This window comes from Pseudopodoces humilis, chromosome 9 (genome assembly GCF_049639895.1).
Source record: "Pseudopodoces humilis isolate 2021_Gansu_Grassland_sample_001 chromosome 9, ASM4963989v1, whole genome shotgun sequence".
Taxonomy (NCBI): Eukaryota; Metazoa; Chordata; class Aves; order Passeriformes; family Paridae; genus Pseudopodoces; species Pseudopodoces humilis.
The window spans coordinates 8,137,730-8,209,818 of NC_142208.1; the positions used below are offsets into that span (position 1 = coordinate 8,137,730).

A 72,089-nucleotide genomic window follows, 5' to 3' on the forward strand; every position below is an offset into this window, starting at 1 on the left:
CATTTGCATGTATTGAATTCTCAGAGAATATTAATACCATGCTTAACGTTTTACTTACTCATATCATAAAATGAAGTGCTCAAGTTAATTAGCAAAATGTCATGAATTTTCTGCTTTCTATCACTGGGGAATAGCATCAAGTATCAAATAATGTATCAACCTTTATTATCACGCCCAAACGTGATTATGGAGCTACTGAGAATTTTAATTTCTTTTTCATTCTAAGTTTTCAACAATAACTGTAGACATGCCATTCTGGCTAGTGCATTACATTTACAAATTATCTGTTACAAGAGTACTACAAATATAAGACCATAATTTAAAGAGTCATTTTGGTCAGATGTCAAAGACCCAGCCCAAAACTGTCTTACAAAAATAATGAACAAATTAGTACAGGTCAGTTTAGTATGAAATCTCAATTAATATTCAATCAAATCTTGTTAGGCAAGATGCAGCAGAAATGTGTATGTATTCAGGCTAAGGCCCTGTAATCACCGAGTTCAGGGGAAATTAGAGCCCCTCATTATATTAATAATAAGTTATTTCCCTCATGAACTGATAATGCCAGCAAAAATAACCAAAGGAGGTGCTGGGTCCTTGAAAATAGAGTGGGGAGGACACTGGGTCTTAGCCAAAGCCAGGAAAAGATGTACTTGCCTAATTAAGGAAAAAACCAAAACAAACTGATTAAAGAAAGCACCTTCCCTACTTGCTTTGTATGTTCACAGCTTGTGTTATTCACCCTCGTGAAGGAACAAAGAATGAAAACATCCAGCAGCACCAAGAAGAAACAGGTACCTTGGAGCTTTGACCAAGAAGATGATGGCAAGAACAACAGCAGGCTAAGAGCTGCTCACTGTTTTTCTCTGCAGTGATGAGAAGGGAATTTCTGTTGCAGTCTGAACACTTCCCAGGTTAAACATGGGATGCTGTATTTCTGGGAAGGGAGCACCAAGCCATTGCTAAACAGTGGCATAAGTTTGAGTGATAGATTTAGCTCTCATAATGTCCCTGTTTGTCTCGTGACACCTTCCACAGCACTTTTTGGGGATGTGGAGGGGCTTTCTTGGAGTCTGGAGGGTCTTGATCTTACTTCTATTTCCCCCTCTCAGGCATCTTGCACAGTTCTGCTGCAAAAAAAGAGCTTTCCTATTTTGTCTTTTTTTTCTTTCAAGGAACAGGTTAAGAACTTTTGGCTAGAAATTCTTCCTGTTTTAAACTTTAGCACCATTTGTATTTGCTACAAGTTTGTTGGAGTTTGTTGCTCCCTGTAGAAGCAGAAGACCTTGAAAGCAAGGATCTCAAGCAATCTCTGTTGAGCACTAGACCCATTTCCTCTTTCCAAGCCCTAAGTTTGATAACTGCAGAACTGAGAAGTTTTGAAAAGTTGATGCATGGGGAAACTATGTGTCTGCCTTTCTTTTTTATTTATTTTTTTTTAAGTCAAATATTTTCATTTTAAGGAAAGTAGGTAAACTTTGTTATTTTCATAGCAAAACTAGTGCTTTTTCCCTACCCATGGAAACAGCATAGTTTGGAGAAAGTATGAAACAAGACTTAAAATATTTGGTTAATGCTGGAAGTTAATTGTGAATGTTGGACCCCTGTGTTTGATTATAGTTGACTGGAATATGTGGCTCCCCACTAGCCTGGTTTACAAATTTTGTTTCTCTCACAGGCTTGGACCTTCTGTGCCAATTTGTGATTTTTTTTTTTCTAGTATGGGCTCCACATGACTTTTTCCAGTTCTTTCCACCTCCACAGTGAACTGAAAATCCAAGGACTGATACAGGCCAAGAAATGTGAGGTTTTCACATCAGATGCACACGTTTTATTGATTTTTGCTTTGCCTCAAGCAAAAAGTAATTGTATTAAGAACTTCTACAAAGCCTGGGTATTATTTCCATCCACTGTGGTGTGTCCTGGGGACAAGTCAGAGTAGCTCAATTCCCCTTCTGCGAAAATGAACTACCATGAAGAGAAGAACATAGAGTGAATTTCAATGAAAGAATGACAGGGTCTTTGCCCCTGGGACTGTACCAGAACAATCAATGAAAAACATGTTCACAGGGCCTACAAATACTGCTGAGTTAAAATTAAAAGCCCCAAAGACCTGGTATTGTGGGACACCAGGAGAAGAACCAACTTGTCTTTATAGCTTTGGTTTGATTTTTGTAGCTTGCCCTCCAGCTTTGTACTTACTTTCTTTTTTCTTAGTTTTGCCTGTTCAGTTACTGCTGACTGTGGCCCTGGTTAAAAGAGCAGGTGTTCTCATGCCTCTTGCAGGACCTCTCAAGATGCTGTGATCCAGGCTGTATGGCTTCTTGTGATCCCCAAGGGAAGCCTGCTTAGAACTGACACTGAATGAAAGGTAGTGTTGAGACACCAGTTTGGGAAATTACCTAGAAGGCAAGTCATGGAGTCTGCTGCAAATGGTGTCAGGGCTCAGAAAAAATACCTGCTGCCTGCAAAATCCCAGAAAATGGGTCTTGGAACTCTCCAACTGCCATTGGGATTTCCACTGATGCACAGAGGCACCTGGATATATATATATATATATATATATATATATACACAGACACCACATACACACAAGTTACATGAATAATTTTCTGTTATGCCAGTGTCAGCAATGACAAACTCATGATTTTCTCTCCTGGGCTTTGTGGTCCTTAGAAGGACCACGGTTTAGGAAGTTAAACTTCCAGATGTTTTCCAGTCACAGCCTTTGCCTGTCAACAAGATTCATCTCCCTGCAAATGAATTTAGATGTCCTTAGAAGGTGGGAAGGCCTTTGGCACAACCTTGAACTGCCTGGCAGTGTAAGGTTGATTTGCATGGAGGATGGTGAGTCAATAATCTGTCCAGTGTTCAGTCTCAAATCCTGTCAGACCTGTGACTGTTCTGAAGTGTAACTAAAGCCAGCAGTGACTTGCAGATCTCTTAGCAGCAAAGCAGTTTATACTTGAAGGGAAGAAAGACTTGAGGACCATAGTCTGGACTGCTGTGACATCCATATTTCTGCTTTGAGCAGTGGCTTTTGGACACCTGGTCCACAGATATTCTCCAGCAGCTTGGGTATGCTTCATCTCTCCTATCTCCCTTGTAGTCATGCCCACTTCCCCTTTCATTAATCCTGTTCTTTTAACTGAAAATTCAGTCTCTGTGTTCTTGAGATGCCTCCAAGAAGTGCTCTGGAGCTCCAAGAAGCCGTAATGTTACTCATTAAAGGACACCATTCAATTTCTCTGTATTGCTGCTAAAGTGACAATGGATTGATCTGCCTGCACAGTGGTAGTTTTGGGGAGAATACATAATTTATTTTTTTTTTTCCTTCATGTAGGTGATACAAAGAGAAAAGGCAACTTGCTGAATATTTTCAACCCTATAGGAATGGCATTGATTGTCTGGGAGAAGTTTCTTACCAGGTGTCATTCAGAAAATGTGTTGTAATGGCCCTTCACTATGAAGAGTATTTCTTGTGTGATGCTTCCAGCACCAAACCAATCACCAGCTGGCATGAACTGTCATAATGATAAAGAATTGAGCACTAAAATATCAAAAAACACACATGTTATAAAGGCAAACTAACAGCCTTGATTCATATATATATATAAATATAATGTATATATATATATATTATATTGCAGGGCCAATATAATTCTTTACATTTCTTATTCCCCCTTATTTACCTCCCTCACCAGAACAAGTACATCAGGGGTTTTATTAATTCAAAAGAAGTAGAAAGAAATGTTTTCAAAGCTTTCTGTCCATAGAGTGACATAAATTGCCCCTCATTGATCCAGGCTTGATTTTGTCCTGCTCATGGGAAGAAGCCCAGGTATCAGTGTCACCCTGTCCACTAAGCTTGACAAATGTGGGAAAGTAGCACAAACATAAGGAGCCCCAAATAATTTGATTGACCCAGAAACATATTTACTTGTCCTTGTATATTGAGTACAAACTTCTTGTAATACTCATATTTCAGAGTTGGATAGCTTTTTAAAACTTTCACTGTTGTGCAAGAAGAAAGATGTGTTTTCCACCCAGATTTAACTTTTTTGTGTGCAATTTTACCTACTCCCCGAGGAGGGGGGACCTTTCCTTACACTGTTCAGAGAGAATCTGAGCATTTCCTTATAGATAAATGTTACTCAGGGACTTGTCTAAACACCAGGTCATCTGTGCATGGAGGGGGCAGAATATGATGCAGCAGGAAACACTGAGACGCTGCTTATGAGAACTGAATTTCAGAAGGTGAAAGTGAAATTGTGAGCTTTGTGTTGAAATAAAGAGAGTCCCAGAATCTTTTCCCAAAATTGGAGCTTATTTTTTGTTGTGCCAAGTTGAACTTTTAATAATTGGTTTATTTTAATTGCAAACTGTGGTACAATGTTCAATAAAACCCTGAGGTTAGCTCTGCTGGTCAGAGCATGGTGCTGATAACACCAAGGTCATAAATTTGATCCCTGTACACAACATTCACTTAAAAGTTGGACTTGATGATCCTCATGGGCCCCTTCCAACTCAGAATATTCTGTGAAATCTTGCAGCAGAGAAATAAGGAATAATGAGTGAGCCACATGGAACAAATTAGATATCAGAGGAGCTGCTCTGCTATCAGCGGGTTTCTGTAACATTATCACATCCTTATTCATCAGGTTATGCTCCTCACAGGTGTAAGCACTACAGATAGAATGATAAAGAACCTTCAGCTGTGCTTCAGGCTTGGAAAACAGTGCTGCTGTTGCAATGATGCTTTTTCTCTGCATGTTTACTGGACAAAATGTACTGTTTTTCATGTTATTTTTTTTCAGGATAGTACAGCGTTTTCTTCAAATATCAGGAAAGTTATCAAAAGGAAGTGGTGCTCACTGAGATGTAAGCAGCATAATGAAACCTAGGAGTTCTTTTAATGGCATGCCTATTTTCAAGATGTTTCTTGCTGTTCCTGTGATCTTAGTTGAATAACCTCACAAGGTATTGGAGGGAAAGGTTTCTTCATTCTTCCATCTCCACTACTGTTTCTGACACACACAAAGTATGAACTGTGGTATTGAAGTGTTGGGAACTCTTTAGGTTAGATAGAGGATAGAAGAGAGTCCACATTTCCTCTGTAAATAGAGGTCCTGGAAAGTAAGAATAAATGTAAGCTTACAATCCAAATGAACTCCTTATCTGTCTTTTTAGTGAGGAACAGATACCCGATCCAGCAGTCTCTCTGCTCTCCAGGGCAGTTCTGTTACCACTTGCATGGTTAAACCTGCCTTACCAGAGAGGCAACAACAATTCTCTTTCAGAAGAAATGTCCATTATGTGCAGCTGGAGGTGAAGTGTAGTTCACTGCTCTGGTTGTTCTGGGTGGTTGCAAAAGGTGCTCTGAGGGCCACAACCACCTGTGCAGTTTCTTCTCCTCCTTCCAAGAGTTGTTTTAGTTTTAACTGTTTTTATATTTGAGCTATAAACTCCAAGTCACATTTTTCCTTTTTTTCTAGCCCAGGACTCATGGAAGGTGTTTTACCCTGCCTATGTTAGTGCCCCTGACATTACCAAGAATATCCTGGAAGTGGTACAGACAGAATAGTGCTGAGAAGCACATAACAGTTCCATGGGAAGAGTGTCAAGATACAAAGGGATGTGTTCTTCACTGGAGGTAATTTCTTTCTCATTTTCACATTTCTTAACTTGCCATTTCCAATTGTGTCACAACATGTTTGGAAAGACTTTTCACAAAATATGGCCCCAGCCCTGAAGTCAGAAATATCTGTGCAAACTTTCTGTCCATGTAAGGATCCTTTTTGTTCCAGGGACTCTCTGCAATAGTACTGGGGTCCTTTCTCACATGTCAGACTGCCACAGGTGGAACAGGGAACTTGTGAAGATGGCACATTTAATCTTCTGCTTCCTAGATTATTTTAGGGAGGTTTACAAACAAAATTCATAAAAAGGAGTTGAGAAAAGTAGGTTGTTCCATCCTGAAAATAACTAGGGATTGTCAGCTTATTGAGACTACAAAACAGGCACAAATGAAATTCACTGTTCTTGTGCCTCTTTTTCCTTTGTGCAAGGGTCACGTGAAGCAGGGAAAATATGTTCTCCCTCCCTGTTGGGGAATTCTTTAGAGGAGGGGAAGGAAAGTTTGCTGCAAAAAGAAAATTACTCAGAAGAATAGTTTGGTTACTTTGACAGTAGAATATTGGTGGTGGAGACACAGCCTAGGGCTGATCTAGGCAGGAATTTGATTTCATTTGCCTGAAAAACTACCAGTGGAAAGAGTAGTTCCCTAGCTGAAATTTAAAGAAACTGTGGAAATGACTTCTGGAGGGAAATATAACATATTTAGAATGAAGAATAAACCCATGTGAAAGAAAGAATGCTCTCTCTTCTCCCCTTCCCTACTGTTCCTACAAGGGACATGTCTGTTCTTTGTTCAGCTTTTCTTCTTTCCTCCATCGTATTGTTTCTTCCCCCTTCACATCTGTTCTCTCCAAAGGGTTTGTTGCTGCAGGATTACAAAGAGTTCCTATAAATCTCACACCTGCCATTCATCTGGGCTCTGCTGGTCTCACAAATTGCTGTGATTTAGATACCTTGTCAGAAGTTGTCCTGTGTGGCTGGGTCAGCGTTCTGCCAGACTCTCCTGCCTTCCCCTGCTGAGCCCTGTAATTCCTGTGCTGTGCAGGGACAGTGCTCAGCACTGCTCTGCGCTGGACAGCGGCTCCAGGGAAAATTCCCTTCTTCTACACGTGGGAAATGAAATAGCACCTCACCCCACCCATCCAAATGCGCTGTGTTTCCTGAAATGAAATTCACAAGTGTTAAGCAGACTGCATTAGAAAGTTAGCTGGTCTACATCAGCCCAAACTTGTTGATCAGACTGCAAAGACTTCTGACTAGTATGACTGGTACATAAAATAGGGCTTTTCCCTGGAATCGAGTCTTGTTTTGTCTTCCAATCAGATCAGAAAGCCAAACCCCTTTTGTCTGTCACATCAAAAACCTACCTGTGAAACCTTAGTTTGTTGGAAAGTTTCACCAAGCAGCTTATCTCACAATATAGAGTATTTCTTACTACCTACACACCTTTACTGGATGTTTGAACATTATAAAACTTCTGTTGGGGCCTGAGGAAGGAGTAGACTTGGAAATAATGCCAGTAAATATTTTCTTGTAGCAGCACGAGATAAGGTCACACCAGGGAATAGGCAATACAAAGATAATGGGCAGGCTGTTCTTTATGTCATTCAGAAGATATAAGAGGAGTTAGATTTTCTAGGGATTTTCTCATAAACCCCAGAAAATGCCACTAATCTCATAATAACTCACATAATGCAGAAAGAAGTTTCCTGGAAAAAGAAAAAAGTAAACTCAGAGCAACACACTGGAACTTATACTTGGATTAAAATTGGAGAAATTCAACACTGAAGGCCAAACTTTCTTCTGGGAAAATTCAATCTAAAATGCAGTGCAAAGTCCATCAGGCTCACTTGGGAACTGTAAATTAATTTCAGATTTTCATACTTAGCTTGTGGAGGGAAAAACTTTTCAGAACATGAACGATGTTGCTGCATCTATGTAAAACTCACTTGCTGTGTATAACACACCTTTGGATAAAGATTTACAGCAATGAAAACAAGGCCACAAGCAGCAGGATCAAATTCATTACAAGAGACAGTGTGCAAATTCCTTTGGAAAGGTAGTACTGTCATCATTAGGGTCACATGTGAGAAGATTATTTAGAGTTTTTGGTTTTCACTGAGACCTGGTGTTTGTAGCTGGCCAATGAGCAGAAACTCTGAATTAGACAGAAGAAAATGCTGATCTGCTCTGTGCTATTGAAATGGCTTGGAAAGGTTTTACCTTCTGAGTAAAACAAATACCCTGGGACTCTTCAGATTCAAGCAAACATCAGTCAGTCAATCAGACACTTAAATTTGTCAACCAACGGTGCAAAATTCACCTCCTTCAATAATACCTTCAATACTTGAGTGAATATGTAGTCAGCTACTTTTGCTATTTGTATGTTATCTTTCTTCCATTTCTTTTATTTCATTGGTCCTTGAAATTCCCTTTATCTCATTATGAAGGCTGCCAGTACTAAATAGCTTTATTAATCCTTTCCCCCTGGCTTTCCCAGTAGTTTAATCAGATATTTACTACAAAACAAGCACAGATTGAAAGCTTCCTAAACCATATGATACAGCTATCCCTATCAGAAACACAAAACATAACAAAATCTACGGTTCTCTATGGAATCAACCCTGTTGAAATTCAAGGTCCTACTTTTGACAATTTTTATATAAAATCCTGGCTAGCTGCTCATGCAGCAAAGGATTTCAAGTGCTCATTTGAGGCCAAATGAGTTGCAGCCCTCCCTTCTTTGCCCTGGCTCTTGCCAACCTCTTGGGTGGCCATCAAGTGCCTGGGCTGTTCCATACCACAAGGGGTGCAAACTGGCAGGAGAAAAATTGTTTCTAATAAATCACCTGATTTCTGCAACTGGAACCTAAGGGTAAAATTTGGGAGGCTACAGAGGGCAGAACAGCAAGAGACATTTACAAAGAGATGTGAAAAGAACCATAACAACCCTAAACATGCACATTTACACAAAAATTGTTTTGCATGCAGACACAGGTAGAGTCATATTTCCAGGAATTCACATATAGTGAACTACAGCAATGACATATGATGTGAACTTTGAATAAATATGTTGTTCCAATCTCATCTTTCATAAAGGCAAAATTCTTTTGAACATCTCAGATTATCTTCATTCTTGGGTCTGAAGCTTAGCAAGTGACATTTATGACATTTTGACTTGTGCTTGCTATACAAATGGCAGACTTCAGTGGTGCAAGGTACAAAGATGCAGAAATACTTTTAATAGTGAATAGACAAGTCATGTCTGGGATAGACACTGGTTTTCACATGGCTTTGAGAATCTTCAAATTGCCATCCATATAATTGCCAGGGAAGGCTGCAGGCTCTCCAGGGCAAGAGATTTCATGCTCATCTCCACATAGATTATACAAAATTTATGACAAAAAATGAAAGAAAATACAGCAAAACCAACCGACTTCCAAAATCTTATTTGCTTGGTGTTGCATGTTCGATCATATTTTTCATCTTCCTCATTTGTCATGACTAGGAAGAGATGAGCTTGTGTGGAAAGAGTGTGATGGGGTATGGACTCAAATATAATATATTGTGTATAGGGGATGAGTCAGGTATTTTTCACTGTTGTTATGTCAAGAAGATCATATAAACCTCAGGGGGTCTTAGCACAGAGATGAGGGCAGTAACAAAAGTCGGGAAAAATCTTAAGTTATTTCAAAGCTTTTCTTGCAGTTACCATTAGGAACTGAAGGACCTTTGGGTTTGATTTTTCATTTAGCAGTTGTGGTTTGAGCAGGAGCTTTCTTTGTCTAGCTTTCCTGTTTCTATTAAAAAATATTATCGTTTCTAATGATGCAGAGTTACGTGGGCACAAACACTTGACCAGCACGTCAGGTTCCTTCCCAAACTCTGAGCCTGCACACAATTCTTCAAAGACAGCTCCGTTGCACAGTGGAGGCGAAAGATTTCTATGTTCGACTGACAGTCTTGGACTTGTGGCCATGAGATCTTTACCAAAAGTCATTTACAGTTTGAGTAAGTCACAGAAAGGGAAAACAAAGTGTAATTTTATTGTAGATTTTCTATATGGCAGGTTAGATTTAAACTCTATAAAAAAATGTCCTTGTGATTTCTCTTGCTTTGTTTGTTTGTTTGCTCTAGAAGATGCACAGGACCAATTGGAGTGCTGAAGGTCTGGTATTGATCTGGAAGTCCTCATTCAGAAAAAAATGTTCAGACAATCCATTCAGACACAACCTTTATGGTCTGCTAACAATGCAGCCCCTCTGAGGGCAGGAATGAGCAGTGCAGAAGCAGAGCATGAAAATGTCATCTGCCATTTCTCCAACGTCCTGCAGCCCTGGCTTCAGGCTCCACCTAGGAATCAAGCATCCACCACCCAGATGTTCAGCCTCAGTTGGCTGCTAGGGATATTGCTTTTAAGCAATTACTTGCAAAGTTTGGAGAACCAAGGTTTAATGTGTTCCCAGAAGCTTGCACACTGTCCTGCAGAATATTTGTGCAATATTGCTATGCTGAGGGAACATGTTAACAAATACCTCATGTTTTTGTGTGCGTGTTTGGTTTTTTTTAGATAATTTCTTCCTGTTGGATTTCTTGATACCTGTCTGTTCTTTCCCTTTTGGAGGATAAGTGAATTCCGTGAATGTTTGCAGGTGTCTGCCACCAAGAGAACCTTTTGAAAGTGGGTGAACAGGAGCTGCACAAATATTAAAATATACAGCATCATTTTTCTGCTCTCCATCAAAGTTAAGAACTTGTATCTAAACTTGGCCAGGTTTGTTAATCACTGCTACTCACCCCTGAACAAATTTCCTTTGACAGGCACTTTCAGGTGTCCTGAAATTTTAAAAATTACCTTAACTCTCCTCTGTTTCATGCATGTGTCCTGTTGTATCTGCTTATATCTGTAGGTATGTATGTTTTGGCACAGCTTGGTAGTGTAATTGATAAAAAGAGCTGCTTTTAATTACAGCAGCAGAAAAAAATCCTCAGACTATTCTAATTCTGTTTGCCTGTCTGACCTCAGCAGTGCAGGCCCTGGTTGTTTTCCTTGAACTATTTTTTAGCATTAATTCCCTCCCCATTCCAGTCCCATTAATGTTTCAATCCTCCTTCCTGTGTTTATTCTGTTCTCTGTTTCTCCTCCCACTTTCATACTTTTGCTCAGATGATTGAATAGTAAATTCTGTTATTCACTAAACTAATTTTTAATGTTTTTACAGGCTTATCTCTCTTTTTAGTGAAATCATTACCATTTTCTCTGCTTCCTTTGTTCTCACCTTTCTACTTATCTCTCTCCTGTACCCCCTCCCTTGTTCCTTTTTCAAATATCTCTTGAAATAAACAGACTTTTGACTTCTTGGTGTAGCAAACCAACACCTCTCCCTTTTCTGATCTGAGACCTGCACCCCAAAAGATTCCCTAGATTGTCCTGCTGAGTCTGGAAAGTCTGTTCAGAGATGAACAGGTGAAGAGAGATAATGGTGCCATTTCTTTTCTTGTCTGTAATGGATTTACACGGGAACCTGGGACAATTTTGGTTTGCATGTACCTTAGCAGCAAGGGAACAGCTCCAGCCATAGAGGGATGATCTCCTTAATCCCTCAGTCTGGATTAAAGCAATTGAAATCACACCTCATCCAGAACTGTCACACCTTTCTTTGCTTTCATTTTCCTTCCAGCACCGTGCAGTAATCAATATCCTTTCAGTGCATATGGTGTTCCTCAGAAATCTAAATGCTAATGGTGCCATTTGGCAAGGTGAGCTGCATCACCTATATACAATATAAGTGTAAATTTGAAACTGTTTAAGCTTTCACATTTGTTTTATGCCATTAGATTTTCTCATGATTCATTTGTCATTCTAATTGGATTCTGACTTGTACTTTACATTTCAAAACTTGAAATGATGAAGACTGCATAACAAAGAATGCTTAAGAACAGGCAGCTCCCCAAGCTGTGTTTAATTTACACCAGATAAGTAAATGAGGGAGGTGAAGAGTCACAAAAATACTGAGTAACGAAGTGATGCTGCCTTAGAAATCCAGCAATTAATTGCAATGATAATAAGAAGAATGATTAAGTTGATCCATTTAAATCCTCCTGCAGCATTGTAATAGCTCAGTTGAGCAGGATGCTAAGCATAATTTTTGCCCTTGTTCTTCCAACTTTTTTCTAGATCTTTCACCTACTCTTGACTTAGCTGACTTTGCACAGAATTACCTGGGGAGTAAAGAGAAAACTTTTTCTGCTACAAATGGAGCAGAACAATAGCTAGTTGATTCTCCTGGAAAACAGAAGAAGAGCTGTAAGACCAGGTGAGAAACATCTCCTCATCCCTTCTGGAGAGCACACAGGTGTGTTTCTGGCTGTGGGAGTCTGGCTGACCACGTTAACTTACAGCAAACTTCTGGAGTGGGACCCGAGGTCTCCATGGGCCTGAGCCCGTTCCCAACCAAGGGCAGTAGCTTTGTGTACCTTGGCAGACTTCATAGACTTTGTCTCCTTTTTAATGCAATCATTGCAATAATAATAACCATGAAAACACAAAGTGTATTTTATTCTAGTGCTTTGAGACCTTCAAACACAAATCATATGGATCACAGTGGAATTCCTTGCTGTATTTTCAAAAGAGATAATTGAATCATAAGCTGTTTTTCAGCCAGCTAGGAAACGGGCAGGTTTGCATTGCAGACTTTAGGGTGTGGATGAAGTCTCTTTCTACAGCCCAGGATGTTATGCCAGTGACCTCAACACCATCTGTTCATTCTTTCCCATTCTTTTATTCTGAGTTGCAGTAGTCAAATCTTAGGGACCAATGTTCTGCTGCACTTCTCTGACAGTTAAAAGTACAGCACTAAAAAACCCCAAGGGACATAGCCTTTACCTGGGATAGAGAAAAATACATATGTAGCATCATCACTAACTGGGATTTGTTTGGACATGTCTGAGATGTAGATTACTTCTGCAGTATTTAATTTATTTCTTTGCTCTGTGGCTTAGTTACCTTTTAGAAAGATTGAGAATATTGTTCTTTTACATCAGGAAAGAGCTAGAGGAGCCCAGCTTAGACAGTTGTAAAGAAAGTTATTGCTGAGATATGAAAAGTGGGATAATAAGTCTTTTGTCCATTTTTTATCTGTTTTCTCTCCTCTGCCCAGCAAACCCATTTTTGTGTGAAAACCCTTTCATTGAAGAATCCAGCAAATGTGGGTACACTAAAGTCAGGGGTACATCACCATGCAAGTGCATTAAAAAAAATTCCCTTTATTATCCATTAGTTATTTTTACAACAAGGAATATTTAACACTTCAAACAAGAATACATAACAATTTACACAGGTGCTGCATGTTTTTAGACCAGATGGGCCTTTTAGACAAGAGACAAGAACATATTTGATGCAGCAAAACAAATTTGCATTTTTTAAGGTTCTTTTTTTTGTTTTGTTTTTCCCAATGTGTTATTTTTCATGAATACATCAACAGTTGTGCCTCTCTTTCTAAACCAAGTGTAATCCAGGCAGCAGATGTGCTGCTCTCGCCACGTTGCTCTGCCAAACCAGTGCTCACTGAGCCATACGGATGGATTGGTATTTCCAAGGTACCAGCTCCAGAGGTATCCAGGCCTTTCCCTATCAGCTATAACACGACAGAGGAGCAACCATTTATGGTGGTGGTTTGAGTAACTCCACTATTCATTCCCAGGAATGTGACTCTTGAGCAGTTCTTAGTGAGCAGCAGCTCCTTTCCTGGGCTCATCTCAAATCACTGACTCCACAGTGAAGTGCTCCCTGCAGTGGGTGATCAGGAGCTGAGTCATTTAAAAACAACAGTTCTGGTAATATTAGTCACAGTTTGGATTACAGTGATTTCCAGATGAAGGTTCATCATTGTGCAGTGTATTATAGAGACAGTCTGGGAAATCACAGTATTCTTCCACTTTGGAAGATGAGTTTCTGAGAGAATCACTCATTTCCAGGAACTTGGGATTTCTCAGGAATCCTGAAATATTTCCCTACATTTACAATGTTATCCCCTTGCCCCTTATTCTCAGCTGCAAAAATCTTTATTAAAGGAAGAAACAATTTAGTTTTGTTCTTTTCCAGAAGGACATCATGTCTGCTTTCCTTGGTGCTCTGGTTCTCTGATCAGGCAGCAAGTTTGTTATAGGGCTGTGTGATGAGGGATTTTTTCCAAGGAAAATGTAAACAAAAAACAGGCCAGAACTTTTTTATTCTTAGTTTGCTTAACAAATAATCAACTCCTCATCAGAGAATGTGAAGAGCTTCATCTAAAAAGAATTTAATTGAACAGATTTTTAGGAACATTTAATATATACCACAAGAAGGACAAATTTCATGAAATGTTTTGTTTTGTCAGAAACTCATTTTTCCCTGACAAATGGATTTCAGGGGAAATTTTCCAGAAGGCCTTGTTCATTGCTCTGTGTGACTAGAAATAAAATGAGAAGCCTGAACCAGGAGAAATAGACACACAAAAAAATTTTGTCAGCAAAGTTAATGTCTGATGGCAGCTGGCAAGGAACATAGTTGGAATTCCTTGATCTCTTATTTGCTAAGGAAAGCTTACAGAGACACTGTTCTACAATGGTCATGTCTGGTTTTAGGCATTGCTGGAGTCCAGCACGTCTCTACAGCCTGTTTTAACGTCTCACTCATGATTTTAACTGGAAAAACAGCACCTATGATCTTAACTTTGGTTTCTGGACATAAGAAGCATAAACCACAGTCGGGAGTTAAGCTGGGTAATTCTTGACCTGTTGAGGCAATTCATTTAACCTGTTTAAAAAACCAAAAAACCCAAACAAAACCAACTTTTTACAAATTCTTTTGACCAGTCTTTGGCTCCTAAGTGAAGAAAGGCATACCTTAACATTTTAAAGTGTTTTTAAAAGCATCTATGTTTTGATCCCTTTCATCCTGCATATCTGCTTAGCACTTAACTTTATTTTTCAAGAGGACATCTGCTATTTGTTTTCATCATGGAGACTCCTGAAGCACTGCTGTGCTGTTGGGAACCAGACTCCAGTCTGTTTGATGAAATGAATCTAAAAAGAATGAGAAGCCCTCTTGATGTAGCAGGCATGTGATCATAGATTTGGAGAATGCTCTTGATATCTGTTTGATCACATATGGGTTCTTTACACACTCTTAAAAAGTAAAAGCAGCAGCAGAGCTAACTCAAAGGAGAACCCCATCATGGCTCAGACTTAATGAGATCTTATTTTCCTTATATAATGAAATCATCCTCCCTGCTTTTATTTCCCCAGGAAGGCTTGGGGAGGTTGTAACAGAGGTGGATGCTGCCTGTTGCCATGAAACACAGCTGTTTGCAAGGCAGATAACTCTCTGATGAAGGGACTTAATTTTCTTCTTATGGATGGGATGAAGCACCCTCCTGCACATCTCAGAAAGGGCTCTGTGTGTCTGTGTGTGTGTCTGTAGGAGGCTGCCTCAGTCATGTTAAATTCATGTTAGGTAGCACTTCCAGAAATGACTGGGAACTAGAGCTGTTGTTGATGCAAAAGGTCACAGACATTAATAGCCTGCAGAACAATTCCAGGGTGCAGAATTATTCACAGCTGCCAAAAGACGAAGGAAAAGAACGAGGGAAAGAAAAGGTTTGAAACTATGGCATCTCTCTGTTATTACTGCTCTTATACTTTGGATTTTTTAAAAACACTCATCTTGCAGGGGAATTGGGGTGCTAATTCTGAGCTGTTTTCTGCTTTCATCTTTTAAACAGCAACAGGAAATGTGTCTTTTTTTGCACTGCTTTTATTGCATTTAGAAGCTTTTGTGGAAATATGAACAGCAGTGAGTCCTGATGAAATACATGTTCTTCTGACTGAGAATAGCCTTTAAAGGGAGTCCAGTCTTTTTTTTTTTCAAAGGCTCCAGACACAGACAGAAGAGGTGGAGGGTCAGAAAAGGGAAAGGGTGGAAGGGAAGAGGAGGGAAGCAGTGAAAAGGAAGGGAGGTTGTTGAAGATTCAGACAAGAATATAGGCTGTTCTTTAGGACTGAAAATATTTTTTTGCTCAAAGAAATTCAAATTCCTCTATATTTAAGGTTGGTTGTGTACTTGTGGCAGAGGCAGAGAAGGGAAAGGCATAGCTCTTGAAAGCCTTTTCAGAAAAAAAGGAATGAAAAGCACCAAGAATATCAAATGGTAAACTTTTTTTTGTGCTGTTCTCCTGCTCACCAAGACTCACAACCCCCTCTTATTTTCCTCACAACCCCTTGCAGACACTCAGGGGTTCCAAGAAGGAGAAAGAAAATAACAAAACATCTGTGTTTATAGCTAGATATATAGCTGGTATGATTTGATAGCCTGAGCTGGTAGCCAGTGTTAGGCATGGTCCTCTTCTATGTACACTGCCATTTATTATGCCAACAAAGTCACAGATCAATCATTTTCACCCCTGCTGCTGACAGATCAGGTGTAGACTTACAGCAAGTGAGGAACTGAGCAGATTAGGAGCTGGCTCTATTGTTCTGATTACAAATCACAAAGTCTTTGACTTGCTGAGTAAAATACGAAGGCATTTTCTCTTTTTCCTTTCTGACTGAAAAATGGAATTACTGTTGTATTTTTAGCCACCCTTTCCCTTCCCACCAGCATGTGGGAAGCATGTCCTTCCCTTTAATAAAGATCAATAGTTCTGTCCTTTCCAGCACATATTTTCAGAACTCCACCAGTCTGCACTCACCCTGTAAAAGGAGAAAGCCCTGGTCCTTATCTGCATCCTCTTCATCTGACAAGTGCACCCCCTGACTGGTTTTATCTGTGTTTCCTCCACTGTTCCTCCTACAAAGAAATTTTTGTAAGGATGGCTCAGGAGACAGCCAATGGTCTGTAACACCTTTCCCTCCTACATTTGCTTCTAGTAGTGATTATTGTCTTGTGCTCTTTGGGGGAAGTGAGTTCTCTTCATGGACCTGGCAGATAAGTATCTAAAGGATAGGATTCATGGATGGTAATTAATGGGCACAGCTGTAGTGGAATGTGTAGAACTGGAGCTGACTTTAGCTGTCTAATGCTCTGAGAAATGTATGGACTAAGTGCCCCTTCCTGGAGGTATTTTGGGCTGCATAAAAACTCAGTAGGTAATGGAAAATTATTGTATTATTTTTATTATTTTTTTTTCTGTCCTTACACCGTTCCTGCCATGTTTGAGTTGTCTGCAGAGTGCAGTGTGTTGTTAATTATCCCAGCACATAAGGAAGCACGAGCTGGCCTCTAATGAGTGTAACGAGGTCTTTCCATGTTTGTGCAGCGACTGAATCATCTGATGTATGGACACTTAATCAAGAACTTTTCCTAGGGACTTGCAATCATGCTGACACAAAAAAAAAGCCCCAAGCAACTCCTCCAAGCTAAAATAGCTAAAATAGGTGTTACTATTGCTAAGAAAATGCAATGGTTTGTAGTAGTTTAGCCAATGTTCCTACTCTAAATATCACCCAAGGGGTGTACATTAATTTGTCCAAACTATTGACATGACACACAGGATCACATAACTGTCACTCTGAATAAAAAGGGAAGGAGATGAAAATCTAGCCCAGCAAATCCTTTTTCTTCAAAGGGATAGAAAGTAAGAGTGTGTATTCCTGTTATGTGCCTGCTGCTCTCCTATCCTGCCCTTTTCTTCCCTCTGGTCACTGGTAATCAAAACAGCCAGGGAATCTGAGACAGGCTTGATGGGGAATGAGAACCCATGTAAATATTGTCAGCATGCCTGCCTGACTCTGAATATCAGTTCATGCCTTGCAAGGTGGTGAAGAAAGCTGGAGAATTTGTATTTAGTTCCTATTCAAGTGGCTGCTGTTTAGTGGAGCGTTGATTGTAGTTGTGGGTGTGTGTGGTGGTCTCAGATGAAGATGGTTATCATCTAAGGACCTAAGGAATGTTCAGGGATAGCAGTCAACCCTAACATTTAGCTTATGTAAATCATGACAAAGTTCAAAAAATTCTGTTATCTGCATCATGCTTCCACTAAACGTGATGTGGAGTATGTGGATAAACATATCAAGGTTCAAGCAGTAGTCATCACTAGAGGAGTGGAGATTTCACCACTGCTTTACGCAAAAAGGTATAGAAATATTTCTATAGTTATGTTATAATATAGATTATTAGAATATAAGAATTTATATTAATAGTAATTCATCTGCCTCTGTAAGAGTTCCAAAAAATCTTGTAAAATGGTTTTGTTTGTTTTTGTTTATTTTTCTGTTGTTGTTTTTTGTGGGGTTTGTTTTGGTTTTGTTTTGTTGGGGTTTTTGTAGTAACTGAGGGCTAATTCCAGGGGACAGATCCTGTAGCAAGCAGGCTGAGGTATCCCTGCTCAAATGTCAGCAATCCAAGTGCTGTTTGGTGTTATATGAAGTGAATATAAGCCCAGGCTCAAAGTGCATCAGAGGCTCCTTGGGATGGCAGGAACCTCATGCATTTGAAATGGTTCTACTTTAGCTATTACCCAAGCTGTTTTTAACTTTTTACTTCATATTTATCTGTCATTATGTCAGAAATCATCTCATAACAGTCCTGGTGTCACCACCCCAAGCTCCAGACTCAGCAGTACCAAATTTCTGATGTGCTGTTCACCTGATCCCAAGAAGAGTGGATAAAGAAGCCCTGAGGATGTGTAGGCACCACTCACCAGGAGCAATGGGGATTGCAGAGGCTTTTTCTGCAGCAGGATTTCCTCTTCAACAATTAAACAGAGGCCAGGAAACTGGTGAGATTCAAATGTACACTTCAGCTGGCTGCAAGCTTTTCTGGCAATGCTTGTACTTGACTTGCTCAGTCCTTGAAAAAAAGTCAGATTTTTTAAACAAAAAATCTTTAGGAAAATTCTGGTCCTCAGTTTTTCATGCTAGAGTCCCACGAAGTTCACAGAAAGGGCTTGCATGTGACAGGAAAGGCTTTTGCATGTGTTATTGCATCCTGTCTTTCCTTGTTTCACAGAAACTACAAGTGTTAACAGAAGTTGCATAAGGCAGAGAGTCTGACTGATTACATCCACTGTTTCGTTCCTGCTTTAGGTTGTCATGCAAGTATTTTGTGACAGTGCTTCTGAAAGACATAAGGAGGGACAAGTCTTAGGTAATGTTTTTTTATGTTTAAGTTTTATTGAAGTTTCAGCTCACTTGAGTTTGAAATTCACACTAAAGACAATCTGAGAAGAGAAAAAGGCATCTGTTGCTTACTGTCAGTATTTCATTCTCATTCAAATCATTGCAGGACAGGTTTGAAATGCAGCTGACATCTTCCTGAGGTGTTGACACTGCTTTATAGTTCCTCATCACTGTAAGATTAATAGAAGGGAAACACTATGGTTTTTCTTCCACTGGAAGATGTGGTGCAAGTATTTTGGGAGCACCAGCTCTCCATGAGACTGGCTTTGAGAAACAGCATGGTTTTGAAATTGATGTATAACACACTGATGTATAACACACCATCTGAGGCACGGGAGGGTTTGCACAGCATAACAGGTATTTTGGTTCCCATGACAAACAGATTCATTTTGCAGCCACCATGCTCTGGCTCATTTTCAGGAGCCAAAGGGCTCTAGGAGATCACCCTGCAAGGCTGACCCAGCCTGGGGCTCTCCTCTTCATGCCCCTTCCCTCACACCAAGCCTGCATGGCCTCACTCTGCCTTATCCTGGCAGAGACAGGAGCTGATGCCCAGGAGTTCCAAGCACCCCTCCCTGCCATGCAGAACAGGGGTTTGGCAGATGAGAAATATCTTTTTGAGGCTTGTGTGCCTTTGTGTGCCTCAAAAAGAGGCGCTCTCCAAGATGGGTGACCTCTGGGAGACTCTAGAGACAGTAAAAAGCAGGAAATCTTTCAGCTGGTGCCATTTAATAATGAAAACACATTTCAGCTCCTTGTTTGCAGCCACATGGATGGGCTGCCTTTTTCACTTGAAAAAGAAATCTTCCAGAGAGGAAGAATAACTGCTGTTTCTGAAAGAGTTTTGCTACATGAGCTGTAACAAACTGACAGCACTATAAAGCTATTTATAGATCCGTAGTTTCAGACCAGGATGCTCAATAAAGGCTGATGGAGTAGATTTATTATGTGAATTTAAGTTAACTTATGTAAAGCCATTGTTTCTCTGGGAAATCTGGTTCTTTTTTCCCCTTTTCTTAGGCAGTTTTTCCAAGCAATACTTTGACACCTGAACTACTTCTCCTGTGCAACGGGAATGAGGAAGGAAGTGTCCTTGATGCTCCCATTAAATTGGGCATTAAATGGGAAGTCACACACTGATAAACTAAGGGGGAAGAAAATGTCTTTGGAGAGTTCTGATCTTCAGTGGTGTTTATACAACCTCTTTGGCTCTACTGCTTTCACATAGTGCCTACTGACACACTCTAGTTACCTTCCCTGAGGTCAATAAACATTTCACTGGTTCATTTTGGGAATAGAAGCAGTGAGAATTTTCACGGTTTTCCTCCTCCTTTTTCTTTGTCAGGGATGACACTTGGCTCATCTTCCTACTTGCAGTGCTTTAGTTTGATCACTCGACAGCGTCCATCTCATTCAGCTGCCAAAATATGCCTCGTTTTCAAGATATTGAAAACCTGCATCCCTTCTGTTCTGCAAATGAGACACAGTGGACTTGCTTTGCTGCTTTCCTGGGCACACCATGGGAAAGTTGTGCTGCTGGCAGCAGTACACATCTGCTGGCATGGACTGTGACTGTGTAGGCACCCCTGCTCCTCATCAGGATGCTGCATGCCAGTGAGGGGATGAGCTGCTTCTGCTGGAGCTGCCTGCCAGTGTGCACTGAGTGCCTCCTGTGTTTGACACAGAGTGTGTGTTAAGGCTGCAACATTTGCAGGTTGGGCATTTTGCCCCGAAGATTTTGGCCACAGGTACAAATACAATGTCAATTCTCTCAGAGAGAGACTTCTATGGCTGGGAAAGTGGTAAAAAAAAATATCTTAAATGTCTAAACACTGGGCAATTTACTAATAATGAGATATATTTGTTATGTTAGCCCACAGCTTTTTCACACCCAAGGCTTGCTGTGAGTATTTCAGTTCTTCCAATGTAGAGTGCAGAATAAGACATTATTTCTTCTAAATATGTAGATATAAAAAATGAAGTTCTTTTGGCAAAGGAATGCCATGCTATTCAGCAAAGAGCTAGAGCAAACCATTTACTGCACCACTGAAACAGCAAATGCGTTCCCTAGCAGAGGAGTGTGTCTTGGTAAACTAAATCTTTTGCCTGGCACAGATGCAACGCTGATTAAGAAACTAGAAAGCTTTACAGCTGTGTCTGTTTACACAGGTCAGAGGGTCTTTGTTCAGTGTGGCTAATTATGTTGATTCTCAGAAATTCAGAGGACACGTGAAAAGTATGCTGGGAGGAGCTGTAATGACAATTGATATTAAGGGGAAAATTCCCCTTTGAATGGCTTGTCAAGTACTGGAACAGACTGCTCAGGGAAGCAGTCGAGTCACCATCTCTGGAGATGTTTAAAGATGTGTAGATGTGGCACTTAGGGACATGATTTAGAGGTGGATTTGGCAGTGCCAGGTTAGTGGTTGGACTTGATGGCTTTGAGGGTCTTTTCCAAGCTAAACTGTTCCAAGATCCTGTGACAAGAGTAACAGCAATTGGGAAATTGTGCTGCACATCACATCTTTCTTTTGGTTACCAAGTAATTGGTTTTGCATAAAATGTTCACAGTGCTTGCCTGAAGTCTGTGTGCAAACACAGGAAAAGTCCTTTGAAGGCTCACTGGGAGGGCAGTTTGGGTATTTTGTTGTTACTGAAACCCTCCTGAGTTTATGCTGATATGTACAAGTCATTCAAAAAGATACCTTCTAATGGGAAAAACCTTTGCACAAGCGAAAAATCAGTGTAAAACATGCTAAAACCTGAATCGTAGTGGGGGAAAAAATCACAGAAAGATTTGTTTTGTCCATTCAAATCAAACATTTGTATCTGGCTTTGTATAGTTTCAGGCATCCCAAATTTTCCTTTTAAAAATACTACCAATTGGTACAAAGGAGGTTCAGCTCCTTGCAACAGGATAACTGTGTGAGTGAAGAGTTATGTGAGGCTCCCCCTGTCCATCCTGCCAGAGAGATGATAGGGCAGCCTCCTGGGTGAGTGTGTGCAGTGCTCTTTGATAAATGGCCTGAATCTGTGGGTAGCCAGCAATAAAAAACTGGCAGATTTACATTCTTGCGAGCACTCAAGCAGTCATCAGGGAATATGTCCGGCTTAAAGCATTTCAAAATTAATGAGCCAGAATTCCAAAATCATTGAGAAGCTTGTGTAAATAATGATTAGAAAAAAAGTTGTTCCTTTGCTTTCTGATGCTTTAAACCTACATATAACTGCAGTTTGTTTGTTTGCTTGTTTGTTTTCCACTGACCACCTGAAGTTTGTTGTGAGGCTGACATCTGTCACATGAACACCCCATTGCACCAGAATAAGATTGGAAAATGTGAATGGTCATGGTGAAACTTATACTGCTGTTCCTCCCCAACACTTTGGGGAAAAGATTGTATGCTGTTTTGGATACCTAAGCTCTAGAGTCCAGTTTTTACAGTGTGTCTTATTCCAATCAATAAGACATTCATGTTTTCCACCTTTGCCTCAAGTTTGCTCTACATTCTCCAGCTCCCTTGTGACAGCCAGCCAGGGGTTGGAGATGTCACTGTTGCATCTGACCAAGACAGGTGCAGATACTTCTGTACTACTCTTGCCACTGGCTTTTCAGCCAAAATCTACCAGAAGTCTGTAGCCATCCAGACTGGGGAAAGTGAGATGGGGTTTTTTTGTGCCCGGGTTTGTGCTACATGAGCTGAGTTTCTACAAACATGTCCTTGCCCAGCTGAGCTCAGCATCGCCCGCATTACCGCCGGCTCTCACTTGAGGGCCACAGATCTTCAGTTTAGCAGCTCCTGCCTTCCTCAGATTTATTCCTTGGAAAGGGAGCAGGATTGCTCTCTGTCTCGTGGTAGCATTAATTTTCAAGCAGAAGGCAGGGTGATCAATAACCTATTCTTCTGGCAGTTTTACTTAGTTTATTCCTGTGTCAGGTATTAGTTTCCTCAGCAATTTTACCACCTGCAGGGTTGATGTCATCCATTCAGCCTGGCACGACCATTGGCTTGCCCCTAACTCTAGCGTGTCACACCAGTCTCCATGTGGCCCTGAGCCACAGCAGAGCTTGGCATGGTAGGTAAGATTAAATAATTCAGAGCTGCATGTAATTGGCCATCCCTGAACTAAGCAATCATTTGTGATTTATCCCAAAGCATTCAGCAAATGCAGCTGTTTCCATCCACCTGTACAGCTCTGTTGAGTTAGGGAGCTGCAGAAGCTGAACCCAACAGTTCTGCACGTTCCAAGCTGTGTTGTGGCATGTTCCTCTTTTGCTGAAAGAGCTGAAAGGTCAGATTTTGAGGTCCTTATTCAGAAAGGTTAAACAAAAAAGGCCTCTCTAGTAAGAACGTATGTTTAATTTTTGTTTTATCACAAAAAGGGATAGTGTCAAAGTAAAAACACCTGAACTTAATGAGATGAACGGCTTAAAGTCACAATTCTATTTTCCTCATTTATTTCCTCATTTAGAACAAAATTAGCAAAAGTTGCCAAACAGACCAAGAAGGATCCCTTTGCAACCACCTAAAGTGTGGGCTGTGCCTGGCAGAGGAACTGCACGTACATCTGCCTTTCCAGCTCTGACAAAGGAAGCTGTCTGTCCCTCATGCTAGCTCTGTCATTCAATACTGTTTAAAACCATAGAACACAATGTAATTTTGTACTCTTAAGTGGCAGCAGACAGACAAGGAAAGAAAAAAATGGACAGTCTCTAATCTCATAGAACAATCACATTTTCTGTGACAGATATTGTCTATATTTCTCTTTTGTTTTTCAGAGTATTTATGTACGTGGAAGAGGACCTCTGTTTCCTGAGAGATCATCTGTCCCTGCTGCTTATACCATATTTGATGTCATGATCTTGGTTGCTGTGGAAATGATTAAGCTGTCATCAACAGATTCAGATGGGGAATAAGCTCAGGGAGAAGATGACACAACATTCCTTCTTTTATGCAAATGTGTGCAGTTAAGAATGGCAAACAAACAACCAAAATATAGAGACAAACACCCTTTTGCCTCCCAATTCACTATTCAGACTGAGCAGACTGTTTTTTAAAAAGCACATTTTTTCCAGGGGGTGTTGGGTGGTGCCTAGGAAATGTCACCCACTGCTGGAAGTGGCAGAAGGGAGCTGGAGGCCTGTGAATGTCTTCTCATCTCTTTGGCTTGAAAAGGTACAAATTCCAAAATAGATGCCAAAATAGATGCCTTTTTGTCCTGAGCTTTAAGCAGGTCAGGACAGGTGCAATAAGTTGCACAGGTAAGTAGAAGTAGCACATATTTTGTGAGTGCAAACAAATATGCAGCAGGCAGAGCACCAGAACTGTGTCCTCTGCCCTTAAATAGCTGCCCAGGGTTATGTTAAGCACAGCAAATCACAGTGGGAAAAGTGATGCTCCCAGACATTAGATGAGGTTATGTTGACTCAGGAAAATTAAATACATCCCAGAAGTATCTTTGGATTTAATTAATATGTGCTCAGAGTAGATGGCTATTCTCCAAAGAGGATTGGTGTTAACCACCACCTGATTGCATCTGAAATTGCACAGGGGATTTTTTCAGTGTTTGGCACATATAAATGGGGAGCAGGTCGCCTAGGTTGTGTATTTGTAGTTGTAATTAGAAAGACAAACTGTGTGGGAAGAGAGAGTCAACAATGATTCTGATAATTAGTTTAATACTGCTGAGCATGTCTGCTGTGTTCTTTGAAGCAAGTCAGCAATGCCCCTGTCTCAGTGGTGGGTATAAATACTTTGCAGTGAGTCAAACCCAGCTACTATGACTTTCCAGTCTTGGCAGCACTAATGTCTCAAACATAGTCTATATTCAGAAAAGGGTCAGAAAATGCTCAAGATGTAACAAATTAGGGTTGTTTTCTCATTGGAGAACTCTCCTAAAATTTTGGGGCTTTTTTTCCAGGATCTCCTGGATATAAAGTTCAAAGCCTTTAGCTGATCTTTACCTGCAGCTAAAATTATTCACAGCATAAGGAAAAGTTGATATGTGACTAAGAGACTCTTATTCAGACACCAATAGGACATTATAAGGCATCAGGTTTATGTAGATTAAGGCTGATACCAGGAAAACCTTTCTTGAACTTTTAAAATTATTCCTGATGCTTCCAGAAATATGTTGAGGGAATTTCCATTCATGAAATATGTGCTGCTTCTTTGTTCTTTCTGATGACAGCTTCTTAGAGAGGGCACAGCCTGAGACATGTTTTGAATCAGGGACTTCACTCTTTTTGGGTGATGCTGTGAAACAACACAGAGAATTCATTTTGGATGCCATTTTTGTTTCCTGATGCTATTTAGGGGCATTATGGGGATATTTGGGTCCCAGGTTTTAAAAACCCATCTACATCTTTGAACACTTTTTTGAAACATCTCCACAGTAACTTTTTTAAGTGGCCAAATGTTGTATTGCAGGGTGAAAATAAGCACATGCATAAAGGGGAGGGGTTATTCCTAATTCCTAGGTTACTCCTTGCACTTCTAATCCATAGCACACAGTATTGTAATGGCTAAACTTCTCATTAAATAGCAAGGCAGAGCAAACTTTCCTTTTCTTTGTTTTTGATGGGGGCTAAAAATAGATTTAATCTTGGATGTAGTCAAAAGTGCAAGACTCTATCTGCCTTCTTTCTTTATGTTATACTGTCTTTCCTCTTGCACGTTTTACAGCTGTGTAAGTCCACTGACTTCAGGGGAATTCTTATTTACAGCAAGTGCAAGAGAGGCAGCAAAGTCTTTCACAGTGATATGTGAGAAACCAAAGAGTACAAGGTGGGCTTCTCCTCAGGACCTGATTCCATTAAATATATCACATCATAAATCATATCATAAATATTCCATTAAATATATCACAGGGTTTGAACATGGCCTCCTTGTTCCCACTGCCTTTTAAATAGCACACTGCAGTTCTTGGTTTGGCAATGGGACACTCAGCACTTCCTGAGACATCCTGGAGAGCAAAGAGTTATCACAGGCAGGCCAGTGATGGGGAGCAAGGAGAGGTTTGGTCCCTTGGCAAGACTACAAAGTGCCTTATGTTTTAATGACAGATGCTGTCAAACACTGCACGGATATGCCTCAGAATTAATACATTAGCAGTTAGCACAAAAGGTCCTTGTCAGTGACTAGGAGATGTCATTACAGAAATAATGCAAATATTGATAGCAATTAGTCATGGGACTCTCAATGTAGTTTTCTCTTACCCTTATGTCCTTTCTTTTATTTTTCTTTTCTTTGACTTTTTTTTTTTTTTTGAGAATTTTTTTTTCAAAATGTCATTTCTTCAAAGAGTCAATGCCTTCCATGATAAGTCTTTGCACTCGGAAATTTTATCTTCATCATTCTTTAGTGCAGTGGTTTACTTCTTGAGGGTATCAAGACTGCCCTACATAATGCTTCATGTGTTTTAGAAACTTTTTAGTAGATGAGTCCAGAAGCAGAAGTTCACAAATTGTCAGGGAGAACAGTCACAGCAATGGTCCTGTCCAAGGGGCTGAGGTCATGTTGGTCAGTTCTGATGGAGTGGCTTAAGCAAAGTGGGGTTCTTTGGGGGGTTGCAGACCTCTCATATTCCTTTTCTGGCTAATGTAGGAGCAAGTTTGCTACAAAAAGTAAGAGAAAGTGCAACTGACACCTAATTCTGTGGAGAGTCCATGGCCATTGGTCACTTAATCACATGTCAGTACCTTGCTTGCCAAATGGCAGGGGGAAGTATTGTTTTATACCTGTGGGAGAGCTCAGCAAATGCTCATTTACTCTCAGAGGCTCCCAAAGAGAAAATATTCACAGTATCAAACCTTCTGCACCAATTACTAAGTCTCCAGGCCTGTGCATGTGGTTTTTGTTGGTTGGCAGTTTTTCAGTGCCTCAGCACCCCTGTTCAGAGCAGTGAACATGGTTCACATGGCAGGCTGTCCACAGTCCATGAGTCTAGTGCATCTTCCTCCTGCTTTTTGCAGCACAGGAGAGGTTTGATGGATTGCCTTTGGTTCACACAGTAAACAAATCCCATTAAAATCAGTCTTCTGAATCTAATGTTTGCCTAATAGATTGCTTTCCTCGCATCTCAACATATTTAACTCCTAGTAAAGAGTTCAGGCCCCTTGGGAGGACTCCCTGACATTTGGCATATTCTGAGCATGATTAGAAGCACAGATCCTACAGGAACAACTTCTTCTGTACTGGAGCTGTTTGGTCAGATGCTATTCATGCCCTGAAATGGGAGGTTTAATCAGGTTTCCTCATTCTGAGAATCAGATTGAAGGGATAAAAAGCTTATCCCTTTTCCCTTGCTGCAGCCTTGCATTCCTGTGCCCCGTGTTCCATGTGGGTTCCCGTTCCCCTGCACCAGAGGCAAAGCCTTGCAGCAAATGCACACGGGAGGGGTCATGTCCCAGCTCTGCTGGAGCCCTGCAGGCAAGCAGCTGGCACAGAGCCACTGCTCCTTTTCCTCTCCTCCTCTCTTGCTGGAAAAATACCCATTGAAATCCATGTCTGGCGGAGAGCTGGTGCTACCCCTGGACTACTAAAACGTAGGGCAGGGGAGGTGGATTGCTAAAATACAGCCTGGAGGCAGATAGGGGCTTTGACAAGATGTAGAATTGTTTGACATCTTGGTTGGGGCTGAGGGACCTTTAGCAGCACAGCGCTGGGGACTGGCAGAGCTCAGCAAATGCTGCTGTGTGTCAGCCTGGTTCTACCATTCTCTCCAGGTAAGGAAAGGAATGTCTCAGGTCAGGGACTGGGAACTCAGTGGTGAGTCCAAGAGGCAGGGAGACATCTAAGGGCACTGTTCTCTCTGCTGCGCTCAGAGCTCAGTGATCATCCTGGGCAGGTCCTGCTACTCCAGGCTTTGAAAGTGTTGTTTGTTTGTTTGTTTGTTTTATTTGAAAAGAAACCTAAAAGCTGTAATCACCATACTGTCTCTATCTCAGTTTTAAGCAACAGCAGAGATGAGTTGATTACACCAGTCCCCCTCAAAGTATGGAGCTTACAAGACAGGTAAACAATTATCCAAGAATTTTTTTATCAGAATGAAATAAATTCCCTCCCTTCAATTTCTTCATTAAAGCAACATTTTTCTTTCCTGGTTTACTCAGGTTTACTCTGTGCTGATGTACTGCTTACCTAGATTTCATAGGGCTACCTTGCTGTTCTGTAAAGACAAGTATATCTAGCAAAGGGAAAATTCGTCCTGAAATTTAATGTTTTAAAGAGTGAATCATCAAACCACAACAAAGTGTAGCATCCTAGCCCTATCAGTGTTGTGTATGCTTCACTCCAGGCAGCAGCTCAAACAGAAAATAAATTATTCAGACTGAAAGTCAGAGGGCAGTAAGTTTCCAGAGTTGCCAGAATTTGATTACTCACTGATGCCTTTGTAGAGGCAGAATTCTGAGGGACAGCTTTCATGTAAAGACTGCCTCCTTCAGTCCTTAGAGCTTTAATAGCTCACCTTCTTCCAGGTGAAAAACAATACACTTGGTTTCTGTTCTTCTGGTTTCTATGGGTAATGAGGAAAGGAGAAAGAATAATATTAAAGAGAAATAAGATAAAACCACAGAGGATCTCAGCACAAAAAACAACAACAACAAAAAAAACAACATGAAGCTCTAGATGTGTGTTTGTCAATTAAGCAGCAAATATCTCAAGGAATTCATTGTTTATGTGCAGATACAGAAATGCTGAGATGAAAATCAAGAGATTGCTTAGCAAACACCTTGTACCAGGTTAAGCTCCAGTCAGTGGATTTGGTATTCTTATGATCTGTTTTATTGTCAACAATTGAATCTGATGCTGAATGTTTTGGCTGTTATTCCACAGAAATCTGCTGCGTGAGCAGTGTGAAGGGGGCCATATGGGCGTGCAGGCTGGTGAGTGTACACTGATTAAAGAGAGATTTGTGTGGCTGCAGTGACACAATCCTAACCAGCTCCCAGCTGATTCCACACTCCTGTTCCCCGCGTGCCTGAAGGATGCAGTGGGATTCTGGAGTCCCACAGAACAATTGTGGTGTTTTCTCTGCTTTCCCCTCATTGATGCTGCAACTTTGACAGTTTCATCAAGCACCAGAGATCTCTGATAAGCAGGGGAAAGCAGAGGAACTCTGGAGGTCCTTACAGAAATAATTCACATCTGTATGCTGTGCCTGAGTTCATTCTGGAGCTGGTTTCCCATGTCTGAATGATGCATGGATAAGTAAGAAGTATCTCTCTAGAACCCAGTTTATGCATGCAAAATCTGAGATAATGCTGTTCTCCTCCAGAAGGTAACTTGAGAAAAAGAAAACAACCAACCAAACCACAGCCTTATAAAAAGTTGATTTTTTTAAATACTTTGATTTTCCATTTCTTCTTTCCCAGATTTTTGTTGAACACTGTATCAAATACACATGTATTCATTTAAAGTTATCCATTTGACTGCTAATTTCTTTGTAAAAATCTTTGCAAGAATAAGAATCATATCATTATAGGTGCTGATTGGACTGGCATAATATCTCAAACTCAATAGTTGTCCTTTTGATTGAATGTATCTTCTGACTCAAGGCTATGTGTAACTGCAGTTGAAAGAGCAAAAAGGAAACTAGATTCCACTGATTGTTTTAATGTAACTGCTAGAAATCAAGGGAAAAGCTTTAATTTTCTTCAGAGATACAGAAATCAGATACAAAGAATGAAAAGATACTTTTCAGCTTTAAATGTGCTTTTTCTGTTCTGATGTGTCATTTGACATATGTCAAAATAATGTAACTGCAGTGGAATTTAAAATCAGGGAGCCACTGAGTGGTTTGGTACAGCAGTAATTGTTTCCTTTTCAAGTTCTTATGAATAATTATCATGAGTGACAGCAATAACTTTTAGCTGAGCTACCAATTGCCAGAAGGGCTGTATCATGACCCTCATTAGTGATGAGGTTGGGCTGGCGAGGTTCTGTTCAAAATAATGCAGTGTAATTGCTGTTTACTCCAGTGGCTGTGCAGGAGAGCAAATTTGGAATAAAATGCTGAAATGAAAAAGGGAGATTTTTTGAGCTCACATTCTGTTTAACAGAAAGATTGCTTAGAACAGGAATCTACAGGCTTGTGGATCAAGCCCAGTACTGAGAAGAATAAAATCTCTATTGAAAACTAGAATTCTAGTTCTCAACCATATGCTGCTCATTGTGTTTTAAAACCAATTGCACCCCAAAAACTCTTTAGATTGAGCTGTTCCTGCGAGAGACTGAGCACTGGTTCCATCTGAAGGCTGCAGAGCTCTGAGGTCAGCACTGGACCTACTCACTTCTCACTGCTGAGCTGTGGGAAGGGCTTTGCAGTCTAGAAAAGCCTTGCTGAAAGAGGTGTCACCAAACCAATTTCTCAGGAGGCTTAAAGTCAGCACCTGTGAGATACAGGGAAAGAGAAATTTGAAGTGATGTGTTTAAGGCCATTAACAGCCCGTAACAGAGACACAGATAAAATAACAAGAACTAACAATGCTGAAAGCAGGATTAACCTTAAATACAGGGTTAAAGTGGTAATAAAGATACAGTTTCCCAGACTGACTGAATAATTAGATGAAGTGATCAAGTGAAGAGGGGGAAAACTTTCTACATTCAACGTTCTTCCAGATCAGTGGAGATTCATTACAGCTGGCTCCAAATTACACTGAACTGAGACAGGTTATTCTGTTGCTGAGGAGAGCTGCAATTAGGTCTAAGGCAATACATTGGCATTATTAGTATATTTTTAAGAAATATGCCTTCTGCCACACATCACGCCTGGCTCCATGCACAAATATTAAGTTTGCATTGAGGCAAGTGCAGCACTAATGCAACAGGTGCAATCAATTCTGCTGGTTATGTAAGTTCTTAGGAACCTGCAGGTTCTTTTGGGTGAAAGGTCGGGGTGGAGGGGAAACAGCAGCAACTCCGAGGATAGGGCGTGGCAGGTGACCTGGAAAGCCTGAATGCTTTATTTGGGAGGCTTCTTGGAGTTTTTCTGGCTTTTTTTTTTTGTTTGCTTTTTAAATAATTTCCAAATAAAAGGCTGAAGATATTTACTAAGTGTAAAGTATCACCGTGAGGGGGCTGAGAGTCTAGGGCCTGTTTTTCTTCCCTCTGAGGAGAATGCTGTCTCCTCCCATAACTGGGGGATCTAAATGCTAATGCTAAATACTGCTGGGTTGGTTTGCTGGAGTCCGTAGGAAGGGAGTCTGCCTGCTTTCAGGAAGGTCTGGGAGCCTCTGTTTTGCTTTTTTACTGTGAAACAATGCCGATTAGTTTTCTGTCTGTGGCTTCTTCGTGCTAAGAAATTGTGGTGCCTCCCTCCTCTTCCATGGCAGCTGTTCTTTTCTCCCTGGAGTTATCCCTTTCAGCAGTGACTGTGTCAGGTCTCAGTCCCAAACCACTGCCATTTTCAGGGCTATTGGGATGAGAGAAAAGAGGTACAGTGCTAGCTGTGATCTCATGAGCCATTCTTTGTTTGGTTTCTTAGAAGACTTTAAGCTTCTGTTTGTGTTTGAAAACAAATTTTGTCAGACTCTTGTGGGGAGCAGGGCCTGCCTCAGTAGATGGAAAATACTGCCCATCTGAAACCCTGCATCACAGCATTCCCAAGCATCCTGGACTGCTAACACACTAACAGGATTCCATATGAGTGTAGCTTTTCTGCATGGAGATTTAGGAAGCATAGCATGGGAGATAATTAGAAGAGGCTAAGTAGCAAGATACAAGGAAATTGGCATTTCTATCTAATAGAAATACAATTGTTCAGATTAAAATGAAGAACTATGGGTTGTCACTAATTTATTACTCTGAGAGGAAAATAAGCTCCCAAATTGCATATAGTGCAGTACTTGGCTTGCTGAGCACTTTCCATAATGACTCATTTGTAATATTCTCTAAGTGCAAGGAGGGGAGGATGATGTTCCTAACTAGACATGGTCTATCGTTTCCTGTATTGGCAATTGTATTGTAACTCATAAGTTGCAGATGAAGGACTTGAAGCACTCTGCAGCTTTGTGATAAAAGGGGGAAATGTAATGCTTTTATGAAAATAACCTTGAAGGCAAAAGAAAACCTACATCCATCCAGGTGCAGGTCCATTAAATGTTCCCTTAGAAGAATATCATCACAATAGAAACATTTAAGCAATCGGTGTAACAAAAATGGAAAGAAATATTAAGTGTCTGAAGTCCCTGTATCACCTCACTTATTGCACAACTATTTTTGTGACAAGTAGGTAGATTTTCATGGTTTTAGTTGCACTCTTGGTAGTGAAGTAGTAGTCTTGTCATGTCCTGTGGTCAGGGGGCGAAAATGCAACTTCAGAGATATGGGGCTTGTTCTATGTAAGAATATCTAATTTCTTTTCAACTTTATAACTATATGTGTCATTACTTAACTACGAGCATTTAAAATGTTTTCCTGTACTGCTTCAGTTGCATTACCTAGTGTCATTTTGGAAAGGCAGATCTGACCTTCTGGGCATTTTCTTTAGTGGTGATTTATTTGCTGCTGGCTATTAATTGAACAGGAGGAGATTTTGAGAAGGTAGGAGAGAGGCAGAGGCTTAAGGCAATGGGAGAAGAAGGAACAAGGAGCCAATACTGTGAAACTCTGTTGCAGGTGGAGTTTTGGATGTGGGCCCTTTCTATGACTCTTAGAGAGGTGAGAGGTATATATATACATCTCTGTATGTTTGTGTATAATGCCTTAACATCCCTTAGGCAACTACAGCGTGAAATAGTCTAACTCAGGCAGGTAACAACTGAGTTTAATGGTGCTAGAATGGGAAACATGGAGCCTGAAGGTAGGGATGGAGAAGTCAATTCAAGTCTTTATCTCAGTCCTGAGAAGGTGTCCTGTCCCTAATGTAGAGGACAGGGGAGTAATTTGTACAGTAATTCTCCTGCCATGAGAGCTATGGAGAAAACCTGGAGGGGTGCCTGGACAAGCACAGTGCGTTAAGGACAGAGCCCTGTGAACTGGACAGTCTATCCATGGCTCAGGGTCTGGGAAACTCTGTTAAACAGCCTGAGGTCTCCCAGAAATGTGTGGGCAGCCCCAGGGCCTTCAAGGACAGAGGTAGGGGGAAGGCACAGGTCCTTTGCTGCTCTCTGAACACTGAGGAGCATCACTGCCAGACCAACATCGGTTGTGGCTTTGTGGAGAGAAAAGGGATGATAACTTACCAGCTTGAAGCACCATCCTGGTCCTGTATTAGCTCCTTCTCTTAGGTGATGTAGATGTGAATGAAGGAAGGAAAGGATCACTCCAAAAGGAGGTGCAATCTTTTACCTTTCATCCTACAGTAATCTCTCTCTAGAAGGGACATCTATGTGTGTTATCTCTACTAAGCTAAACTTTCAAAAGCCCATGGATAGTTGTTTAGACACAAGCATTTTATAGTTTCATAGTGCTTTGGGTTCTCACAGAGTGAGAAGGGACCTTAAAAGTCATCTGGTTACAACTCTGCTGCCCTGGGGGAAAGGTGAAAGCATTCTAAAAAACTGCCTGAGACAGCGTGCTCTTGGCAGTGGGAATACCCTTCCTGACTGCTGTTTCTCTCCTCATTAAAAAACACACAACTCTCCAAAACTTGATTAAAAATTGCTACTACCCAACAGAAGCTGAAGGCAGATCTGCCTTTCCAAAATGACACTAGGTAATGCAATTGAAGCAGTACAGGGAAACATTTTAAATGCTGGTATTTAAGTAATGGCACACATAGCTATAAAGTTGAAAAGAAGTAAAAATTATGACTGTCACACAGAGATATCACTATAAGGTTGAATAATAATGAAGTGAATGACTTTTGCGTGAGTGGTGGTAACAATACAATATTACTCATGATTCCATGGCAGAGTCAAGAGACATTTCCATGTATTTTTACTAGGAATATCATGGCAACTTGTATGAAACTGAAATGAATAGAGGAAATTACAAAACAAAACTGATAACATATAAATTAAAAGATTTGAGGTGCTGTCAAGTCAGTGTCTCCTCCTACAAACTAGTACTGCACAGAAATAATATATATGAAAAATGGTGGGGTTTCCTTATCTTTTTTTTCTTCTGCTAAGTTCTTGGGGAATGAAAAGTGAAAATAGTCTTCACTGATACATTTTGAGGTTTTGAAGCAGCCATAAGGGCTCAAGATGGCTTGTTCAGAGTTTAAGTGTTGCTGTGTGACCATATATTTCTGTAAATGGACATGGCCTTAATACTGGAACCCAGTAACAGAGATGAATGTTAGCAGTAAAAGTTAATTTTGTCAGCATTCAATTCTTATGTCTCATTGATAATATTTTACTGATAGTAAATTCCCCAATAGGAACAATGATGAGATTTAGTACCTACCAGCAGCCAATGCTCTGTGGCCATCATTGAAAAAACCATGTTAGTAATAATACTAGGAAATATTTAGAAGAAAGAAATCCACTGCAGGGTGCGATTTTTGTGTAGATGTACTCTGGGAATCATGCAAACGTTTTGGACTGCTCTTAGTTCCTTGGTATCAGAATATTTGGACTAAAGTGATTTCTAGCAGTTTCTGATAACTTCTGGGTCATCATGCAGTCAGGATCTCTGTTATTGTCTTGGCAGATTCTCACAGAACTGGGAACACTTCTAATTTCAGTGTCCTTGGATGTGTGTGTATGGGGGGTGGGGAAGTGCAGTCAGTCTAAGTGAAGCATTGAACTATGTTCCTAGGTAAAAGCCTGAGATGCTGAAGTCTAGTTGCAGTACTTGGGTGTACTTTTCATGAAGACCTTATTTTAAAATAAATCAGACATTATTTTTGCTTAGAAAGAGAGAGATAGCATTTATTGCCTTTTCTCTGTTTCTTTTCCTCAAGTGCTTGTTAAATTCTGTGGAATTTAAGTGGAAGCACTTAAATTACTTTCTTTCCAGTACTATTCTCAGAAATAAAACTAAGTTCTATGACTTAAGCTCAGGCTTAAATGGTGGTTCTTAACAAGAATAAAATATGAGCTTGGGGGCAGCCAAGACCAGGTATTTGCTTCCCAGAAAGTCCACCATATAAAAGCATAAGGATACGTAATGGTAGCAGATACCCAGAATCTGCATTTAAATAGATTTGTGGTGGGGCAGAATATATCTGTTTTCAGCTATGTAAAGGCTGATGTTAGTTAGTTTTTTTCTTAGCTTAAATGTGAAGTTTTGTGATTTAGGGGTAGTGGGTACCTGCAGGAATTGGGATGATTTACTCAGTTATGTACTGGATGTTGCATTGATGAGGGAGAGTGGCAGGACCAAGAAAGGTTACTGTCCTAAAGCCTTGAAATGAAATCAAATACAATTCTCAAGTTCTTTTGTCAAGAAGATCCTAAGCAAAGGGGTTTGACAGTTTTAATCAGACCACATACATATAAAGTTCTGAATTAGATGGTGTTTTGAGGTATTTTTTTTAGTGCTGCTTGTGTATATTTGATTTATGTAATTAGGATTTAAGTGGGTGTGCTTTCTGACAGTACACTCTCCAAACAGCAGCGCTGTTTTGGAGCCCTGATAAAAATGAACCAAGACTAAGGAATTTTTTTTAAACTCTGTTTATAATCAGGAGAGAGAAGGGAGGCAGGAGGAAAGTCAGTGCCTTGTGGGCCCTAAAAGCAGACAAAATAAAACCATGGGGTTTTTTCCTTTCTTTTTTTTTTTTTTTTTTTTTTTTTTTTTTTTTTTTTTTTTTATGATTCTTGCTTGGGAGCAGAACCTGCTGTTTTGGTCAGCTGATGTTTGTGGCCAGGGCCACCTCCTGAGCCATGTCCATCCCTGTGACACACAAGTGCCACCACCTCGCTCCTCAGCGGGTGTGGGCAGCAGCTCCTGCCAGCGGCACCTCCCCGAGGCCTCGGAGCGCTGCTGGGAACCTGCACACGAGGGGAGCTGGCCCAGAGGGGGGGTTTGGTTTTGCTGTGCAGGGGGTGCCAGGGCTCCCTGCTGTCCCCAGGGCTCTGGGAGAAGCTGGCTTTGTGGCATTGGTGGAACCGTGGGCCAGGGCTCTGTGGGGACACCTGGAGCAGTAGGGAGCAGGGCATGGGCTCTGGGCCAGGAGATAGAGCTGTCCCCACCTGTGGGATCCAGGAGTGCTGGGCTGAGGAGCAGGGCATGGGCTCTAGGCCAGGAGATAGAGCTGTCCCCACCTGTGGGATCCAGGAGTGCTGGGCTGAGGAGCAGGGCATGGGCTCTAGGCCAGGAGATAGAGCTGTCCCCACCTGTGGGATCCAGGAGTGCTGGGCTGAGGAGCAGGGCATGGGCTCTGGGCCAGGAGATAGAGCTGTCCCCACCTGTGGGATCCAGGAGTGCTGGGCTGAGAGTCCTAGGGCTGGCTCTGGGGCACTATTCCACAATTTTCTTCACTGAAAGGGTGGTCAAGCACTGGGACAGGCTGCCCAGAGAAGTGGTGGAATCATCATCTCTGGAAGTGTTCAAAGTGTAATGTGGTGCTTAGGGAAATGGTTCACTGCTGGACCTGGCAGTCTTTGGTTAATGGTTGAACTTGATTTCAGAGGGGTTTTCCAAACTTAATGACTCTGTGAGGTGAGAGAGTGGGACAGCAGGGCCAGGGCATGCTGTCTTTGAGTCCTGCCACAGAGTGCAACTGCTTTTGAATCTGAACTGGTTCAAGCAGTTTCCTTTTATTATTTCCCTCAGTTAACATTTACTTACAGGCTGTCTCAGAAGCTGCAGAGGAAGTCAGTCATGATGAGCTGCTATAAGGCACAGGAACAGTACAAAATATCAGGAAATAACAGTTTCTGTGACAGGATTGGAACATGAAGCTCTGAAAATATAAAAGGGTGGCATCAAGTGTCAGAAATAATACTGCTTTAAACTTTACAGAAAGAAACTCCTCTTCTGTAATTCAAGCTGTTTAGGATCATAAACAGTTATTCTCAGTACTGCTGAAACCACTGTGACACTCCTATCATCATTTTGATGTTTGATGTCTGTCATGCATCAGAAGGCAAACACAATTACATATCAGGAATATCTCAGAGCTGTTTAAGAAGTCAAGGTTAGTCACAGGATGCTTTTGATGTTCTTCTTCTCCCTCATGAGTGTAGAGTTTTAAGTGTTGTGAGGATGTTATAGCTAAGGTTTGAAAGATGGTTGTTGGAGAAACAGGGCAGACCCTTCAACTTACATTTCTAACAAATGACAGAGTCAGTGACCTCTTGTCAAACTATGGGGAGATGATTAGTAGTACTGTGGGCTCTGGGAATCTGAGGTGAAAAGGTAACATTTCATTTTGGAAGAAGTGGAGTTTTTAAAATGAGGCTTGTGTTGTTAGTTCATGTTTTTCAGTTACCATTCATCAAAACACCTTGGTTTGGATTCTGTGTCAGTGATGCAGCCCATTTCAAGAGTTGCTGCTTTGCCTCAGTAATTTTGTTTTGTGGTTTGAATGAAAATGGCTCCCACGCTGTTAAAGCTTCTTCCATGATGCTCACCTACCTGTGCTGATGTAAGATAGAACCAAAATTGCCCTTTCATCTTGGCTAACAGTGTATGTGCAACAGGTGCACCATGCTGTACTCAGTCTATTATTTTAAAATTTGGTGGCAGAAAAGGCAAGGACAACATTAAGTCTGTTTTGATTATCAAGCCACAGTTGTTTCTAAGGGCTTTTTGAGAACCTGAATGTGATGAAAATCCCTGAGAAGTCTACAGCAGTTCTTGGCAGATTTCCATCTGCCACTCTTCCCCACACCCTTCAAAACCAAGTCCTGCATCTCCGTGTTGAGATCATCAGTGATGATCAGATGCTGCTATAATTGCTGCTGTGTTATACTCTGGGATTGTTTAATCAGTGTGTAAAGTCAGGCCACTAACTTCCAAATGTTTTCTGCTCCTTCTTTTTGTGCACAAGAGTCCCTTCAAAGACAATAGAATGGCTTGGCAAGTGCAGTGCAGCACATCTGCACTTACAATAATACACATAAGCACTTACAGAATGAGCACTTCAGACTTATTAATATGCAAGATGGAAAAGCAGATTGTGAAAGTGAAAGCTTATTGTGGAAAGAGAAATGCAAGAAGAAATACATTTCTATGAAGAAATATTTTGTACATAGGAAGCAATGTTGCACATAAACAGGCGATGCTCCAGTAGTGGGGCTTCAGAAGTGAAATTGACAGATATTTGGAGAAACCACTAATCCTTAGCAGTTCTACAAACACAAGAAAATTTCATTAGCAGTGTTGTGTTTTCAAATTGTGTGATGCATCATTTAAGGTTTGGCAAACTCATTTTATTTGTGAGCAAGCTGGAGTTGTAAGGACTGATCTGGATCTTTGTTGTTCTCTTGGGCTTAGAGCTGTGTGCAAAGGAGAGAAAGAATAACAAAACTGGGTGCTAAAAAAATCTGACACTGAGGGTGACTTGTGGGAGGAGTTGGAAGCAGGAAGTCAAAAGGTTTACTCAGTTAAAAGTAAAGTATCAAATAATATGAGAAAGCTGTGTGGTAAGTTTGCCAGAGAAATTTCCAGAGGAGGAAAAGGAGGATGGATTGTGGTTGGAATACTAGGTTTTGACCACTGGATATAATCAAATCTTCTGGATTTAGCTTTGATAGGTTACTTTTCACACCTGTCTCCTTCCTTCTTGTTACCACTTTTATTTTCACTTGTTTTTTGATGTGGAAGCCTTTTATTCTTTAAATAGCAGTGGTCCAAGAACTGAAACATGTCTTTGTCAGGGAAGTGTGGAATTCACTTTGGTCTTTAATACTTTCCTCTAAAAAGGTTGTAACAGTTCCAGTATTTTGAAAATAGAATTAATAATGAAGAGTCAGTGTATCATGATGCATTCCTGAGAAGGAAATAATAATAATGGTTTCTGCTGGAAACATGGAAAGGCCATTATATTCCAGTGTGCTGACATGGTGCATACACTCACTCTGTGGCTATTGTATTACTCGTGTATATGGCAATTCATGAAGCTTTTCTCCCTGCTGTAAATTCTGTATTAACAAGCTCAATACAATACTGCAGGTGACTGATGGTTTGGGCACAGCTTTTGTTGGCTGTTGCTAAAAAAAAACAACAACAAACTAAAACCACCAAAGAAATAAAACTGAGCTCAGTCTGATTCAAGTGCTTCCTCTCATGGCTGGCACGGGCTATGAACTCTTTATGCCGCCATTTAGCAAGTTTTCTGGCCAACCACAGAGCAAGATAAATCAGCTCCATCCAGATTCCCTCAAGACTGATAAAATCAGAGGTCTTTTCACCCAGCAGCAGGTTATAAAATGGGCAGATGCAAGCTTGGCTGTTCCATCAAACACAGGTATTGGAAAATGGGGTAAGGAAGCTTCCTTCTTTTCCCTATTTGGTCCCCCCAGTTGTTAGTGACTGTATAGAAATAAAGGCTGACTACAAACCAAATCCTGTTAAATTTGGAAATTTCACCTTACAAATGCTGCACTTTTGTTGAAGGAGGGAAAAAAATATTGTGTTTCAAGGCAGTATTTTTATCTGGAATGATATATGAAATATAGGAGATAAAGATGGAAAGGTTAATCAGTGTGCTGCAGACACATCTGATAAAGTAGCTCTACTATCAGCAGAACTAAAGTCAGATTTCTATACTGAATATATATTGTGGTTTTAGTTTTCTAGTAACAACTAAAACATTTTTTGTTTGGAGTTTCAGTAATGGCTCTCTTCTGCATGGACTCCAAGATCTGCCTATCATGAATTGACCTCATATTACAGCCTTTCAGGAAGTAATTATTAGGAATTACCTCCTTTGCTGGCTGTAGTTCCATTAAAATGTTTAAGTATTTAACCTTGTCAGACCTTGTTGTCAGATTTAACTGAAATTAGTCATTGGATTCAGGGGATATCCTGTCCCTTGGTCTTGCTATGGAGTGGCTCAAAACGCCTGATAGATCTTTTTGTTTCTGTGACTAGCTAAATGGCTCTAATATTCACAGCAATATCCTGCAACAGGTAACTTAGGATGCCAAAAATAACAGGCTCCATTTTAAACAAATTTTTCAGTGACCTCTACTAAGCCCTGCATATGGAGGGAAATACATAGTAAGATGTAGGTTATTGTTCTCAACACAATCTCTACATGCTGTATTATTCTGGTACAATTTAACAGTTTTCAGTTCTGTCTGCTGGGAGAGCTTATTGAGATACTTTTGGCTTTTGTGAAGATCTCAGGATATGGCAGCTATATAATGTCACTTGTCATACTTAGGCATAATGAAATGCTGTCTGGAGTGCTGCAGTGGCAAGGATAGAGCAGCCTGCTGCATTATCTGTTCCTGTCTGGAAAGGCCATTCCATCTGTGTCCTGCTTCTCCTTCCATAGAAGTGGAAGCTACTATTGTAAAAGCAGCCAAGTTCTTTCAAAGTGTAGCCTGCTTCTCCTTGGGTGGGGTGCACATCTTCTGTCCTGCAGAGATAACTACATGTTCTGGGGGGTAGGGGGAAAGAAAAAGACGGATTTGCTTTTTTGTTTTTGTTTTTAAAACACATAGAATGAAGCAAACCCAAACAAATCCCCCAAATCAAACTTCAGACACCAAAACTTCAACCCTTCCCCCCACGCCCCCCACCCAACACCAAGCCCAAAACCTTCAGCTGTTTCCAGGACCATTTTGTTCTGGCAGTTCCACACAGCATTGTGAGAAGTGGGCAGATACATTGGATGAAAATAATGAGCTGGAGGAAATCCAGGCATGCTGCTCAGCTGAATGGGGACACAAACCTGTTTTACACTGCAGAGGGCAGTGGTGTTGAGCCATGACAATTTGTCCAATCCTGGGTCTGAAAAGCTGCAGACACTCCTGCCTTTTGTGTGCCATGCCCCATGGGATTGTCTGCTTTATGCCACCAGATGGTGGATTTCTGTTGTGAATGAGTGTGGTGAAAGGACAATTCAGTTTTACACATGCACCTTCACAACTCTCTAGCTGATAAACACGTGCCAAGAAAGGGTGAGGGACTGGAAGGTAAAACCTTTAAAGGCAGGAGTGATTGGAGATTGCAGTCCAACCTGAGACATAGGTCTCACTTTGGTAAACAGAAGTTTCCTAATGTTGATTTCCTCTTGGGACTTCTGTTCTGGTTAAAGATACTCTGAAGTGGTTTGATGGACCATGGAACTGAATAAGAAGTGATGGACTCGAAGTCTAACTTGGTGTTCGTGTTCTTTCTTCCACACATGATGGACCTCAATAGTTGTCAGTGTGGCTTTAGAAAAAAGGGAAGAAAAGCCTTAAATATTTTTAAAAATAGAGTAAAGATCTTTTGTGTTTGTGAAACATTTAATATTAGATCTAGCATTTCATAACCATCTTAAAGCCACCCCCAGGGCCTCATGAAGCAGATCAATGGTATGTTTGGGAAACAAAGGGAATGACAAGAACTCAATTGTCCTGATTATAGACATGGTGGTTGATAAGACTTGAATCTATGGTGGCTACTTGCTTTTGAAAAGAAGACTGTGCTTTCATAACCTAGATATTTCCTACCCTGTGAAGTTTACAGGAACAAAACCCACTTGTTATGAAACTTATCTTTTATTTCAATCTAGTGTACAAAAAATTTTAATTGCTTTTATTGTTTCAGATAAATCACACAGATTTAACTAGAAGTGTCAGAAATTAATTAGCATAATTAACAGGGAGATATGTGTAGACTGTTTTAAAGAACTTAGGTTTTGGCCTCCAGCAAAATCTTGCAGTCTTTTCATTTGAGAAATCTTCTCCCTTTGGGTCTGAATAACTGAGTGACAGGAAAATTCATTAGCTTTTCACCTTAAGCCACTGATTCAAGTATGGTTCAGGTTAGTAGTAAGTGAAAGTCATATTCCTAATGCATACTCAGTGATTTGCAACATGGTTCTAAGCACCAGAGGCAGCTGAGATATCCAGAAATATGGCTTGCTGGTCTGGACTTCAAGCACTCTGAGAGGTTCTTTAAGGACTTCAAGGTTCTGAGAGGAGAGGTGAGCTTCTGTGCTCTCTGTGGTCCTTAGGACAGGGCCCAGGGAGGCTTGAGTGCCTTAACACACGGCTCTGTGGCCCTTGTGGAGGCGTGAGCGTGCACAAACTTGCTGAGAAGTGAGAACCTACCACCAACAGGTAGAATGTGCTGGTGAGGAGGATGTTACTGAAATTTTGTCCCGTTCTAGGGGTCTGCTGCCTGACTTCACTGTCAGCTATTGTTGATAATAACAAAAATGGGGCGCTTTCTTTCACAGCTGGAATTAGCGCAAGCCTGCTGTGAGACGTGAGTTTGCAGCAAGCAGGGTAGAGGGCTGAACCAGGGTTTGCTATTTCCAAATGGAGCTCTCCAGCAGCTATGAAGAATGTTATATAGATAGAGGGGGCATAGTTCAGGCTTGCTCTCTTGCCCTCTGCCTGGGCAGTTAATATAAATGTTAAATATAAAATGTTAATGCTGCAGATTAGATTAGATTTTTTGAGTTAGTCAGGAATTTCTATAGCAGTGTTGAGCCATTAAGGAGCCATCACATCATTCTGGCTTGAATTTCCAGCTTCCAAGAAACAGATTGGACATGAGAACATTCCTTGGATCTTCGTTTCACATTTGCTTTCCACCAGATTTTGTACAAAAGGGACTTCAGCATGCATACTCGTTACAAGTGAGCACATGTTCACTAATCACATTGATAGCGACCATATGCCAAAATGCATTCAGTCAAAAATGTCTTTGAATGACTTCTCAGGCAAAATCTCTTCACAACTATCAGAGATGTTTCAGTCCCCTTTTAATGGTTGGTAATAAGCTCTATGTCATGTCTGGAAGCCAAAGAAGTTGGCTTTGTTGCACTTAGTCCGTCTGTGTGGTCCTGGGTACTATTTGCTTTGTCATTCCTAAAAACACCTTTTTGGGCCTTTAGGTGCTTTGGGTCAGTTGTGATTGGTGAGGGAACTGGTCTCTGTTCAGCTGTTTCAGGTGACTTGTGGAGTCATTTATCAAAGAGCCTGTGGTGCTCACTGCTTTCCTCTGAGTCTCCCAATAGCTCTGAGAGTCCCCTTCTCAATTAAAATTCCAGCCTGTAGAAGAAATAGTGGCTGCTGCCTTCGTGGCTATAGTAATTTCATGATTGCTTGAGGAAATAGGTGGCCAGCTGGGATGAGGATAAATCAACCATTTGTCCTCCTGTCTTTCAAGTAAATGGTCCATTGATTACCTCCTAATAGTCTTGTTGGACTAAGTCAAGGGTCAGAACTGTAGCACTCTACTAAAATGGCAATTCATCCTGCAGCTATTCAGGTGCTATTAATGACACCAAATGGGAAAGGATATGAACAAACAGAATTTTGAATTTTTTTTTTATAATGCAGAGAGGGAATGCATCCTCGAGAAAGCAGTTTGGCCACTGTTTTTTTCCTCCATAGAAAAACCTCTGACACAGAATTACTCAGCCCTGCAAGGAAGTAAAAAAATGCATTCTGTAAAAATGCATGTCCCACTGTTTTCTAGTCAAAATAGTGAGTTTTTTAATTTAAAGGTGTTATGATTTTGCTTCCCCTTCCTTTTCAGTCTAAGCATTTTTCTTGATTGTAAATTTTTCATTTCATTTCAGTTGTGAAGCAGGAGAGGTTACTCTGGATTGCTGTTTCGACACTTGAGTCTTGAAGGTGCAGGAAGACTCCTTTAAAACGGAGAGCTGTTAAACCTTTCTCCTCCTAAAAAACTCCATCTATTAATCTGAACAAGCCCTTTCAAAAGATGCAGGATGCACTTCAAAGCAGACTCTCTTATGTGGAGGAGAGAGTCTTACACAAAGGTTGCATTTCAGACCTAAATGTAGGACAAGGAACAACAACTGCACCTGAGGCCTTCTCAGAGCAGATATTCAGGCCTGTCCCTTCACTTTGTATTTGGAATTTCCATTAAATTAGATCAATACTTGGCTTCTATCCTGATGTCCTATCACACTCTGCTGAAGATATTTTCTGTGATCCATAATGAGCCTTGCTGCTATTCCAATACTAATTACTGCTGCCAGGTAACAGAAAAAGCAAAGAGCTAGACTGAGTTGAGAGAAATCTGGGCCTGAAGAGTTTGTCCCAAGTTCTTATGACTTTATGTCTTACATTCAACACTGTAGATGTGTTGTGGGGAAGGAGTTACTGGTGTTTGTTAAAAAAACCCCAAAACATCATATTCAGTAGCTTCATTTTACTTTCATTTCATTTTGATGCAAAATGGTACATGCTAAGAAGTTAGTGGGGAGGAGGGAGACATTGTGAAAGAATAGTAAATAGCTCTGGGTGAGGTATTTCATCCAGGGTAGGGAAGAGACATCTCTCCCTCAAAGGGCTTGTGTACCTTGTTCCTCTTGATACCATGACATTGTTGGGAAGTTTTCTTTTTTTCATTCCTTCATGACAAAATTTCTTTCCATTATTTTTTTATATTTACACTGAAAGCAGGTGCTGTAGACTTGCACAACTTTTGGCTTTTTTGTTTACACCCTTCTCTTATTTGGGAAGGAAAATTGTCAGCCAAAGACAACCATTGTATATATTTAATGTGAGTTCAATTTCCTAAAGTGTAAATTAGAAGATTTTAAAGCAAACCTCATCTTGTTTGTTATTTATAACAATCATTTCATAAGTGGCTTGCTTAGATGTATTAAAGAATTTATTAGTAATTAAATATTGATGTCTAACAGCTACTGAGCTTCTACAAGGATAAAGGAGGCAGATATGGTCGGCATGGTGTTATCTCAAAGATTGCCGAAATGTTGAGCACACAATTACCATCTTATTAGGGTAATAATGCTGAGAGAATTGTTCAGATATTTAATTGGTATCAAACAACATGTGATTGTCTGTTGATTAGATATCAATTGCAACAAGGCACAGGCTGACATTTGATAAGCAGCGGTGAGTGATAGCTTGCTTTCGTTACGCCAATTAAATGTCTAAATAGAACCACAAATCATTGAAAATTGCTGACGTGTTTGGCAGCTTGTCAAGGGATCTTTGAACATGGGGGGTTCTGCCTGTGTGTGGGAACTTGGACATTTTCTCACAGATTGGGACTGTTTAGGATAGACATTTTGGATAACCAAATACCCAATTCCATGAAGTTATGCTATTCCTCACTACAAATTAATTTGCTGAAATGCAGGTATAAATATTTACTGAACTGGGTTAACGCAGTTAAACCAGATCATTCAAAAGATCTTCTTACCCAATTTTGCCAGCAGGCATGCTATCTGAAAGTTGTTCCTTGTCATGGTTTAATCTATGTATATCTATATACATATCTGCCTACACCTTGGTTTTTACATTTCTCCATGTAAATTAAGATTTCTTCCTTTGTTAAATTGACTAGAGCTTTAAGACAGAGTACAGCTGAAAGTCTTGGAGGAGAGAATGTAATTTTCTTTTGCCATGCAAGCAGGAAGTTATTTTTCCACATGCTCTGAAGAACATGGATTTTGTTTAAACCTTGAAACCAAGTACTTCTCTGTACTTGCTGGATGTTATAACTGTGACGAGTTTAATATAAAAAGTAAATGAATGAACATATAGGAAAGGGAACTTCTGTGGGAAGGAGAGAAATCTATGGGCATAAACTTTGATAAGGCTCCTCATTAACTTGTATAAATGAAAATATTTCAGGAGTTATATTTTAGCCCAGGGCTTAGTTGGTTCAGTCAGACTCTCAAGCTACAGCACAGAAAGGTGAGGGATGCACGTTCCTGGAAATCTTATCAGAAGCTACAATGTCTTGCTCCTCCATAGTTATGTTTACAAACACACCCAGCAGACTTTTCCTATTCTGAAAGAAACTCAAAAGGAAAAAGGGGAGAAAAGGAATATTTCCAATCAAGTTCCAATATAGATTTCTACTGGCTGCCCTATACTGTTACACTGAATACAAAGGCAGAAGCTCTCAGTCCTGTGACTGACACTTGGCAGCCTTTCTTCAGAGTTGAGCCAGGTGATGGTGGACAAGACAAGAGGAGGGCCCAATGATCCAGAGGGACCAGTTTCCCTTTTCCCCTTCTCTGTCCAGAGCTCATTCATACTTCCTGGGGTTTCCTGAGACAGCTGATTGCTGATTTGGGTGCCTCTCCTCTGTCGTATCTGCTACCCCGCAGTGGCTCTGGCTTTTTGGGCTTTGCCTCTGCACGTGTCACAGTGGGGTTCTGAGACCTCTCTTTCCCAGTTCGGCTGGGTTGAGCTTGGCAGAATAAATTGGGACAGGTACGATGGAGTGCCCAAAGATAGATTTTAATGTTTACAGGGACCACGTGGTCCGAGGGGCTGCTTCCAAAGACCTGGGGGTGTGGTTAACCTAGAATTACATATGGGTACCTGAGGGCAGGGATCCAATCACTAACGCAGACCGGGGACATGACCTATTATGGAATGACTCCACTAGCATCCTCCCAGCACTCCACCTCCCAAGGCTTTAGGTTTATTCCCTCCGTGTTAGGAACCTGGTCCAAGGTAGTATCTATCCCAGCTAATTCAGTTCCCATATGCATGACAGAATATACGTGGCTTATAATTTCTTTTTCCTGTGTTAGCTCAGAAGGAACAAAGGAAGCATTTCTGTCAAATGACAGATGATGGTGGTGTTTGTGTGAATTCAGTTTCCCTGCATGTGCAGCTGTGTAGAGCTATATTTCAAAATGCCACCTTATTAACTTCTCAGGCTCCTGAAGGTTGTGTCCTATGGCATATTTGCTCAGACAACCAATGCATCTTGCATAGAGCACTAAGAATAGCTGTGTGGATAGTGTTTTGGTGCTTTTTTTCCTGTATGAAGTGAAATTATATTTATTGCCTATGAAAAAAATTAATTTGTCACAATGCAAGAAGGCTTGTCACTGAAATGCTGTAAATGTCAACAAGTGTTTTTATCATGATGTAACGTCAAAATTAACTTAAAATAGCTCTATTGCATGCAAATTAAATGTTTCTTTGGGAAATTATCTATTCTGTGTCAACTTCATTACCTAAACTGTCTTTGATTACTTTGATGTATAACATCTTGCTGTAATTCAAATACCTTAAATGAGTGCTCTGTAATCATTGCAGTGCTTTCAGCAGAGAGAAGATGGATAATTATATGCTTCAACCTGTACAGCAGAGAGGTAGCTCTTGGCTATTGTTTGCTCAGCTGGGTTATTGCAGTTGGTTTCAAACAATCTTGCTGTCCCATGGCTGGGAGGATGGGTAGAAGTGTACTTTTGAATAAGTTGGGAGTTTTTTGAAAAGTTGTCACTAAAAGAGTTGCTGATAACTTTGAAATATTCTAAGTGTTACTGAAGCCAATAGCAATCCAGCTTTTTGTTATAGTATTGAACAGAAAGGTTATTCCTTTCCTGTTTCAGATGCTAAACATTCAAGCTTCCAGCTCTTCTCTGCAAAATGTTGCTTCTGGGAAGAGAAATGTACCAGATGGAGCATTACAAAGTTGTTGTGTTTGATGGTTTGTTTTGTGTAGTTTATTGAATTTTCTTGGTGGTGTGGTGGTTTTGTTTGTTTGGTTTTTGTTGTTGTTTTTGTGGTTTTCTTTTTTGGTTGGGTTTTGTGGGTTTTTGTTGTCATTTGTTTTTGTTTTTTTTTTTTTTCCTGTGCTTTAAGAAAAGAAAGAAGTCCAAACAGACAGGAAATCTGTGACTTGTTTTTTTTTGTTAGAGAAACTTGCAAGGAATCTGGGCTCAGTCTGTGCAGACCTGTCTACAGTGAAATGCATTATGTGAAATTGTGGTGATTCACTGGTATATCATTATAGAAGAGAAGAAATAAAACAAATCTGATGTTGGAATATTCTATTTCAGTGTTTCCCAAATGGAGCTTTATTTTCTTTTGGCTGTGATTTGCATGTTTTGTCTTTAGATATATTGATACAGACGGGAGAAGTAAAAATCAAAATAAGGCTTTCCAATTCCCCTGCAAGTGTTTTGATTAGTCAAAAATGAATAGAAATAATCCCTCCTTGCCTTCCCACCTGCAATTTGTCTTCAAAATATTTAAACTTTAGGGATTTTTTGCTATATTAGATAAAGCAAGATAGTTGGAACAGAACTTCTGTTGCCTTACTGCTGCTTTCTGCATGCCTCAGCCATGTTTCTCCGATGTGTGTCTTTTCATATTGAGTACTTTGTGCTTCACAAATATACAGAAAATAAATACATAACTGCTGTTAATTTTAGGGCTGAATACAGCAGGTGCTGTAAGAAAGTCTCAGAAGTGTGTTGCTCTGTCAGCTCACTGCACTGCAGTACATAAGAAGTTTGTTTCTCCCTCTACTCCTCTTGCAGATTTGCAAGACTTGCAAAACTTGCAGATTTGCACCCCCCTCCCCATCTCTCATGGTGAGTTTTCCAAGTACTTGAAAGATGTGAGTCCTTTGGACCAAGGAGTCCCCCAAAATGAAGTAAAGTTGTCACTGCATCTCACCGTCTCTTCACTATCCTAGGGAAAAGTCTTCCCCTCAGAAAATTTTGAAGAAGCACTCCTGCTTGCAGCAAACAATTTCTCCAGTTAATTAGCTTAATTGTAGCTTTGAGCAATCAATCTCATGCTTGCATTGTTGGGGTAACTTCTGTGCCTATTGGAGAATCTCAAGTTCTGCTTGTGGCTTGACAAGAATGGTTGGGGAGGGGAGAAATCCTGTTGCGAGCTGCTGGAAGTAATTAAAATGCTGACAACAGTGGTAATTCTCCAGCTGGAGAGGGGAGATGGTGTTAAGGGGTGTATTTCTGGGCCTATTCAGATCACATTTGGTGTCAGTCTGAGGCTGAAAGTGAGGTGACAGAGGCGAGTTTCCCATCGCCTGCTGCCGAGGAGATGAGCCAGCCTCACAGCGGGCACTGTGCTCACATGCTCTCCTCTGATGTGAAAGGGGATGATGAGAACAAACTGAGGGGTTTAAAGAGCCTTCCACTTTATCGTTCTTCCTAACCTGTCACATCCTGAGCCACATTAGGAAAGGAGCCCTTTTTCCATTGCATTAGCTGAGAGGGACAGAGCTGGATTCTGTTGGCTTCTTGGATTTTCTGTTGTTTCCATTTGTTTCCTAAAGTGCTCGCCTTCCATGAGGAACTTGTACAGAAATGCGATTTGCCAGTGAGTTTGTGTTTTCAGTTAGCTCTTTTCCTTATAGGACATGATACATGACAATGAAATAGCAGTGTCATTCTCAAAATCACCAAAACGGAGCTGTTCTGGGGTGGGAAAAGGGCAGTAGCTCTTAAGTAGCTCAACTGTTGATCATTTTGCTTTATCAGAAGTCACTTTTTGAGAATTTACAGAGTTACAGTGCTCTGTCCTAGCTGCACTGTAAATTGGCAGTGTAGGACATAGTGCTTTAAAAGAAGTACATTTATTGATGTAAAGCATGGAGTGGAGATGGTGTGATGGCATTAGGAGACTCCAGCTTCTCAACTTGTACTTTGAGGGAGCTGCAAAGCTCGTGTTCCTGCTCTCAGTGGGACAGATGTGACCCTCTTCCCATTACAGATGACTTATCCTCAACCTAAATGCCTTTTCTTCCTGGCAGAGGTTTCAAACACTCCTTTCCCCTGGTCAGTTCACAAGAAGGAGGCTGCAGGTGTGTTGCACAGGGGAAACAAAGGGCTGCGAACAGTGGGAAAAGCAAACCCGCACCTTTCAAAGTGTGCGTAGGACTGTGGGCTCCTATTAACTTCTGTGCCTCTTAGATCACAGGTGAAACCCTGTATTCATGTTCTTTCAGCTCAGTACTAGCAGCAATATCCCAAAAATAACATAGGAAGTAAGAAAAGATGTGGTGATGTTATGTTATGGCAGATATTAGAGTGCTGTCTTAACAAAGACTGCTCATTAGAAAACTCAAATGTAGTAAGATGAGGTGCTGAAAACTACCTACCAGGAAAAATCTTTATTTTTACACGAGCTTCTTGCACTCAGAGGCTGAGAAACTGAGAGAATAGGGGAACAAGAAGGCCCATTAATCTTCTTTGGATCATAAAAATAAAGGTGGAAATGCCATTTACTTACCAAGGATTTGTTTGAATGGTATGGACTAACACTATAAAACACATTACAGAGGGAGGGAAAATAAAGGAAAATGAAATCACTTTGGTAAGAGATGGGCAGGATACTTCTACCTGAAAGCAGCATTTTTAATTTCTCTTCCCCCGCCCCTTTAAAAACTGCTGCCCAAAGAGCAAATTTCATCAAAACTGTTTAGGATAGTTCCCAATAGTGGGACACTTGTGTGTCATCTTACAGAGCAGACAAAACTTCACTTCCAGAATTGCTATGCTTCTTGTTGCTGTAATTGTACTGAAGTTGAGTAGAATTAGCTAGTTAGCATCTGTTTAACACAGCATTATATTCTGATATGTAAGAAGCATCTCTTCAATACCATCAATTTTGTTCTCTTTTCCTAGAGCAAAACAGCTCAGGCGCTTGTCTTGCATCCTCCTCAGCACATATTCCAGCCCAAGAATAAATGGCTGAACAGAGCCAGAGGAAAGGATCAGAAACCTTGCCATCTGAAAAGTGTATCTGAATAATGAATGATCCTTTTTTTTTTTTACAATCAGTTGTCTCAAACCCAGTCAGCAGCAGTCTGTTCTAAGAAGCTTGCCCTTGAGCTGAGAGTAAGGATGATGAATTGCATAAAGGAGAGCTTTTCAGTTTGATGCATTTGAAGATAAACTTTTGAAAAAATTAATAAAGTGTAAATTCCTGAAAACAAACCTGCAAAAAATAGACAATCTTCTGTGCCAGTGATCAAAGCTCTAGGACAGAAGATGAGCTCACTTTTCTCCATGCTCTCTTTTAGTTCACTGATTATAGGTAAGTGGATCCAACTTGTCATCTTGAAGAACTCTGACCCACAAGCACTTGGATCTGCTGTTTGTATTCCCTCACCTTTTCCAGGGGAAGTGAAGTGCATGCAGCTGCATTATAAATATAGGCAAGGATTAGTTGAAAAAACTAAAACCTCAGCTTTTAAAAAACCTGGAAATCACAATCTAGAAGCAGCCACGAAAACTGCATCCCCAGTACCTTTCAGTGAACTACTGGACCAGATTTATAAAGTCTTACTTTTTTTAGATGAAGTCATCTGATTTTGTTGCATTTAATTGATTTTGATGCACATTGCAGCATGGGGACCCAGTTGAATACCCCATGACTTCCATGTGACCCTGCTGCTGGATCTTCCTTTGAGATCCATTATATTGGTCTGGGTGAGGAAGGAGAAAGCTGGTGCAAATTCAGATATTTTCTTTACATGATATATGATGATACCTAAGGAAGAAGCTGTATAAAAAAATTTAGTTACAATCCTTGAGCTGCTTTAAAAGTTTAACCTGAGCTTGAGTGCACATTGTCTGGGGTTTATCTTTGCTGACTGCATACTAATGTTTTCAGTTCTGTTCTGAAAACATTTATATCTTTTAGTGTAGTCCTAATAGACATCATCATTCAATGGATAAAATCTTTACCTTGTTGAAGTTAATAGCAAAACACCTACTATTTTATTGGATCATGATCGATTGCCAGCTTATTCTGCATTTTACTGACACTAGATGGTATTTAAAACTCTCATACTACCTGGAAATGGTCCATTGTCTAGGAATTATTTCCAGTAGTAGTCCCAGTTTCCTGTGTGGTCCCTTCTTCTCCACTGCCTCTTTTACTAGTGGAAATTGCATTCCACACATCAGATTGTTTGTTTGTTATTTACTGGATTTAGTGCTGCTTGCTGAAATCCAGATGCATTTTCTCTGCTTTCATTCTTCCTTATGATCCTGTATATTGTGACAAAATTAACTTGCTATGTCCTTTGCATACAGACAGTTCTGCATTCTTTCAGTGGTTGTAAGACAGTTGTTATCCCTTATTACCATTACAAGTGGGGTTTTTTCAAGTCTAACATTGTGCCTGTTGTGGAAGTGGAGTGTTATACAGAAAATTCTCATCTCTATTAACAATAGAGTGAGGCTGCAGGGGTTGGTGGGAAATGGAGTTTATGTGTAAATTTATTAGACCTATTTTTATTATTTCTAGGCCTTGGCTTTTCATTTGAGACACTAGTTCTTCCTCTGCTGTGCTTTGGAAGGCATCCTCCGTTCAGCTGATTTGTCTTTTTCCTTGACTGCTTCGAGTCTGATGTGAGAGGTGCACTTAGACTGCAAAACTTCTGTTGAAACTTTATAGTATATTTTTACCAGAGAAAGTCCCTAAGGCAGGTGTTTATATTTCCCCAAATTAGTCACAATTAAGTGGAAGACTAGAGAAAGACGGAGGCTCTCTGCATTCACACCTTCTAATACTCGGTGTAGCACGAGGGTTTGCAAATGCACATCTCCCACACAAATGTTTCCAAGTCACAGGTACCTCCTCAGACCCAACAACAGCCTGTGTTCTGACAGCCTCTCTGTCCACATTCCTGACTTCCATAGCTATTTGCATTAGCTGGTATTTTTAGTCTTACAAGATAAATGTAACAATGTCAAATGAGAGAGCAGGGCCAACACTTTGATTTTTCTATTCTAGTTAGTACTTTGGTTCACTGAGGCTGATATTCCCAGGGTGAAGGTACCTTGACAGAATACCCAAGAATACTCTACAATGTATACATATATACACTGTAGAATACTCTACAATGCTGAGACCTGTTTATGGAGGCCCCCACTTTGCTTTGCAAAGCCTGAGTTAGTTTCTCACAAAGCTTTCTGTGTCTTGAACTCCAATCTTACCATTGCCCAGAGAGTATCCCTTACTCCACTTTGGGTTCTGAGGTAATGAATGAGGATTCCCTGTGTCATGTAATCACCTCCTCTTGTCACAGCCTGCCATTTGAACCACCCCTGCAGCCTTGAGTTTAATCCATAATTAATGCTTCTGAGATGTGCTGGCTCCATTTAACAGAAGAAGAAAAGGTCCAAGGCCAAAGGTTCAGCCTTCTCTGAGGCCACAGTCAAGTCTGTAGCTCAGCTGAGGGCCTGTGCTGCCTGCTGACCCATGTTTTGTCTTTAATCCAACTCTGAGTATTTTCCACCGCTGGTGCTTACGGGGTGCTGGGCAGCCTCCTGTTTGCCCATTTACTTGATTTTCTGCTTGCTTTTGTACATTCAGGTCATTTAAATATCTTCACAAGGGGCTCTGAAAGAATCCAAGCGCTCAGACACCTCTGAAATTGAGAACTGCACAGACACTCAAGTGTGTCAGGCAGCGGTGTACCAGACTTAATGAATTCCTAAATTTCATAAAAAGGGAGTGTGCTTCTGTGTCGCTGATAAATGCAAGAAACCAAAGCTTGAATTGCAGCCTAGAACTTCAATCTTCCATCAATGTGCTTAAATATATACAAATTGCTTACATAACTGTTTACCAATACAAGGAAGGCTGCAGCAACTCTTTCTCAAGTTTGATTTGACGTTTACAGATAGAAATTTGCTTCTGACACAGCCAGGAGATTACATTGTTTGTGTGACACGGGAAGAAAAGGATTACAGTAATCTTTTCTTGTTTTACAGTTTTATGTAGGAGGAGAAAGATTATAGCATGCTTCCATAGGAACATGGAAATGATGGGGGAATTATCTGCAACACTTTGAATAGCGACCCGGCATACATTATTATATTGTCACATTACTGCTTTTGCCACATAACCACGTCCCTTGTGAGCCACTAGGCTCAGCTCTTGAAAGGGAAGAGAATTATTACTTTTTTGTTTGTGAGTATAGGCAGTAACAGTTCGAGTAAAATCAGGCATTTCAGTGGCATGAAGGAAAAGGCCTGGCTGTTCAATAGAAATGCAGATTTTGAATGAACTGACAAAGGCATCCTATTACTTGAATGTGTACATTCCTTGTTTTTCCCCCCTTAAAGAACTCAGTCAGGAAACAGGGAACATTAGCATTACAAATTGTATTGGCAAGGAAGGCAAAGGGCTGGAATGATTTATTTTTAACTTTATATTCAGTGAAAAGCTGTAGATACCTTTTTTCTCTTATTTTCTTTATATTTGGTGTTGTTTCACTAGGGGTTTCAAGTGAAAAGTGTGAGGCCTTTGATCAAAGGCTCAGAAAAGGGTGTTTGGTTTCAGAGAAGGAAGTCGTCTTTTTTTCCCTTTTCCCTTCATGGGAAGCTCCTTTGTGAGCTCTGATAGCAGCACTTGTCAGGGGATCTCCCCGACTTTGCTGCAATTACATTAACAAAACCAGTACTAAGCTGAGAGTTTCCTCCAACCCTGCAGCATTGTTTCCTTATGAGTGTCTGAGGTTTCTTCTCCAGGCGAAAGCTCCTCTCCTTCCTTTGCTCCCACCCAAAGGCAGGGAAGGAGTACCTGGGTCACAGGGTGACAGCCCTGTTGTCTTGCATACCTAGGTCACTATGAACACGATTTTTTACTAGAGCCAGAACATGAATTTTCTAGTGGGTTTGGGTGTGTTTTCTTTCTTCTTCCCTATAGGTAGAGATCCTTTGAAAGTAATGCAAAATACAACCAAGTGGCAGGAAACTGAGTGGATCCCCATGGAGGTTTTGCTGATAGCTTGGTCTGGAGCTAATTCTTCTTGCCTGGTGCTGTTCCAGCAGATCTTTGACTGGGTAGGGAGGGGCTTTGTTGGGCTGCAGTTACCTGTGAAGCCTGTTTTTCAGGAGATCGGAGGAAAACAAAGTTATCATGACATTGGGGTCTGGTTTCTTCAGCCATCAAGCAGTGTGGGCATTGCTACCTCTGCCTTTGATGCTGGGTAGAGAATCCCTTATGAAAAAACACCCTTAGCTACACCTCTGGGATTCTTGTATTAACACTATAAATCATCAGAGACTTTTGCTGGGTGAATGATATAATTTTTCTTGGTTTTTTTTTTCTGTTTGATATTTATATCTAAAAAAAAAAAATGCAACAGGAGAGAAGATGGAAATAGGACTGTTAGTGAGAAAGCCAAGAGACTGACAGCAGGAATGAAAAGCAGACTGAAACAACTGGTGGAAGAAAACTGTGAATATTAAAGAATCTTGTTACCTTGGTAATTTAGCAACAGTGGGCTGCAGTGCAGAGATGGGAATAAAAGGAGCTTGTAAATATGAGCAGGTCAAGTCAAATCTGAAGCTAGAGAAACTTGTCCATAAATGTGGTGTACCCCAGGAGAGTACTAAAATCTCTGTTAGGAAAACAGTTAATAAAACCTGTGGGCAGCACAGCTCCAGGACTGACATGATACATAAGTTTCCTGCCTGTAGCTACAATGCTGTGTCTGCTGCACAAGGGCTTGTTAAACACGTGAAGTGCCTGTGCTGCCGAATTTGCAGCCGAATGTTTGCCCACAGCAGTTTCCCTTTTATGTCAAGGACCTTTGAATCTTCAGATGTCACAGGTTTCAGGTTGGCTATTGGATTCCTTTCATTGATAGTTTTTAGGTCTTTGCTATTTTGGTGTACAGATAGAATTCTTCCTGGTTTTATTTCCTTCATTTTCCACATTATTTCTTTGCTTCTGGTCCCTTCTCAGTATCTTGCAGCAGAGGTAAATTAGCATTGTGCATTCTAGTGAAGATCCAGTTCAGACACTCAGGGTGTGAGAACTTTAATATCTTCTTGGAGCTGAAGTCTTCCATAGCAAAATCATTTATTGCAGGCCAATTGCATTCAGTAAATGGGACTGTTTTATGCTGATTCTTACCTGGCAAAGATACCACTAGCAGGGAATCTAATCAGAAGTGTTTTTCTTTCTCTACTCTGTTTTTGCTGTCGTGTTGTGTTCTACTACTGTCGGCAAAAAACTAATCTGTGACTGAGCCATTTTAGTAGCAGAAGTAATAGATTTTCACTAGAATTAGGGATATTTTGTGGTAGTTTCATTAAGGGACATAAATGTGATTTTTTTTTTCTTTGATAGATGTTTTCCTGCAGGTTTTTAATAGTTTGAGACTGCTTCTTTCTTCTAGTTGTTACAACCTGTTTTAGAACAAAACCCAGACACCTCCGAACTGCAGAAGATTCTGTGCTGACAGAATGTTCCTGTCACTGCAATGTCACAGGTCCCATCAGAACAGGCAGCAGTAAGAGAGCTGCTGCTTCTCTTGTGTCTTGCCCAGCTTACACATCTCAGAAACTTTCCTTGTGGTGTAGTGGAAAGAAGTGCTTTTTTTTTTTTTTTTTTTCATGTATTTGTAAGAGGAGGCTATTTTTACAAAAGATCCTAAAAATATGCTCTGAAATATTTCTTCAACTTCACAGAACTTTCTGTGATTGAAATGTGTTTTAATCAAGTCCCTGTGGATAGGTTATTTCCTCTACTGAAGAGGATAGGAAGATCAATGTCCCACTTCCATTCTTACAGCCAAAAGACACAGAGTTGATTAAAGCTGCCTTGTACACCCTGCTAAAGCTGAAGAAAAGCAGTGTCTCCTTTTAATTCAGAGACACCAGAGGCTCCATCATATGGGATGGACAAAGAATGGTCTGGGAAGCTCTGATTGCAAAATCTGTGATTTACATAATTGCATTCATATTTACTTTTGCCCTTCAAAATCTCAAGAACAATAAGAAAAAAGTGCCCCAAAGACACCAGTTAAGAGTTGCAAAACATAATCTATAATTTAAGTCATTAATGGGCACCTCCATTAATGCTGTAATTTTTATTGATTTTTACATAGTATAACCATTTTATTCACAACACTCACTGAATGGATGCAGTAGTCAGCAAATTTTAAAATCCTCTTATCTGACCCATTTGTATCAGCTTAATCCAGTTGTATAACAATGAGATTCTGAATTGTCATAAATGAAAACAAAAGTAAGAGGAGGAGAGGGAAGAAATAATTGGTAGAACGTGTTGTTGTTTTTCCCTCACACTCTGAAAAAGCATTTATGAGTCAAGCCCTACCAAAAAGCTTTCACAGTATTTCTATTTCTTTACAATCGCTTCATTTTTTCCAACAGCCCGTATAATCTGGCATTCTATCCCACAGAATGGCCATTACCAGATGCATCTGAGGATAATTCAAAATCAGTGATGGAGATAATCAGCTAACACTGAGAAGCAGATTTTTTTTTAGTCCTACAGGCTGAATGTGAAATGCAGCCTGGAAAAGGAAAGAGCTGTTTCACCTACTAGTTTGTGGGGTCACCACTGGCTGAATGCCTTGTATTCATCTGTAGGGTTTCACCCCAAGATTTACACCCATTCTTGCTTCATATCATAAAAAAACCCAACCAAACAAAATAAACAACAAAAAAATCTTTGGGAAATATTTGAACAGCTGGAATTTTCTGCCTATTTTTTATTATTTAATTTGAAGGTGTTAGTGCAACCATTTTTTCTCCACTGGGCAGGATAGTTTACAGTATTTCATGTATGTCTGCATGCACAAAAATGCATGGAATAATTTTATGGATTTTTGGCTCAAAGTAAGCTGTTCACTTTTGAAAATCTTGAAAAGGCTAATAAGAAAATGTGGGCTTGGTATCTAAAATGATACTGGGGAAGCTATGAAATAGGATTTAATGTTTATGAAAAATAAAACCTGTTAATAAAATTGACAAATTCCCATCACAACAACTTGTGGTGGGGCAATTATCCTTTGTGAAGTTCCAACAGCCTTTGCTTTATTACTCCCACAAACCTCTTGACAGACCATGGGGTTTTATAGAAATAAAGCTCCCTCTGCCTTGCCTCTGTCCTTCAGTGCTCTTTAATCAAATGGATGAATGGACTGGAGGAGCTTGCAGCTCTTGGATTTGCTTTGCTTTCTCTTTGGTGTGTGGGGCTGTGACTGAGGCTGCCCTGTTGCCCTCTGAGGAGCCTGCACAGTGAGTGCAGTCCGAGACTGTCAGCTGTGTGACTTCCCATGTCACTGTCATACGTGCTGACTTTTGATGCATATCTCTTCTAAAATTTGCAGACAGGTCCTCTGGGGAGCAAAGAAACCTCAAAATAGAAACAGAGAAGCAAAGTGCTGTCAGGGCAGGGGTCAAAGCCCCTCCTCTTTTCTTCTTCCATGTATATAGGGCAAGTGCACGTTCTTTTGCATTCTTTGAAAACCCAAATTCTCTCCTAGGCAGACACTGCAGCACTATCCTTGTGGGGTTTTACCTCCAGAAGCTGTCACTGAAGACAAATCTGCAGGCTATGAGGGAGAGAGCACAGGATCAGCCATTCAGTGTCCTTGGGGAATGACAAATAATTTTTGCTGAGGAGGAGGCGGAGGACAGAGATTGCCAGAAAGCCCTTTTTTATGGTAACTGAAGTAATGAACTCAAATGAAAGGAATAAAATAGAGCTTTAGAGTGGAAGTGCCATTTCTGTTTTAACTACAGTGTGGCTACTGCAAAGCTATAAATTAGAGCAGGGTAGTTAGGTAGGATGAAATAAAGGAAGAAAGGCAGGATCCTTGGTAATAGGAAACTCAGAGGAGCCCAATCTCTGGTAATTGCTGTACATCCCCCACTGGTATGGTCTGCTCTCAGCTGGTAATTAGCAGGGTTGGCAGAAAGATGCAAAGAACAACTTGCACGGGAGGGCGTGTGCTTTCCTAGCTGGGCAGGAAACTTGTTTTAGCTGATGATTAAGTGCCTGGTTTCCCACTCTTGGACCAGAGATTTGTTGTTGATTACTACAGCATGTTTTTCTGACAGTGATACTTAGAGAAATCTACAGGCCACCATGCAGTGTCGTCTTCAACTTTCCTCATATTTTTTACCTTCAGCTATTTCAGGCCTCTATACCCATCTTTGTGACCCAAAGTTGTTGAGACCCTGAAATTCTACCATCTTTCTCTGCCCAGGTAGGGAGAAGTCTGTGGAACTCATTGGTCTAATCAATCTCAATATAATCTATTTTTGCCCCTTCTGCTTTATTTTCTTGTAAGTAGAGACTCCTTTCTAAGAGTTCCTGGGAAGATGATGGGGGTGGGGGGGAGTGGGTGGTGCTGGATTAAGTGAATGAGAAAAACCAGAAACTCTTCTTAAAGGCCAAAAAAGACTCAGAAAATACTAATCTGGGCCAATTGGTAGTTAATAATGCCTTACAGACAAAGAATAAACAATTGGCAAATCCCAAATCCCACAGAATGCAAAGAGAATCTATTTCTTTTGATTTAGTGTTGTTTTAACAGATGGAACTGCAAGAGATTCAAATACAACCTCCCTGACTTTTGCTGCTCTGTAGTTTACCACTGCTTCATTGCTAATGCCCACTGTGGATGAGAGGGTGCCTATAAACATTAAAAAGAAGAAGAGATAAGGAGCTGCTAAATCCCAGGGAATAAAGGACATCATTAGTTTGGAGTTTGCTTTGCTCTAGTATGCAAGAAAATGCTTTATTGTCTCTAGAAATTGCCTTTCATTTCCAAGAACCCTCCTGTGTTTCATTGCTTTGGAGGCTCTAGGCCAGGTTTCCAGCTTGCCTCTGTTCATAGGAGCTCTCAAATGAGCCTGCTATGCAATTTACATTTGTGAGAATGTGTCCCTGCATGTAAAGTACCAGCTGTATTACACATGTCTTACAGCTGCCTTGTGTCTGGTAAGTGATGAAGGGAAGAATGGAAGTGGAACAAACAGTGATAGCCAGTCATATCTGAATACCTGTATAATTACATAATTATAAATACAAATTATAAATAATATCTGAATAATTTTACCTGTGGGTAAAATTCAATGAGCTGAGCTTGGTCAACTTCTGGATGCTTTGTCAGGTAGCTGAAAGGCTCATACATATACAGATGAATGTCTGTCAGACCTGCTTCCTTTTTGTGGCAACCAGGAATGCTTCTATAGCTCTAATGTCACAGACGCAATGTGTGCTGCTCAAGGTTTAGTTGTTCTTGTCACAGAAAGCAGATAGGTGTCTTGTAAGGGGGTGTTCCTGGAGAATTGATTTCAGGTAATTTCCTACAACCTCTTTCATTCTGAAGAATGCTGGATGACTTAGCAGACATAGGTCTAAACTATTTGAAGGAGTGATGAGGTGACTTCAGTGAGTTTCTGGCTAAATGTGTCAGCTGCTTGATTCAAGCAGGATGTCTCTGAATGGCTTTTAGTTGCCACATAATACAACACTTACTTTCCTTGCAGGGGAAGGATTACAGCACTGTTCTGAGTTAGGAGACTGAGCATCAGTTCTCAACACAGCTTGATCTCTACCTATTTTTCAAGTTACAAAATGGAGTGTGCCAAAAAAAACATTTGTAGTTTAACTTGGACTTCTTTTCCCCATTCCTCACCCCAATCTGCTGTAGTGCCCATGACTAGTGTAATTATGGCCTGAGATTTATTCCCCTGGGTCATAGTAACTGTTCAACTGTATCCTGAAACACAGTAAGCAGGAAACTTTACTTGTATGGAAATGGATATTTTTCGTAGGCAGGACTTCTCTTCTGGAAATTGAGTAGGACAGAGTTGCTTTTCTTCCCCAAAATGCATAGGGACTATAGGTACCAATGACTTCCATCTCTCTTTGTAAATCTGCTCCATGACAACATCTTGCACTTATTTGCTCAGCATAGGGCTCAAGACATCTCCATTTGCTGTGTCATCCCCATGCTCTTGCCTGCAGTGGAGAGAGATGGTTTAAAGCCCCATGTGCAGTCGGCAGCAGGGCCTCACTCCTGCCTTTCTGAGAGCTAATGGGATCACAGCCCTGGATCAAAAGGTTACAGTAAATCAATAGTCACAGATCTGCACTCATAAATCTCTGTGCACAGAAGAGCTACCTAGGGGCCTCTCTGCAGGGCCTTACAGATAGATCTCATTCATAAAAGACTTTGCCTTGTTACTGTGGTACAGATACCCGTTTTGACAGAATATCAATGCTATGGTGAGCAGCCTTTATCAAGCTGTTTGTGCTGAGCTTGCTGGAGATGCCATGCACCTGGTGTGTCATTGCTGCAGCTTATCCTTTCACCAGCTCTCTTCAATTAGTCTTTATGTTAGTAAAGTATGCAGTAAAACAGAGGGGAGTGGGAGGGAACACCCCATCAATCATTGCAGTGGAAGGAATTTCTGGGAAAAGTGAGGTAATGGGTTTTTTTTGACCGGTCTCCTTGAAGAATTTGGATAATCACATGTGAATTATTTCAAGGGACAAAGATCCAACCTGTGGATGTTTTCTGTAGAACCTCATCTTTTATGGCAGGGGAGCAATTTTACAGTGACCAGTCACAAGTAGATTTGGTTCACTCTTAGAAGTAAGCAAATGTCTTGTATTCAGATGTTAGGTGTGTCTTCACATCTCATCTTGTCCTCTTAACTCTTATAGACAGATTTCAATATAATTCAGAGACTACTTTCAAATTTTTGGGTAAGCTTCAAGCCTGATATAGTCTCTGCTGCTGGAAAGCAAGCAGACTATGTTTCTCCCAGGCATGGTGTGTCTTGGGTCAAAAGCATTCCTTGTTGTACTGCAATGCCAGCTTTATTTCACGGGGGGTTTAGCTGGTCCAGCTGCCTGCCCTGCAGATGGGCAGGAATAGCAGGTGCACTTCCTATCCCTGCTGTGTCAGAGGGGCTCCAGTATCCCAGGAATACTTTTTATGGAGATGTAGCTCATTGCTGAGGGCAGGGATAACAAACCTGGTGTGACCAAGTACAGGTCAGTGCTGCTCAGGGCACTGCTGTAACAGCTTGCAGGAGCACACTGCAATAGATCATCCTTTCCTGTCTGCTCCATTTTTCTTGAGGAAATAAATCATTTGGCTGTAGGTGAGAAGCCATGTGGCTTTGACATATATTCACTTTTCTTCTGAAAGGAAAAAGGACTGTGCTTATGAAGAGATGGGACAATGCTGTGCCCTTGATTTGCTATTGAATGTGGAAGTGATTTAAAACTGGATAAAAGATACACTGGGAAGAGTGCAAACTGGAAGGCGTAACTTGATGTACTTTAAAATTGGAACATACATAGGGCGTGGACTTCAGTACAGGTTTCTGTTTAATTTTGAGCCCTGGACTTGGGTCCCTTTGCAATGCACTTACCAGAGAACATGTATGAAAAGTAAATTTTTTTTTCCTTAACTTTTTGTTAAGGAGAAAAAAAATCCAGTGAGTCACAGAAAATGGAACTTTAATTTTCTTTCTAATTTGGTTTTTAATTTTTGTATGAGTGCAACCTTTGGACTTGCAGAAGTTTATCTCCCACTGTGATTTCATTGTTTAGTTCCTGGCCTGGGTTTCTGCAAGGACTCAAGGTGAGACCATTTAGGAACTTCAGATCCAGTAGCTGGTGAGCACTTGATGACTAGAGGCCAGAGCATCAAGAAGATTTGGCAGAGCTGTAGAGATAAACTAACAACAGAAAAAGGAGAGGGAAAGAGAAAATAGATGATTATCACTGGCGTTATTGATGTTCCTGATAAATGCAGAGTGTTTTATAATCTGAAATGCAATCTCTATAGTCCCAAATTGGGGGTTGTTTTTTTATTTCCCCTCTATTGCAAGGACTTTTACAACATGGTAGGAGTACCTGTTTACTGCTAATTATCTGAGTCTGAGCAGATGCTCTTGGCCAGCCTTTTACTACTTCAGATTTCCTTGCCTTTCCAGCATATGTAACTCAGAGCTGGGTTTCCTTTCTGAATCAAGCATTGCACTCACAGCTTCTGTAGTATACTACAGTGGTTTCTATGATTAATTTTTTTTTGTTTGTTTTTACTTTTTCCCCCCAAAACTCTTACAGGAGTTGTGCTTTCATGCCACAATAACTCAAGTGACCCTCATCTGAACAGGGATTCATTGCCTGAAAACTGCTTACAGATAGTTTTGTTTCTTGAATTAGTGTTGCTTCTCTTTAATATTTTTGTTTTGTCTGTTTAAATCATGTCATTTACAAGTACAGAAATCCCTTCTTGTGCTCTTTTCTTTGGCATAAAATACTGTTTGAAACAGAACTCTGTATTTTACCTCTTAAGATATTAACTTTTTCCCACATGTGGCTTTAGGCACATAAAGAGTTTGCCTGCAGTGGCTCTAGAGCAGCAGGAGGTCTTGTCCTATGGAACTTATTACTCTTCCTTGATTAAGCATGAGCTCATGGCAAATAACTAAAACAGTGAGGGGGAATTAAGGGTGAGAATTTGAGAGGCTTGGCACTGCAGGGACTGATGCTGAGTGATCCCCGGCTAAACCAACAACTTTGATCTCAGCTGGCGTTCCCTGGTGGTGAATTGGAGCATGTCTCTGTAGTCAGGTGCAGAGCCACGTTTCAGAAGGAAGGGCAATTGGCTGGGTATAAATAGTGCTTTGTTTCAATATATAAAGATGAGTCCATGTGATTTGGCTTTTTCTTTTTTTAGATGGACTATTCTCTGAAAAGCTATGTGACCTCTGTGTTGCTTTAACTGCAAAAGCTGACTCATTTCTAATATGCTTTCCTATTTGACTAAGTTTTATTTGTGAGATTTTACTAAGCCACTGCTTAGGCTGTGGAGTTAAATGACTTTGCCTCTGTTTTTATCACCATGCCATTGTGTCAATGAGTTAGAGTGTGCACCAACTTGCAATATTCCTGTTTCTGACTTAATTCACCTTTTCAGTCATGTTTATAATAGGTGAATAAAAAAGCAGGAGGTGTGAAATTGTTAAAATTGATCTTCAACAACTACAGCAGGCATGGGGAGAGAAAAAGCTGCTTATACTCAGATTCTTGAAGCAGTGCAGGTTTTATGTTGGTGTCTCTGCATATATGCAGTGCTTGAAACTGCTCTGTGTTTATCTTACATCCTTCTTAGGTTATTTATAACTCTTGTATGTCTATTTCTGTCTTGGCGTTTAGGAATAAATTAGGTTTTACTCTTCCTTGTTACTTTAGAGTGCTAATGGGACTTATGTGTATTTTAAAGGACCAAAGAACTAAGATGTCTCACTAGGAAGACAAATATTTTTATATTAAAGAGATAGGAGTCAATAAGTAAATGAATGCCTTTGCAAGAATTCATTTATTAATGGACAGAGGTATGAAATCAATCAATCAAACTGCTAATGACAGACATCCTGTCTTAAACATTCACTCTGTCTTGGCTGATTCATGCTTGGAAATGTTGCAGCTTCACTTGGGACAGTACTTTTAGTCAAGAATATCAAACAGTCAAATAGATTATTTTTTTTTTCTTTTAATTTCACCATGCTTTAATTTGTCTTGAGAAATTATTGTTTTATGATGTTCTGGTACTGGGAGTCCCTTAATACAGCCAAAAGCTGGTCCTCCCTTTGAGTTTTCCTGTAGCTGTCATAAATGTGTCCAGCTTCTTTTAATCCAGCAAGCTGCTGTGGGGGTTTTTTATAATTTTCACTGTTTTCCTCTGAACACATAATTGTAGCTATCTTTCTAGTCATAGTCCTGAACATTAGCTCACTAATAACCATTATAGCTTCATATAGCAGTAGCTTCACTGCTCGAGCCTGGAAATTTAGATGAGTTCAGACACAAACTGGCATATGTGGCAGAACCTCAGGGATGAAGTTTAGCCTGTATTACAAAACTGATTGCACAATATTACTTTCCCTTGATATTAAAGGCATACCAAATATTAAATAAAGTTTTTGTTGAGGAACAAAATCAGTTTTGAAAAATTTCAGAATGCTTTCTTGAAAATGGTCATGTTTTCCTATCAGGAAACAGAAGTTTTCTGATAGTCCTATGAGGTTCCTCGTAGTCAGAGAATTTCTGCCTGTATCTGGTCCACATATGCATATATACATTATGTCTCTCTATATAGGCATACATACATATATAAACACATACTGTTTTATTATGTTTTCAAGTTCCAGCTTTCCTTACTACACAAGATGTGTAGACCAGCTTTTTGGATTATTTTGTTCCAGATGTCTTAGCTTATGACTTTGCAAATTGCATTTTGCTGGTAATTTCTGATCATGTTTCTAATCCCTCTAATCTGGAGTTTTCATTACCATGCTGTTTACTATCTTCCTGATCATTATTCTAAGTATTAAATAGGACAAACAACAATTCCTCCAAACCTCAATAATTTGTAATTTAATATTATCTTTTGTTTGCACAACTTAAACTATCTTGTAGGGTAGATCTCACCTCCAACATGATAAGAATTAATTGAGAGGAAATTTATGCAATGTAGTTTTGAATCTCTAAAAGCCAAATCTTTTAAATCTGCTAATGGCCTCCATCTACTAATCTTGTTTTGTCAATAAAAATAGTAATGCAATCAGTTCAGCTCAAAGAATCTGCCTGTTGCAAGCTCTTTCTCTTTTCTTCTAGAATTTGAGGCTGCTGTTGGTTCAAAGATGTCTGAATATGTTTGCTCAAATTAAAAAAAGTGAAGCTGTGTCTCTATTTTGTAAGAACAGAATTCTGGTGTCAATAAAATGTATTACATGTTCTAAAGCTACTCTGCAATTATTAGCTGTGCCAGAATATAGCATAGTGCATTGGCAGGTCTCTGAACTTGTCAGAAAAGTTACATGAAGAGGATAGAAATCACCACAAGCAACACAGTAATTTTAAAGTCTTCTGGTCAAAAAAGAGAAGCTTGGTTTCAGAGTATTCTTTCCAAAGCAGCAAACTAATTTCAACAATAGTTGCAGGTGGGCAAGAACAATGTGAGATACTTGAATACTTTTACAAAAAGGTCATAGTGAAAATTTTACTCCTGCTTGTGAGGATTGACACCCCCTTCTCTCAGCTGTTTGCCAAAAGCTGTTCTGTATTACTGGTTTGTGAAGATCTCGCTTACAGAAGGCTGTTTTTTATTTTTTGGGTCTTCTTTCTGATGGTCCAAGCAATTATTTATTCTCTGTTCATGCAGTGAATATCTTGTGTCCTTTGGCTCTTTTAGTAGGAGTGAATTTCAGAGCTGGTCTATGTGAACATACTGATTGGCAATTCAGTTTTTCCTGCCTGCTTGCTGAAGACATCACTGTGATAGAGCTGTCTGCTCCTCAGAAAAATGCTGCAGAGAAGTATGGGTTTGTTTTTTTTTTTTTCACTGTAGTGGACAGGTTTTTGAATTCTGGATAAACTGAAAAATCAATTCTGCCTGGCTTTCACTGAAAAGCATTAGCATTGCTGGAAGGCCACATTTCTCAGGGCAAGGACTTAGCAGCAGCACCCACCATTTCTGGTCTTTGTTTTCTAACCAGATTATACTGAGTTTGTGGGAGGTTTTGTCTCCTTTTCCAAAACTGAGTGTCTCCAGTTATGCTGGGTCAGTGAGAGGCCTATAAGCAGCCAGTCAGGAAAAGCACAATTACTATTTTCTTTGTTATGGTTGCTCTATTTTGGTTACTCACTTCTCAGGCCCATTCAACTTCTCCCAATCACAGCATCTATTACTCAGCTGGAGGGGAAATCTGGATATTCTGTAGTAGCAATGTTCCCCATTGAAAAGCCATGGCAGGAGTAAGACACCTGTAATTAGTTCATAAAACCAAGGAGAGCATAATGCAGATGTAACCTTCTGAAGGATTTGACTAAAATAGATATAAAATAGTCTTCCAGAGTTTTCTGAACTGCAGTTTTAGGCCTTTTCTTTTAGATTATCTGGTACTTAAGAAGGACTAGAGGACAAATAGAGAAAGGAAGGAAAGGACTGATCTAGTCTTTTGCTTCTCTCTGCAAACTAAAATCTCATCAGGAGCACAATCTGTCTTCAACATTTTCTGTTCTTTCCTTGTTTTTCACTGACTGTCTGTGTTTAGACATTTCAACTTATTTAGAAAGTCTAGCTTCAGTTATTTTCTTTTGTAAGTCTGGAGAAGAAGTGAGCTTTTGGAATAATCGATGTGTTGCCCCATTGCAAAGTTGAGGTGCGTTCTGTTCCTGTCTCTGTAGATTAATCCAATTACTGCTTATTGGTGCTACTTAGAGAAAATCTGCTTTTGTTAAAGTTAGTAGTGACAATAATATGCAGTCAGTTACTGACTTTTTGGGACAGCAGCTATTTCAGATGAGAATACATTAATTTTTAAAGAGCTTCTGGTACTCTATAGTACAAAAATTTGTTTCAGGCTATACATCTGCCTGGTTTTATTCCTGGTTTTGTTAACACAATTAAAATGCTGTGCTCAAATAAAGACATCTGCAGCTGGTATTGTAGCATATCCCTAAATCCTTCTGGACAGGAAAGGAATGGCAATGTGTGCTCACATTATTTTAGAAACATTGTGTGCAAGGCTTTCTAAACTTTCCTTTTCCTGAGACTGTTCACCAGGAAACCTTTTCCAGGTTTCTTTCACTTTTGCTCTATTTGTGACTTTTAAAGTATAGATATTGGTGTTCCCAACAATGCAAAAACTATGGGGGAAAAAGAAAATTAGTGTGGCTCCTAAAATTAGCTAAGCATATTTCTGACAGTCCTTGGGGGAAATGCTTTTAAAGGATAGTTGGGTTTTTGGTTTTGTTTTTTTTTTGATAGGTGGGAAGAAAGCAGTGTATGGACACGTCACCCAGAGTCTGACTTCAGCTCAAACAACATACTGCTTTGGGCCTTACATCAGCTAGAGTCATAGAAGAAGTCAGTTTTTGAAGATAAAACACTTTGTTACACTTTTTGACATTAAGCTGGATTATGAGTGTTTGGAAATGTTTGTATTTTTTCCTTGCCTGCTCACTGTGCCTAGTGAATTCAGTGAGACTTCTGTTTATTGTTAAATCATTGTATTAGGAAGATGCCTGACTGAAAGGTAAATGTTCCACTAATGAACACAAGAAGGCAGATTGCAAGTATTTGGAAAAGCGCAGGATGCAAACTGTTCCTGCAGATATCAAGGTTCTACCATGTGTGGGATAATAGATAAAATACTATTTTGTCAGGGTACAGTAGTAACATCAAAATGCCCCAAGATTTCTTCAAGGCAAAGAAACTTGAGTCACAAACAGGCTGTCTCATACAGAGAATTATATCAGTGTTACATTTAATTTAACTTTATTCATACTTGGAAGTGTGCCTATATAAATGCTTATATAGGACAAGGATAATTTGTTACAATGTGGGCTTTTGAGTCCTGCTTTAGCTTGATAAATTGAAAGTACCAGTAGAATGATGCAGGTTCCCTCTTCCTGGCTTGTCTGTATTCATCCTCAGGACTTTCCCTGGCTCAGTAGGTTTCAAGCATGGTTTAGGTTTTGAGGTCCAAAGTAGTGACTTAATTCAGCCTTTTCAAACTTTAAATTATATCTTCAATTCTTATGAACCTGAAAATGACTAAATATGTCTGCACCTTTTGTCATTTTGGGTATTTTCACCTGATTTTGGATGGTACAGGCTTGAAGTGGATCTTAGTCTACACTGACCTTGTCTGCATGTAGACAAAAGAAAAGGCTGCTATTCAGTGTGAGTGGGTATGAGGGAAGGCTTAATTTAATCCACTCTGTGGTGCTCAGAACAAGTACAGTGCTGGGAGTTGAAAAAGAAAATACAAAAATCATGGTTGATATTTATTTTATAATCTATTCCAAAAGTGAGATGCAAATCTGTAGGCACAGTCCAGAGTAACAATCAGTGGATGTATTTCCTTATTCCATTATTCATCTCTTTCACAAGATTCTTTTGTTTCTGAATGCCAAAGACTCCCGAAGTCTTCACTACAAAATAAGATGTTAAGATGAACTTTTATATGTCTCAAAAAATTATGGAAAGCTATGTCTCACAGTTATTTTGGCAGGGTTTTTTTGCTTTTCAGGCTAATGGAAAGTGGCCTTTACAAAACATTGTTATGTTCCTGTTTTAATTTTACCCTTGTTTTCTTTTGACTTGATATATGTTCCTTTCTTATAGGTATAACTTATGTTCTATGATGTTAATTAGAATGAGCACATACAGTAGGCAGGGTAATTTATCTTGTATGTACAGTTAGAAATCAGATTTTTGGGCAAGTGACTGCATTTTTGGCATGGAAAGCATTGGGACATATGGACATGTGATTGAATGTAAAAGAGCTAATTTAGTTTGTAACTCTTCTGACCGTGTCTCAGAATGGAAGTGAGAAATAAGTTACAGATTTGTATAAATTAAGGCTGTAAATGACTACTGTGATTATTTCATGAGCATTGACCTCACCTGCATTCTGGTTTTCAATCCAACACCTTTGTTTGAATTAGACCAGGTACTGTGTTTAAACCTATTCAATTGTGATTTCAAGGTGTGCAGAGAAAAAGAATTCTGGGTAAGCTATTAATGAACCTTACCATAACAAATTTCTTATCTGAATATGCCTGTCTTCAGGTTCAGTTGCTGCAGCCTTGTTCTCTCTTTAATTATGACACTGAAGAGCTTTCCCTGCCATCAAATTCTGCTCTCCCTGCAGATCCCTATTACACCACAGTGAAATCCTCCCCTAGCCACACCTCTAGAATAACCAACTTTTAGATTTTTTTAAGTTCAAAATCTTAAGTAATCATTTTGTGGTTGTTGCTTTATAAATATTTTTTATTTTTCCATATTCCTATTAAAAGCTGGGCATCAGAACTGTATGTGCCATTCCTGCAGGTCTTTTTCTGTAGACAAGTACAAGATTAAAATACTTATTTACATCTCAGTGTTTCTTTGCTTTAGAGGGTTTAGCTCTTTCAAGCTGTTGCAGTCTGTGCTCAGTTTTCCATTTTTGAATGTCTGATAGATGTAAATTGGCTATGGAAATTCTGCCCATAGCTGCACCTTCACTGCTAAAGAAGGATAGGCACAAATCATTGCTGTTACCAAAAACTTCAAGACATTGGAAACCTGTATCACCATCTGAAGGTATTTATAGATTTACTGTGTCTGTGGTTTTGGTCACAGGTCTACAACAGAATTTCAAAAGATACAATCTTGGGTAGAGCCTTTTGAGAGACAGCAAAGAGGGAACTCAGGGGAGGAAGATGTGAAAAAAAGTTGGTGGCAGGGATGTGAGTTTCATACGGTGATTAAAGTTTGGCAAAACGTGATGGGGATTGTGATGTCATCTGTTCTCTCTGTCTCCATTTGATTACATCCTCTTGGGATCAGTGACAGCTTGATATTCCAGTGGACCTGGAGACAGCACTAGATAGCAGATCAGTAGATTTGATGGTAAATTTTGCACCTTTCAGTCCTGATCTTTTCCTCTTTAGTGTCAGATGGCACAGCCAGGGATAAAGCCAGTTAAGGATGGCACAGCCAGGGATAAAGCATGAAAAAGCCCACTTTGTCCATGTTTCATATTAAACTTCATCCCTCTGCTCCCTGTGTTTCTGTGTTGGGTTTTGCCCCATCCCCTGTCACTCATGGGTCAGAGGCTGATTGACTGCAGTCTGTGGCAATTCATTATTTACCACTCCACTTTTTAGTCACCTGTAGTCTTCATGGTAACAATTTTATGGATGGCTTTTTATCAAGTTATTGACAATATTTTAAAATAGGTACTCAGTAAGCAATCACTTTGGCATTCACACTTGAAACAGTCTCTTAACAATATTAATTTAACAGTTAAAATTTTATTTTGAGAGCTTTATAATTGGATGGATTTAAATTGATTTATGGCCAGTCACATACTCTTTGATATAATCCTGGTTTCTAGCAATATTCAACTACTCTTACACACTAGAACAAAGTTTATATTTGGTACAGCAAAAGGAAAGTAGGCTTATGTCAAGGGCTTCTGAAAACCCTCCCTCATAAAGAGAGTGTAAGTGGCTAGAACTGTTGTTTCATTTCAATGGCAAACACAAGAAACTAATAAATACAGATTACCCAAGTAAATCAAAATTAGGGTGCTTCTGTTGAAGTGCAAATCTGCTGTCATAAAAATTTCTATAAAGTTATCTAATTTCCATAAGTAGGCTTTCTATTGGATAATGATTTATTCATCTAATGTTTCTCCGGAGATTTTAGCTAGCTGCAAGAGAAGATATCTTGAATAAAAATAAATCCTCATTGTTTTTTAAATTTCTGTATAAAAGGTTGACACTGCTTTCCAAAGATTTCAGAATAAACGTTTTGTTTCTATTATAGTTTTGTTTCAGAAAAAAGATGTTACTCAGTCTATTCAGATCTGTGGTCCATGGATTGTTGCCATATATATATTGCCATATACATATTTTTGCAATTGTTTCATCTCTCCAAGGTGTTTGAGGGGGACCTTTCAGATGTCCTGTAAAACATCCAGTTAAAATTGTATTTGAGGCTACCAGACTGAACAAGAACTGCTCTTTTGTTTCAATCCTGCAAATTGTATGAAATGAGAGGCTGGTAAATGTTTGGGTTTGCTACTCAAGGCTGGTTTTTGTTCTGCATGTACTCATCGTTCTTACTGAGTGACAGTGGGAATGACAGCGAGACGTATGCTGAAATAAAATCACTGAAATAGTTGGGGGAAAAACTGTGGTTGCAGGCTCGAGCTTTCTCTGCTATTGTCTTCAATAAAAGAAATTCTTAATTCTGGTTGCTCTTTTTTTTCTTTTTTTTTTTTTTCCTTTTTGCTCTATTATTCTACTGGTGTTGGCAGTGTACACTGTGATCCTTGTAGCAGACTTCTGACTAAATGCTTAAGTAAAGCTTTTATTGTCCAGAAGTGGAGATGAGAATGAGTTCACCAGGATATTTCATCTCTTGGTAAAAGCAGTAGGAGTAATTGGAAAGGAATAGGAGGAATATTGGTAACATTAAGCTTTTGTGCTTGTGAAAAGAGGGAAGGAATCCTGAAGACTGGTGAAAGCACTAAATGCTCTGCCAGGTCTGCAAGCCACAGCTGAAAGGCAGAAGGTGGCTGGAATATTAGTCAGACCTGTTTGCAGGCAAAATAGCCTTCTAATATTTCCATGTGGCTGGAAACAAAAGCTGAAGCATATCCACAGGCCCACCTTTTCTGGATGAGATAATGCCCTTGCTCTTAAAGCCACAAGCTGCCTCCCCAGAGAACTGTTCTTGGGAGAGTTTGAGATAAATAATGGATCTGCAGAGCTGCCTTTGCTGTTAAAGCACGAGCAATACGTGAGGATGATGAGAGTATCTGTGCTCTCTGAGCTGTGCAGTGTAACCTGCACTTCAGCTGAGGTACCCTGTCAGTGAGCACTAAAACTGCTTGTAAAAAAATCCCCCACTGCTGCAGATAATTTTATGACACTGCCTTGAATATGACAGAACATCAACAGCCCTTGCTGAAACAGGACTTCAGAGAAGGTGAGCCTCGGGCTATATGTACTCATTGTTATGGTTCTCTTTCCAATCTGGCATTTCAAAAAGTTATTGCAAATATTTTCTGAGTGAGGCCCTTGGCTGGCTGGCATTTGCCAGTGCAGCACCCCTGCAAGGCAGTCCAGCTCCTCTGATATCACAGGAATGCTTTAGACTGCGTCCTCAATACGTGACTAACCTTGC

General features: G+C 40.2%; 1 long non-coding RNA gene across 1 annotated transcript; it reads left to right on the forward strand.

Moving 5' to 3' along the window:
* The first annotated feature begins 4,741 nt into the window (after positions 1 to 4,741).
* Positions 4,742 to 18,369, forward strand: LOC148183758 (uncharacterized). The gene is made up of 4 exons (XR_015773186.1): positions 4,742 to 4,881; positions 5,496 to 5,653; positions 11,816 to 11,954; positions 18,184 to 18,369. It is a non-coding gene; the product is annotated as an uncharacterized LOC148183758 (long non-coding RNA).
* The last annotated feature ends 53,720 nt before the right edge of the window (positions 18,370 to 72,089 follow it).